We start from the raw sequence: 72,089 nt of genomic DNA, 5'->3' as shown, positions 1-72,089 counted from the left end.
AAAGGAATATATTCAAATATAAACTACACAGAAGCATTCTGTGAAACTTCTTTCTGATCTGAGCATTCAGCTAACAGAGTTAAACCATACTTTTGATTGAGCAGTTTTGATACACTCTGTCTGTAGAAAATGCAACTGGACATTCGTAGAGCTAAGTGGGTAATAGTGGAAAAAAGAATATGTTCAAATATAAACTACACAGAAGCATTGTATGAAACTTCTTTCTGTTCTGTGCATTCAACTAACAGAGTTGAACCTTACTTTTGATTGAGCCGTTCTGAAACACTCTTTCTGTAGAAACTGCAATTGGACATTCTGAGCGCTAACAGGCCTATATTGGGAAAAAGAATGTCTACAAATAAAAACTACACAGAAGAATTGTGTGAAACTCCTTTCTGTTCTGTTTGTTCAACTAAAAGAGTTGAACCTTAGTTTTGATTGAGCCGTTCTGAAACACTCTTTCTGTAGAAAATGCAAGTGGAGATTCGGAGCGATAAGAGGGTAATAGTGGAAAAAGGAATGTCTCCAAATATAAACTACACAGAATCATTCTGTGAAACTTCTTTCTGATCTGTGCATTCAGCTATCAGAGTTAAACCATACTTTTGGTTGAGCAGATCTGAACACTCTTTCTGTAGAAAATGCAACTGGACATTTGGAGCGCTAAGAGAGTAGTAGTGGAAAAAGGAATATATTCAAATATAAACTACACAGAAGCATTCTGTGAAACTTCTTTCTGATCTGAGCATTCAGCTAACAGAGTTAAACCATACTTTTGATTGAGCAGTTTTGAAACACTCTGTCTGTAGAAAATGCAACTGGACATTCGTAGCGCTAAGTGGGTAATAGTGGAAAAAAGAATATGTACAAATATAAACTACACAGAAGCATTGTATGAAACTTCTTTCTGTTCTGTGCATTCAACTAACAGAGTTGAACCTTACTTTTGATTGAGCCTTTCTGAAACACTCTTTCTGTAGAAACTGCAATTGGACATTCTGAGCGCTAAGAGGCCTATATTGGGAAAAAGAATGTCTACAAATAAAAACTACACAGAAGAATTGTGTGAAACTTCTTTCTGTTCTGTTTGTTCAACTAAAAGAGTTGAACCTTAGTTTTGATTGAGCCGTTCTGAAACAATCTTTCTGTAGAAAATGCAAGTGGAGATTCGGAGCGCTAAGAGGGTAATAGTGGAAAAAGGAATGTCTGCAATATAAACTACACAGAATCATTCTGTGAAACTTCTTTCTGATCTGTGCATTCAGCTAACAGAGTTAAACCATACTTTTGATTGAGCAGATCTGAACACTCTTTCTGTAGAAAATGCAACTGGACATTTGGAGCGCTAAGAGGTTAGTAGTGGAAAAAGGAATATATTCAAATATAAACTACACAGAAGCATTCTGTGAAACTTCTTTCTGATCTGAGCATTCAGCTAACAGAGTTAAACCATACTTTTGATTGAGCAGTTTTGAAACACTCTGTCTGTAGAAAAAGCAACTGGACATTCGTAGCGCTAAGTGGGTAATAGTGGAAAAAAGAATATGTTCAAATATAAACTACACAGAAGCATTGTATGAAACTTCTTTCTGTTCTGTGCATTCAACTAACAGAGTTGAACCTTACTTTTGATTGAGCCTTTCTGAAACACTCTTTCTGTAGAAACTGCAATTGGACATTCTGAGCGCTAAGAGGCCTCTATTGGGAAAAATATTATCTTCAAATAAAAACTACACAGAAGCATTGTGTGAAACTTATTTCTGATATGTTCATTAAGCTAACAGAGTTAAACCATACTTTTGATTGCGCAGTTCTGAACACTCTTTCTGTAGAAAATGCAAGTGGACATTCGGAGCGCTAAGAGGGTAATAGTGGAAAAAGGAATATATTCAAATATAAACTACACAGTAGCATTCTGTGAAAATTCTTTCTGTTCTGTGCATTCAACTAACAGAGTTGAACCTTACTTTTGATTGAGCCGTTCTGAAACACTCTTTCTGTAGAAACTGCAATTGGACATGCTAAGCGCTAAGAGGCCTACATTGGGAAAAAGAATATCTTCAAATAAAAACTACACAGATGCATTCTGTGAAACTTATTTCTGATCTGTAAATTCAGTTAACAGAGATAAAACATATTTTTGATTGAGCAGTTATGAAACACTCTTTTTGTAGAAAATGCAAGTGGAGATTCGGAGCGCTAAGAGGGTGATAGTGGAAAAAGGAATGTCTTCAAATATAAACTACACAGAATCATTCGGTGAAACTTCTTTCTGATCTGTGCATTCAGCTAACAGAGTTAAACCATACTTTTGATTGAGCAGATCTGAACACTCTTTCTGTAGAAAATGCAACTGGACATTTGGAGCGCTAAGAGCGTAGTAGTGGAAAAAGGAATATATTCAAATATAAACTACACAGAAGCATTCTGTGAAACTTCTTTCTGATCTGAGCATTCAGCTAACAGAGTTAAACCATACTTTTGATTGAGCAGTTTTGATACACTCTGTCTGTAGAAAATGCAACTGGACATTCGTAGAGCTAAGTGGGTAATAGTGGAAAAAAGAATATGTTCAAATATAAACTACACAGAAGCATTGTATGAAACTTCTTTCTGTTCTGTGCATTCAACTAACAGAGTTGAACCTTACTTTTGATTGAGCCGTTCTGAAACACTCTTTCTGTAGAAACTGCAATTGGACATTCTGAGCGCTAACAGGCCTATATTGGGAAAAAGAATGTCTACAAATAAAAACTACACAGAAGAATTGTGTGAAACTCCTTTCTGTTCTGTTTGTTCAACTAAAAGAGTTGAACCTTAGTTTTGATTGAGCCGTTCTGAAACACTCTTTCTGTAGAAAATGCAAGTGGAGATTCGGAGCGCTAAGAGGGTAATAGTGGAAAAAGGAATGTCTTCAAATATAAACTACACAGAATCATTCTGTGAAACTTCTTTCTGATCTGTGCATTCAGCTATCAGAGTTAAACCATACTTTTGGTTGAGCAGATCTGAACACTCTTTCTGTAGAAAATGCAACTGGACATTTGGAGCGCTAAGAGAGTAGTAGTGGAAAAAGGAATATATTCAAATATAAACTACACAGAAGCATTCTGTGAAACTTCTTTCTGATCTGAGCATTCAGCTAACAGAGTTAAACCATACTTTTGATTGAGCAGTTTTGAAACACTCTGTCTGTAGAAAATGCAACTGGACATTCGTAGCGCTAAGTGGGTAATAGTGGAAAAAAGAATATGTACAAATATAAACTACACAGAAGCATTGTATGAAACTTCTTTCTGTTCTGTGCATTCAACTAACAGAGTTGAACCTTACTTTTGATTGAGCCTTTCTGAAACACTCTTTCTGTAGAAACTGCAATTGGACATTCTGAGCGCTAAGAGGCCTATATTGGGAAAAAGAATGTCTACAAATAAAAACTACACAGAAGAATTGTGTGAAACTTCTTTCTGTTCTGTTTGTTCAACTAAAAGAGTTGAACCTTAGTTTTGATTGAGCCGTTCTGAAACACTCTTTCTGTAGAAAATGCAAGTGGAGATTCGGAGCGCTAAGAGGGTAATAGTGGAAATAGGAATGTCTGCAATATAAACTACACAGAATCATTCTGTGAAACTTCTTTCTGATCTGTGCATTCAGCTAACAGAGTTAAACCATACTTTTGATTGAGCAGATCTGAACACTCTTTCTGTAGAAAATGCAACTGGACATTTGGAGCGCTAAGAGGTTAGTAGTGGAAAAAGGAATATATTCAAATATAAACTACACAGAAGCATTCTGTGAAACTTCTTTCTGATCTGAGCATTCAGCTAACAGAGTTAAACCATACTTTTGATTGAGCAGTTTTGAAACACTCTGTCTGTAGAAAAAGCAACTGGACATTCGTAGCGCTAAGTGGGTAATAGTGGAAAAAAGAATATGTTCAAATATAAACTACACAGAAGCATTGTATGAAACTTCTTTCTGTTCTGTGCATTCAACTAACAGAGTTGAACCTTACTTTTGATTGAGCCTTTCTGAAACACTCTTTCTGTAGAAACTGCAATTGGACATTCTGAGCGCTAAGAGGCCTCTATTGGGAAAAATATTATCTTCAAATAAAAACTACACAGAAGCATTGTGTGAAACTTATTTCTGATATGTTCATTAAGCTAACAGAGTTAAACCATACTTTTGATTGCGCAGTTCTGAACACTCTTTCTGTAGAAAATGCAAGTGGACATTCGGAGCGCTAAGAGGGTAATAGTGGAAAAAGGAATATATTCAAATATAAACTACACAGTAGCATTCTGTGAAAATTCTTTCTGTTCTGTGCATTCAACTAACAGAGTTGAACCTTACTTTTGATTGAGCCGTTCTGAAACACTCTTTCTGTAGAAACTGCAATTGGACATGCTAAGCGCTAAGAGGCCTACATTGGGAAAAAGAATATCTTCAAATAAAAACTACACAGATGCATTCTGTGAAACTTATTTCTGATCTGTAAATTCAGTTAACAGAGATAAAACATATTTTTGATTGAGCAGTTATGAAACACTCTTTTTGTAGAAAATGCAAGTGGAGATTCGGAGCGCTAAGAGGGTAATAGTGGAAAAAGGAATGTCTTCAAATATAAACTACACAGAATCATTCGGTGAAACTTCTTTCTGATCTGTGCATTCAGCAAACAGAGTTAAACCATACTTTTGATTGAGCAGATCTGAACACTCTTTCGGTAGAAAATGCAACTGGACATTTGGAGCGCTCAGAGCGTAGTAGTGGAAAAAGGAATATATTCAAATATAAACTACACAGAAGCATTCTGTGAAACTTCTTTCTGATCTGAGCATTCAGCTAACAGAGTTAAACCATACTTTTGATTGAGCAGTTTTGATACACTCTGTCTGTAGAAAATGCAACTGGACATTCGTAGAGCTAAGTGGGTAATAGTGGAAAAAAGAATATGTTCAAATATAAACTACACAGGAGCATTGTATGAAACTTCTTTCTGTTCTGTGCATTCAACTAACAGAGTTGAACCTTACTTTTGATTGAGCCGTTCTGAAACACTCTTTCTGTAGAAACTGCAATTGGACATTCTGAGCGCTAACAGGCCTATATTGGGAAAAAGAATGTCTACAAATAAAAACTACACAGAAGAATTGTGTGAAACTCCTTTCTGTTCTGTTTGTTCAACTAAAAGAGTTGAACCCTAGTTTTGATTGAGCCGTTCTGAAACACTCTTTCTGTAGAAAATGCAAGTGGAGATTCGGAGCGCTAAGAGGGTAATAGTGGAAAAAGGAATGTCTCCAAATATAAACTACACAGAATCATTCTGTGAAACTTCTTTCTGATCTGTGCATTCAGCTATCAGAGTTAAACCATACTTTTGGTTGAGCAGATCTGAACACTCTTTCTGTAGAAAATGCAACTGGACATTTGGAGCGCTAAGAGAGTAGTAGTGGAAAAAGGAATACATTCAAATATAAACTACACAGAAGCATTCTGTGAAACTTCTTTCTGATCTGAGCATTCAGCTAACAGAGTTAAACCATACTTTTGATTGAGCAGTTTTGAAACACTCTGTCTGTAGAAAAAGCAACTGGACATTCGTAGCGCTAAGTGGGTAATAGTGGAAAAAAGAATATGTTCAAATATAAACTACACAGAAGCATTGTATGAAACTTCTTTCTGTTCTGTGCATTCAACTAACAGAGTTGAACCTTACTTTTGATTGAGCCTTTCTGAAACACTCTTTCTGTAGAAACTGCAATTGGACATTCTGAGCGCTAAGAGGCCTCTATTGGGAAAAATATTATCTTCAAATAAAAACTACACAGAAGCATTGTGTGAAACTTATTTCTGATATGTTCATTAAGCTAACAGAGTTAAACCATACTTTTGATTGCGCAGTTCTGAACACTCTTTCTGTAGAAAATGCAAGTGGACATTCGGAGCGCTAAGAGGGTAATAGTGGAAAAAGGAATATATTCAAATATAAACTACACAGTAGCATTCTGTGAAAATTCTTTCTGTTCTGTGCATTCAACTAACAGAGTTGAACCTTACTTTTGATTGAGCCGTTCTGAAACACTCTTTCTGTAGAAACTGCAATTGGACATGCTAAGCGCTAAGAGGCCTACATTGGGAAAAAGAATATCTTCAAATAAAAACTACACAGATGCATTCTGTGAAACTTATTTCTGATCTGTAAATTCAGTTAACAGAGATAAAACATATTTTTGATTGAGCAGTTATGAAACACTCTTTTTGTAGAAAATGCAAGTGGAGATTCGGAGCGCTAAGAGGGTGATAGTGGAAAAAGGAATGTCTTCAAATATAAACTACACAGAATCATTCGGTGAAACTTCTTTCTGATCTGTGCATTCAGCTAACAGAGTTAAACCATACTTTTGATTGAGCAGATCTGAACACTCTTTCTGTAGAAAATGCAACTGGACATTTGGAGCGCTAAGAGCGTAGTAGTGGAAAAAGGAATATATTCAAATATAAACTACACAGAAGCATTCTGTGAAACTTCTTTCTGATCTGAGCATTCAGCTAACAGAGTTAAACCATACTTTTGATTGAGCAGTTTTGATACACTCTGTCTGTAGAAAATGCAACTGGACATTCGTAGAGCTAAGTGGGTAATAGTGGAAAAAAGAATATGTTCAAATATAAACTACACAGAAGCATTGTATGAAACTTCTTTCTGTTCTGTGCATTCAACTAACAGAGTTGAACCTTACTTTTGATTGAGCCGTTCTGAAACACTCTTTCTGTAGAAACTGCAATTGGACATTCTGAGCGCTAACAGGCCTATATTGGGAAAAAGAATGTCTACAAATAAAAACTACACAGAAGAATTGTGTGAAACTCCTTTCTGTTCTGTTTGTTCAACTAAAAGAGTTGAACCTTAGTTTTGATTGAGCCGTTCTGAAACACTCTTTCTGTAGAAAATGCAAGTGGAGATTCGGAGCGCTAAGAGGGTAATAGTGGAAAAAGGAATGTCTTCAAATATAAACTACACAGAATCATTCTGTGAAACTTCTTTCTGATCTGTGCATTCAGCTATCAGAGTTAAACCATACTTTTGGTTGAGCAGATCTGAACACTCTTTCTGTAGAAAATGCAACTGGACATTTGGAGCGCTAAGAGAGTAGTAGTGGAAAAAGGAATATATTCAAATATAAACTACACAGAAGCATTCTGTGAAACTTCTTTCTGATCTGAGCATTCAGCTAACAGAGTTAAACCATACTTTTGATTGAGCAGTTTTGAAACACTCTGTCTGTAGAAAATGCAACTGGACATTCGTAGCGCTAAGTGGGTAATAGTGGAAAAAAGAATATGTACAAATATAAACTACACAGAAGCATTGTATGAAACTTCTTTCTGTTCTGTGCATTCAACTAACAGAGTTGAACCTTACTTTTGATTGAGCCTTTCTGAAACACTCTTTCTGTAGAAACTGCAATTGGACATTCTGAGCGCTAAGAGGCCTATATTGGGAAAAAGAATGTCTACAAATAAAAACTACACAGAAGAATTGTGTGAAACTTCTTTCTGTTCTGTTTGTTCAACTAAAAGAGTTGAACCTTAGTTTTGATTGAGCCGTTCTGAAACACTCTTTCTGTAGAAAATGCAAGTGGAGATTCGGAGCGCTAAGAGGGTAATAGTGGAAATAGGAATGTCTGCAATATAAACTACACAGAATCATTCTGTGAAACTTCTTTCTGATCTGTGCATTCAGCTAACAGAGTTAAACCATACTTTTGATTGAGCAGATCTGAACACTCTTTCTGTAGAAAATGCAACTGGACATTTGGAGCGCTAAGAGGTTAGTAGTGGAAAAAGGAATATATTCAAATATAAACTACACAGAAGCATTCTGTGAAACTTCTTTCTGATCTGAGCATTCAGCTAACAGAGTTAAACCATACTTTTGATTGAGCAGTTTTGAAACACTCTGTCTGTAGAAAAAGCAACTGGACATTCGTAGCGCTAAGTGGGTAATAGTGGAAAAAAGAATATGTTCAAATATAAACTACACAGAAGCATTGTATGAAACTTCTTTCTGTTCTGTGCATTCAACTAACAGAGTTGAACCTTACTTTTGATTGAGCCTTTCTGAAACACTCTTTCTGTAGAAACTGCAATTGGACATTCTGAGCGCTAAGAGGCCTCTATTGGGAAAAATATTATCTTCAAATAAAAACTACACAGAAGCATTGTGTGAAACATATTTCTGATATGTTCATTAAGCTAACAGAGTTAAACCATACTTTTGATTGCGCAGTTCTGAACACTCTTTCTGTAGAAAATGCAAGTGGACATTCGGAGCGCTAAGAGGGTAATAGTGGAAAAAGGAATATATTCAAATATAAACTACACAGTAGCATTCTGTGAAAATTCTTTCTGTTCTGTGCATTCAACTAACAGAGTTGAACCTTACTTTTGATTGAGCCGTTCTGAAACACTCTTTCTGTAGAAACTGCAATTGGACATGCTAAGCGCTAAGAGGCCTACATTGGGAAAAAGAATATCTTCAAATAAAAACTACACAGATGCATTCTGTGAAACTTATTTCTGATCTGTAAATTCAGTTAACAGAGATAAAACATATTTTTGATTGAGCAGTTATGAAACACTCTTTTTGTAGAAAATGCAAGTGGAGATTCGGAGCGCTAAGAGGGTAATAGTGGAAAAAGGAATGTCTTCAAATATAAACTACACAGAATCATTCGGTGAAACTTCTTTCTGATCTGTGCATTCAGCAAACAGAGTTAAACCATACTTTTGATTGAGCAGATCTGAACACACTTTCGGTAGAAAATGCAACTGGACATTTGGAGCGCTCAGAGCGTAGTAGTGGAAAAAGGAATATATTCAAATATAAACTACACAGAAGCATTCTGTGAAACTTCTTTCTGATCTGAGCATTCAGCTAACAGAGTTAAACCATACTTTTGATTGAGCAGTTTTGATACACTCTGTCTGTAGAAAATGCAACTGGACATTCGTAGAGCTAAGTGGGTAATAGTGGAAAAAAGAATATGTTCAAATATAAACTACACAGGAGCATTGTATGAAACTTCTTTCTGTTCTGTGCATTCAACTAACAGAGTTGAACCTTACTTTTGATTGAGCCGTTCTGAAACACTCTTTCTGTAGAAACTGCAATTGGACATTCTGAGCGCTAACAGGCCTATATTGGGAAAAAGAATGTCTACAAATAAAAACTACACAGAAGAATTGTGTGAAACTCCTTTCTGTTCTGTTTGTTCAACTAAAAGAGTTGAACCCTAGTTTTGATTGAGCCGTTCTGAAACACTCTTTCTGTAGAAAATGCAAGTGGAGATTCGGAGCGCTAAGAGGGTAATAGTGGAAAAAGGAATGTCTCCAAATATAAACTACACAGAATCATTCTGTGAAACTTCTTTCTGATCTGTGCATTCAGCTATCAGAGTTAAACCATACTTTTGGTTGAGCAGATCTGAACACTCTTTCTGTAGAAAATGCAACTGGACATTTGGAGCGCTAAGAGAGTAGTAGTGGAAAAAGGAATACATTCAAATATAAACTACACAGAAGCATTCTGTGAAACTTCTTTCTGATCTGAGCATTCAGCTAACAGAGTTAAACCATACTTTTGATTGAGCAGTTTTGAAACACTCTGTCTGTAGAAAAAGCAACTGGACATTCGTAGCGCTAAGTGGGTAATAGTGGAAAAAAGAATATGTTCAAATATAAACTACACAGAAGCATTGTATGAAACTTCTTTCTGTTCTGTGCATTCAACTAACAGAGTTGAACCTTACTTTTGATTGAGCCTTTCTGAAACACTCTTTCTGTAGAAACTGCAATTGGACATTCTGAGCGCTAAGAGGCCTCTATTGGGAAAAATATTATCTTCAAATAAAAACTACACAGAAGCATTGTGTGAAACTTATTTCTGATATGTTCATTAAGCTAACAGAGTTAAACCATACTTTTGATTGCGCAGTTCTGAACACTCTTTCTGTAGAAAATGCAAGTGGACATTCGGAGCGCTAAGAGGGTAATAGTGGAAAAAGGAATATATTCAAATATAAACTACACAGTAGCATTCTGTGAAAATTCTTTCTGTTCTGTGCATTCAACTAACAGAGTTGAACCTTACTTTTGATTGAGCCGTTCTGAAACACTCTTTCTGTAGAAACTGCAATTGGACATGCTAAGCGCTAAGAGGCCTACATTGGGAAAAAGAATATCTTCAAATAAAAACTACACAGATGCATTCTGTGAAACTTATTTCTGATCTGTAAATTCAGTTAACAGAGATAAAACATATTTTTGATTGAGCAGTTATGAAACACTCTTTTTGTAGAAAATGCAAGTGGAGATTCGGAGCGCTAAGAGGGTAATAGTGGAAAAAGGAATGTCTTCAAATATAAACTACACAGAATCATTCGATGAAACTTCTTTCTGATCTGTGCATTCAGCAAACAGAGTTAAACCATACTTTTGATTGAGCAGATCTGAACACTCTTTCGGTAGAAAATGCAACTGGACATTTGGAGCGCTCAGAGCGTAGTAGTGGAAAAAGGAATATATTAAAATATAAACTACACAGAAGCATTCTGTGAAACTTCTTTCTGATCTGAGCATTCAGCTAACAGAGTTAAACCATACTTTTGATTGAGCAGTTTTGATACACTCTGTCTGTAGAAAATGCAACTGGACATTCGTAGAGCTAAGTGGGTAATAGTGGAAAAAAGAATATGTTCAAATATAAACTACACAGAAGCATTGTATGAAACTTCTTTCTGTTCTGTGCATTCAACTAACAGAGTTGAACCTTACTTTTGATTGAGCCGTTCTGAAACACTCTTTCTGTAGAAACTGCAATTGGACATTCTGAGCGCTAACAGGCCTATATTGGGAAAAAGAATGTCTACAAATAAAAACTACACAGAAGAATTGTGTGAAACTCCTTTCTGTTCTGTTTGTTCAACTAAAAGAGTTGAACCTTAGTTTTGATTGAGCCGTTCTGAAACACTCTTTCTGTAGAAAATGCAAGTGGAGATTCGGAGCGCTAAGAGGGTAATAGTGGAAAAAGGAATGTCTCCAAATATAAACTACACAGAATCAATCTGTGAAACTTCTTTCTGATCTGTGCATTCAGCTATCAGAGTTAAACCATACTTTTGGTTGAGCAGATCTGAACACTCTTTCTGTAGAAAATGCAACTGGACATTTGGAGCGCTAAGAGAGTAGTAGTGGAAAAAGGAATATATTCAAATATAAACTACACAGAAGCATTCTGTGAAACTTCTTTCTGATCTGAGCATTCAGCTAACAGAGTTAAACCATACTTTTGATTGAGCAGTTTTGAAACACTCTGTCTGTAGAAAATGCAACTGGACATTCGTAGCGCTAAGTGGGTAATAGTGGAAAAAAGAATATGTACAAATATAAACTACACAGAAGCATTGTATGAAACTACTTTCTGTTCTGTGCATTCAACTAACAGAGTTGAACCTTACTTTTGATTGAGCCTTTCTGAAACACTCTTTCTGTAGAAACTGCAATTGGACATTCTGAGCGCTAAGAGGCCTATATTGGGAAAAAGAATGTCTACAAATAAAAACTACACAGAAGAATTGTGTGAAACTTCTTTCTGTTCTGTTTGTTCAACTAAAAGAGTTGAACCTTAGTTTTGATTGAGCCGTTCTGAAACACTCTTTCTGTAGAAAATGCAAGTGGAGATTCGGAGCGCTAAGAGGGTAATAGTGGAAAAAGGAATATATTCAAATATAAACTACACAGTAGCATTCTGTGAAAATTCTTTCTGTTCTGTGCATTCAACTAACAGAGTTGAACCTTACTTTTGATTGAGCCGTTCTGAAACACTCTTTCTGTAGAAACTGCAATTGGACATGCTAAGCGCTAAGAGGCCTACATTGGGAAAAAGAATATCTTCAAATAAAAACTACACAGATGCATTCTGTGAAACTTATTTCTGATCTGTAAATTCAGTTAACAGAGATAAAACATATTTTTGATTGAGCAGTTATGAAACACTCTTTTTGTAGAAAATGCAAGTGGAGATTCGGAGCGCTAAGAGGGTGATAGTGGAAAAAGGAATGTCTTCAAATATAAACTACACAGAATCATTCGGTGAAACATCTTTCTGATCTGTGCATTCAGCTAACAGAGTTAAACCATACTTTTGATTGAGCAGATCTGAACACTCTTTCTGTAGAAAATGCAACTGGACATTTGGAGCGCTAAGAGCGTAGTAGTGGAAAAAGGAATATATTCAAATATAAACTACACAGAAGCATTCTGTGAAACTTCTTTCTGATCTGAGCATTCAGCTAACAGAGTTAAACCATACTTTTGATTGAGCAGTTTTGAAACACTCTGTCTGTAGAAAATGCAACTGGACATTCGTAGAGCTAAGTGGGTTATAGTGGAAAAAAGAATATGTTCAAATATAAACTACACAGAAGCATTGTATGAAACTTCTTTCTGTTCTGTGCATTCAACTAACAGAGTTGAACCTTACTTTTGATTGAGCCGTTCTGAAACACTCTTTCTGTAGAAACTGCAATTGGACCTTCTGAGCGCTAAGAGGCATATATTGGGAAAAGGAATGTCTACAAATAAAAACTACACAGAAGAATTGTGTGAAACATCTTTCTGTTCTGTTTGTTCAACTAAAAGAGTTGAACCTTAGTTTTGATTGAGCCGTTCTGAAACACTTTTTCTGTAGAAAATGAAAGTGGAGATTCGGAGCGCTAAGAGGGTAATAGTGGAAAAAGGAATATATTCAAATATAAACTACACAGTAGCATTCTGTGAAAATTCTTTCTGTTCTGTGCATTCAACTAACAGAGTTGAACCTTACTTTTGATTGAGCCGTTCTGAAACACTCTTTCTGTAGAAACTGCTATTGGACATGCTAAGCGCTAAGAGGCCTACATTGGGAAAAAGGATATCTTCAAATAAAAACTACACAGATGCCTTCTGTGAAACTTATTTCTGATCTGTAAATTCAGTTAACAGAGATAAAACATATTTTTGATTGAGCAGTTATGAAACTCTCTTTTTGTGGAAAATGCAAGTGGATATTCGGAGCGCTAAGAGGGTAATAGTGGAAAAAGGAATGTCTTCAAATACAAACTACACAGAATCATTCGGTGAAACTTCTTTCTGATCTGTGCATTCAGCTAACAGAGTTAAACCATAATTTTGATTGAGCAGATCTGAACACTCTTTCTGTAGAAAATGCAACTGGACATTTGGAGCGCTAAGAGCGTAGTAGTGGAAAAAGGAATATATTCAAATATAAACTACACAGAAGCATTCTGTGAAACTTCTTTCTGATCTGAGCATTCAGCTAACAGAGTTAAACCATAGTTTTGATTGAACAGTTTTGAAACACTCTGTCTGTAGTAAATGCAACTGGACATTCGTAGCGCTAAGTGGGTAATAGTGGAAAAAAGAATATGTTCAAATATAAACTACACAGAAGCATTGTATGAAACTTCTTTCTGCTCTGTGCATTCAACTAACAGAGTTGAACCTTACTTTTGATTGAGCCGTTCTGAAACACTCTTTCTGTAGAAACTGCAATTGGACATTCTGAGCGCTAAGAGGATTATATTGGGAAAAAGAATGTCTACAAATAAAAACTACACAGAAGAATTGTGTGAAACTTCTTTCTGTTCTGTTTGTTCAACTAAAAGAGTTGAACCTTAGTTTTGATTGAGCCGTTCTGAAACACTCTTTCTGTAGAAAATGCAAGTGGAGATTCGGAGCGCTAAGAGGGTAATAGTGTAAAAAGGAATGTCTCCAAATATAAACTACACAGAATCATTCTGTGAAACTTCTTTCTGATCTGTGCATTCAGCTAACAGAGTTAAACCATACTTTTGGTTGAGCAGATCTGAACACTCTTTCTGTAGAAAATGCAACTGGACATTTGGAGCGCTAAGAGCGTAGTAGTGGAAAAAGGAATATATACAAGTATAAACTACACAGAAGCATTCTGTGAAACTTCTTTCTGATCTGAGCATTCAGCTAACAGAGTTAAACCATACTTTTAATTGAGCAGTTTTGAAACACTCTGTCTGTAGAAAATGCAACTGGACATTCGTAGCGCTAAGTGGGTAATAGTGGAAAAAAGAATATGTTCAAATATAAACTACACAGAAGCATTGTATGAAACTTCTTTCTGTTCTGTGCATTCAACTAACAGAGTTGAACCTTACTTTTGATTGAGCCGTTCTGAAACACTCTTTCTGTAGAAACTGCAATTGGACATGCTAAGCGCTAAGAGGCCTACATTGGGAAAAAGAATATCTTCAAATAAAAACTACACAGATGCATTCTGTGAAACTTATTTCTGATCTGTAAATTCAGTTAACAGAGATAAAACATATTTTTGATTGAGCAGTTATGAAACACTCTTTTTGTAGAAAATGCAAGTGGAGATTCGGAGCGCTAAGAGGGTGATAGTGGAAAAAGGAATGTCTTAAAATATAAACTACACAGAATCATTCGGTGAAACTTCTTTCTGATCTGTGCATTCAGCTAACAGAGTTAAACCATACTTTTGATTGAGCAGATCTGAACACTCTTTCTGTAGAAAATGCAACTGGACATTTGGAGCGCTAAGAGCGTAGTAGTGGAAAAAGGAATATATTCAAATATAAACTACACAGAAGCATTCTGTGAAACTTCTTTCTGATCTGAGCATTCAGCTAACAGAGTTAAACCATACTTTTGATTGAGCAGTTTTGATACACTCTGTCTGTAGAAAATGCAACTGGACATTCGTAGAGCTAAGTGGGTAATAGTGGAAAAAAGAATATGTTCAAATATAAACTACACAGAAGCATTGTATGAAACTTCTTTCTGTTCTGTGCATTCAACTAACAGAGTTGAACCTTACTTTTGATTGAGCCGTTCTGAAACACTCTTTCTGTAGAAACTGCAATTGGACATTCTGAGCGCTAACAGGCCTATATTGGGAAAAAGAATGTCTACAAATAAAAACTACACAGAAGAATTGTGTGAAACTTCTTTCTGTTCTGTTTGTTCAACTAAAAGAGTTGAACCTTAGTTTTGATTGAGCTGTTCTGAAACACTCTTTCTGTAGAAAATGCAAGTGGAGATTCGGAGCGATAAGAGGGTAATAGTGGAAAAAGGAATGTCTCCAAATATAAACTACACAGAATCATTCTGTGAAACTTCTTTCTGATCTGTGCATTCAGCTATCAGAGTTAAACCATACTTTTGGTTGAGCAGATCTGAACACTCTTTCTGTAGAAAATGCAACTGGACATTTGGAGCGCTAAGAGAGTAGTAGTGGAAAAAGGAATATATTCAAATATAAACTACACAGAAGCATTCTGTGAAACTTCTTTCTGATCTGAGCATTCAGCTAACAGAGTTAAACCATACTTTTGATTGAGCAGTTTTGAAACACTCTGTCTGTAGAAAATGCAACTGGACATTCGTAGCGCTAAGTGGGTAATAGTGGAAAAAAGAATATGTACAAATATAAACTACACAGAAGCATTGTATGAAACTTCTTTCTGTTCTGTGCATTCAACTAACAGAGTTGAACCTTACTTTTGATTGAGCCTTTCTGAAACACTCTTTCTGTAGAAATTGCAATTGGACATTCTGAGCGCTAAGAGGCCTATATTGGGAAAAAGAATGTCTACAAATAAAAACTACACAGAAGAATTGTGTGAAACTTCTTTCTGTTCTGTTTGTTCAACTAAAAGAGTTGAACCTTAGTTTTGATTGAGCCGTTCTGAAACACTCTTTCTGTAGAAAATGCAAGTGGAGATTCGGAGCGCTAAGAGGGTAATAGTGGAAAAAGGAATGTCTGCAATATAAACTACACAGAATCATTCTGTGAAACTTCTTTCTGATCTGTGCATTCAGCTAACAGAGTTAAACCATACTTTTGATTGAGCAGATCTGAACACTCTTTCTGTAGAAAATGCAACTGGACATTTGGAGCGCTAAGAGGTTAGTAGTGGAAAAAGGAATATATTCAAATATAAACTACACAGAAGCATTCTGTGAAACTTCTTTCTGATCTGAGCATTCAGCTAACAGAGTTAAACCATACTTTTGATTGAGCAGTTTTGAAACACTCTGTCTGTAGAAAAAGGAACTGGACATTCGTAGCGCTAAGTGGGTAATAGTGGAAAAAAGAATATGTTCAAATATAAACTACACAGAAGCATTGTATGAAACTTCTTTCTGTTCTGTGCATTCAACTAACAGAGTTGAACCTTACTTTTGATTGAGCCTTTCTGAAACACTCTTTCTGTAGAAACTGCAATTGGACATTCTGAGCGCTAAGAGGCCTCTATTGGGAAAAATATTATCTTCAAATAAAAACTACACAGAAGCATTGTGTGAAACTTATTTCTGATATGTTCATTAAGCTAACAGAGTTAAACCATACTTTTGATTGCGCAGTTCTGAACACTCTTTCTGTAGAAAATGCAAGTGGACATTCGGAGCGCTAAGAGGGTAATAGTGGAAAAAGGAATATATTCAAATATAAACTACACAGTAGCATTCTGTGAAAATTCTTTCTGTTCTGTGCATTCAACTAACAGAGTTGAACCTTACTTTTGATTGAGCCGTTCTGAAACACTCTTTCTGTAGAAACTGCAATTGGACATGCTAAGCGCTAAGAGGCCTACATTGGGAAAAAGAATATCTTCAAATAAAAACTACACAGATGCATTCTGTGAAACTTATTTCTGATCTGTAAATTCAGTTAACAGAGATAAAACATATTTTTGATTGAGCAGTTATGAAACACTCTTTTTGTAGAAAATGCAAGTGGAGATTCGGAGCGCTAAGAGGGTGATAGTGGAAAAAGGAATGTCTTCAAATATAAACTACACAGAATCATTCGGTGAAACTTCTTTCTGATCTGTGCATTCAGCTAACAGAGTTAAACCATACTTTTGATTGAGCAGATCTGAACACTCTTTCTGTAGAAAATGCAACTGGACATTTGGAGCGCTAAGAGCGTAGTAGTGGAAAAAGGAATATATTCAAATATAAACTACACAGAAGCATTCTGTGAAACTTCTTTCTGATCTGAGCATTCAGCTAACAGAGTTAAACCATACTTTTGATTGAGCAGTTTTGATACACTCTGTCTGTAGAAAATGCAACTGGACATTCGTAGAGCTAAGTGGGTAATAGTGGAAAAAAGAATATGTTCAAATATAAACTACACAGAAGCATTGTATGAAACTTCTTTCTGTTCTGTGCATTCAACTAACAGAGTTGAACCTTACTTTTGATTGAGCCGTTCTGAAACACTCTTTCTGTAGAAACTGCAATTGGACATTCTGAGCGCTAACAGGCCTATATTGGGAAAAAGAATGTCTACAAATAAAAACTACACAGAAGAATTGTGTGAAACTCCTTTCTGTTCTGTTTGTTCAACTAAAAGAGTTGAACCTTAGTTTTGATTGAGCCGTTCTGAAACACTCTTTCTGTAGAAAATGCAAGTGGAGATTCGGAGCGATAAGAGGGTAATAGTGGAAAAAGGAATGTCTCCAAATATAAACTACACAGAATCATTCTGTGAAACTTCTTTCTGATCTGTGCATTCAGCTATCAGAGTTAAACCATACTTTTGGTTGAGCAGATCTGAACACTCTTTCTGTAGAAAATGCAACTGGACATTTGGAGCGCTAAGAGAGTAGTAGTGGAAAAAGGAATATATTCAAATATAAACTACACAGAAGCATTCTGTGAAACTTCTTTCTGATCTGAGCATTCAGCTAACAGAGTTAAACCATACTTTTGATTGAGCAGTTTTGAAACACTCTGTCTGTAGAAAATGCAACTGGACATTCGTAGCGCTAAGTGGGTAATAGTGGAAAAAAGAATATGTACAAATATAAACTACACAGAAGCATTGTATGAAACTTCTTTCTGTTCTGTGCATTCAACTAACAGAGTTGAACCTTACTTTTGATTGAGCCTTTCTGAAACACTCTTTCTGTAGAAACTGCAATTGGACATTCTGAGCGCTAAGAGGCCTATATTGGGAAAAAGAATGTCTACAAATAAAAACTACACAGAAGAATTGTGTGAAACTTCTTTCTGTTCTGTTTGTTCAACTAAAAGAGTTGAACCTTAGTTTTGATTGAGCCGTTCTGAAACACTCTTTCTGTAGAAAATGCAAGTGGAGATTCGGAGCGCTAAGAGGGTAATAGTGGAAAAAGGAATGTCTGCAATATAAACTACACAGAATCATTCTGTGAAACTTCTTTCTGATCTGTGCATTCAGCTAACAGAGTTAAACCATACTTTTGATTGAGCAGATCTGAACACTCTTTCTGTAGAAAATGCAACTGGACATTTGGAGCGCTAAGAGGTTAGTAGTGGAAAAAGGAATATATTCAAATATAAACTACACAGAAGCATTCTGTGAAACTTCTTTCTGATCTGAGCATTCAGCTAACAGAGTTAAACCATACTTTTGATTGAGCAGTTTTGAAACACTCTGTCTGTAGAAAAAGCAACTGGACATTCGTAGCGCTAAGTGGGTAATAGTGGAAAAAAGAATATCTTCAAATATAAACTACACAGAAGCATTGTATGAAACTTCTTTCTGTTCTGTGCATTCAACTAACAGAGTTGAACCTTACTTTTGATTGAGCCTTTCTGAAACACTCTTTCTGTAGAAACTGCAATTGGACATTCTGAGCGCTAAGAGGCCTCTATTGGGAAAAATATTATCTTCAAATAAAAACTACACAGAAGCATTGTGTGAAACTTATTTCTGATATGTTCATTAAGCTAACAGAGTTAAACCATACTTTTGATTGCGCAGTTCTGAACACTCTTTCTGTAGAAAATGCAAGTGGACATTCGGAGCGCTAAGAGGGTAATAGTGGAAAAAGGAATATATTCAAATATAAACTACACAGTAGCATTCTGTGAAAATTCTTTCTGTTCTGTGCATTCAACTAACAGAGTTGAACCTTACTTTTGATTGAGCCGTTCTGAAACACTCTTTCTGTAGAAACTGCAATTGGACATGCTAAGCGCTAAGAGGCCTACATTGGGAAAAAGAATATCTTCAAATAAAAACTACACAGATGCATTCTGTGAAACTTATTTCTGATCTGTAAATTCAGTTAACAGAGATAAAACATATTTTTGATTGAGCAGTTATGAAACACTCTTTTTGTAGAAAATGCAAGTGGAGATTCGGAGCGCTAAGAGGGTAATAGTGGAAAAAGGAATGTCTTCAAATATAAACTACACAGAATCATTCGGTGAAACTTCTTTCTGATCTGTGCATTCAGCAAACAGAGTTAAACCATACTTTTGATTGAGCAGATCTGAACACTCTTTCGGTAGAAAATGCAACTGGACATTTGGAGCGCTCAGAGCGTAGTAGTGGAAAAAGGAATATATTCAAATATAAACTACACAGAAGCATTCTGTGAAACTTCTTTCTGATCTGAGCATTCAGCTAACAGAGTTAAACCATACTTTTGATTGAGCAGTTTTGATACACTCTGTCTGTAGAAAATGCAACTGGACATTCGTAGAGCTAAGTGGGTAATAGTGGAAAAAAGAATATGTTCAAATATAAACTACACAGGAGCATTGTATGAAACTTCTTTCTGTTCTGTGCATTCAACTAACAGAGTTGAACCTTACTTTTGATTGAGCCGTTCTGAAACACTCTTTCTGTAGAAACTGCAATTGGACATTCTGAGCGCTAACAGGCCTATATTGGGAAAAAGAATGTCTACAAATAAAAACTACACAGAAGAATTGTGTGAAACTCCTTTCTGTTCTGTTTGTTCAACTAAAAGAGTTGAACCCTAGTTTTGATTGAGCCGTTCTGAAACACTCTTTCTGTAGAAAATGCAAGTGGAGATTCGGAGCGCTAAGAGGGTAATAGTGGAAAAAGGAATGTCTCCAAATATAAACTACACAGAATCATTCTGTGAAACTTCTTTCTGATCTGTGCATTCAGCTATCAGAGTTAAACCATACTTTTGGTTGAGCAGATCTGAACACTCTTTCTGTAGAAAATGCAACTGGACATTTGGAGCGCTAAGAGAGTAGTAGTGGAAAAAGGAATACATTCAAATATAAACTACACAGAAGCATTCTGTGAAACTTCTTTCTGATCTGAGCATTCAGCTAACAGAGTTAAACCATACTTTTGATTGAGCAGTTTTGAAACACTCTGTCTGTAGAAAATGCAACTGGACATTCGTAGCGCTAAGTGGGTAATAGTGGAAAAAAGAATATGTACAAATATAAACTACACAGAAGCATTGTATGAAACTTCTTTCTGTTCTGTGCATTCAACTAACAGAGTTGAACCTTACTTTTGATTGAGCCTTTCTGAAACACTCTTTCTGTAGAAACTGCAATTGGACATTCTGAGCGCTAAGAGGCCTATATTGGGAAAAAGAATGTCTACAAATAAAAACTACACAGAAGAATTGTGTGAAACTTCTTTCTGTTCTGTTTGTTCAACTAAAAGAGTTGAACCTTAGTTTTGATTGAGCCGTTCTGAAACACTCTTTCTGTAGAAAATGCAAGTGGAGATTCGGAGCGCTAAGAGGGTAATAGTGGAAAAAGGAATATATTCAAATATAAACTACACAGTAGCATTCTGTGAAAATTCTTTCTGTTCTGTGCATTCAACTAACAGAGTTGAACCTTACTTTTGATTGAGCCGTTCTGAAACACTCTTTCTGTAGAAACTGCAATTGGACATGCTAAGCGCTAAGAGGCCTACATTGGGAAAAAGAATATCTTCAAATAAAAACTACACAGATGCATTCTGTGAAACTTATTTCTGATCTGTAAATTCAGTTAACAGAGATAAAACATATTTTTGATTGAGCAGTTATGAAACACTCTTTTTGTAGAAAATGCAAGTGGAGATTCGGAGCGCTAAGAGGGTGATAGTGGAAAAAGGAATGTCTTCAAATATAAACTACACAGAATCATTCGGTGAAACATCTTTCTGATCTGTGCATTCAGCTAACAGAGTTAAACCATACTTTTGATTGAGCAGATCTGAACACTCTTTCTGTAGAAAATGCAACTGGACATTTGGAGCGCTAAGAGCGTAGTAGTGGAAAAAGGAATATATTCAAATATAAACTACACAGAAGCATTCTGTGAAACTTCTTTCTGATCTGAGCATTCAGCTAACAGAGTTAAACCATACTTTTGATTGAGCAGTTTTGAAACACTCTGTCTGTAGAAAATGCAACTGGACATTCGTAGAGCTAAGTGGGTTATAGTGGAAAAAAGAATATGTTCAAATATAAACTACACAGAAGCATTGTATGAAACTTCTTTCTGTTCTGTGCATTCAACTAACAGAGTTGAACCTTACTTTTGATTGAGCCGTTCTGAAACACTCTTTCTGTAGAAACTGCAATTGGACATTCTGAGCGCTAAGAGGCATATATTGGGAAAAGGAATGTCTACAAATAAAAACTACACAGAAGAATTGTGTGAAACATCTTTCTGTTCTGTTTGTTCAACTAAAATAGTTGAACCTTAGTTTTGATTGAGCCGTTCTGAAACACTTTTTCTGTAGAAAATGAAAGTGGAGATTCGGAGCGCTAAGAGGGTAATAGTGGAAAAAGGAATATATTCAAATATAAACTACACAGTAGCATTCTGTGAAAATTCTTTCTGTTCTGTGCATTCAACTAACAGAGTTGAACCTTACTTTTGATTGAGCCGTTCTGAAACACTCTTTCTGTAGAAACTGCTATTGGACATGCTAAGCGCTAAGAGGCCTACATTGGGAAAAAGGATATCTTCAAATAAAAACTACACAGATGCCTTCTGTGAAACTTATTTCTGATCTGTAAATTCAGTTAACAGAGATAAAACATATTTTTGATTGAGCAGTTATGAAACTCTCTTTTTGTGGAAAATGCAAGTGGATATTCGGAGCGCTAAGAGGGTAATAGTGGAAAAAGGAATGTCTTCAAATACAAACTACACAGAATCATTCGGTGAAACTTCTTTCTGATCTGTGCATTCAGCTAACAGAGTTAAACCATAATTTTGATTGAGCAGATCTGAACACTCTTTCTGTAGAAAATGCAACTGGACATTTGGAGCGCTAAGAGCGTAGTAGTGGAAAAAGGAATATATTCAAATATAAACTACACAGAAGCATTCTGTGAAACTTCTTTCTGATCTGAGCATTCAGCTAACAGAGTTAAACCATACTTTTGATTGAACAGTTTTGAAACACTCTGTCTGTAGAAAATGCAACTGGACATTCGTAGCGCTAAGTGGGTAATAGTGGAAAAAAGAATATGTTCAAATATAAACTACACAGAAGCATTGTATGTAACTTCTTTCTGCTCTGTGCATTCAACTAACAGAGTTGAACCTTACTTTTGATTGAGCCGTTCTGAAACACTCTTTCTGTAGAAACTGCAATTGGACATTCTGAGCGCTAAGAGGATTATATTGGGAAAAAGAATGTCTACAAATAAAAACTACACAGAATTGTGTGAAACTTCTTTCTGTTCTGTTTGTTCAACTAAAAGAGTTGAACCTTAGTTTTGATTGAGCCGTTCTGAAACACTCTTTCTGTAGAAAATGCAAGTGGAGATTCGGAGCGCTAAGAGGGTAATAGTGTAAAAAGGAATGTCTCCAAATATAAACTACACAGAATCATTCTGTGAAACTTCTTTCTGATCTGTGCATTCAGCTAACAGAGTTAAACCATACTTTTGGTTGAGCAGATCTGAACACTCTTTCTGTAGAAAATGCAACTGGACATTTGGAGCGCTAAGAGCGTAGTAGTGGAAAAAGGAATATATACAAGTATAAACTACACAGAAGCATTCTGTGAAACTTCTTTCTGATCTGAGCATTCAGCTAACAGAGTTAAACCATACTTTTAATTGAGCAGTTTTGAAACACTCTGTCTGTAGAAAATGCAACTGGACATTCGTAGCGCTAAGTGGGTAATAGTGGAAAAAAGAATATGTTCAAATATAAACTACACAGAAGCATTGTATGAAACTTCTTTCTGTTCTGTGCATTCAACTAACAGAGTTGAACCTTACTTTTGATTGAGCCTTTCTGAAACACTCTTTCTGTAGAAACTGCAATTGGACATTCTGAGCGCTAAGAGGCCTATATTGGGAAAAAGAATGTCTACAAATAAAAACTACACAGAAGAATTGTGTGAAACAACTTTCTGTTCTGTTTGTTCAACTAAAAGAGTTGAACCTTAGTTTTGATTGAGCCGTTCTGAAACACTCTTTCTGTAGAAAATGCAAGCGGAGATTCGGAGCGCTAAGAGGGTAATAGTGGAAAAAGGAATATATTCAAATATAAACTACACAGTAGCATTCTGTGAAAATTCTTTCTGTTCTGTGCATTCAACTAACAGAGTTGAACCTTACTTTTGATTGAGCCGTTCTGAAACACTCTTTCTGTAGAAACTGCAATTGGACATTCTGAGCGCTAAGAGGCATATATTGGGAAAAGGAATGTCTACAAATAAAAACTACACAGAAGAATTGTGTGAAACATCTTTCTGTTCTGTTTGTTCAACTAAAAGAGTTGAACCTTAGTTTTGATTGAGCCGTTCTGAAACACTTTTTCTGTAGAAAATGAAAGTGGAGATTCGGAGCGCTAAGAGGGTAATAGTGGAAAAAGGAATATATTCAAATATAAACTACACAGTAGCATTCTGTGAAAATTCTTTCTGTTCTGTGCATTCAACTAACAGAGTTGAACCTTACTTTTGATTGAGCCGTTCTGAAACACTCTTTCTGTAGAAACTGCTATTGGACATGCTAAGCGCTAAGAGGCCTACATTGGGAAAAAGTATATCTTCAAATAAAAACTACACAGATGCCTTCTGTGAAACTTATTTCTGATCTGTAAATTCAGTTAACAGAGATAAAACATATTTTTGATTGAGCAGTTATGAAACTCTCTTTTTGTGGAAAATGCAAGTGGATATTCGGAGCGCTAAGAGGGTAATAGTGGAAAAAGGAATGTCTTCAAATACAAACTACACAGAATCATTCGGTGAAACTTCTTTCTGATCTGTGCATTCAGCTAACAGAGTTAAACCATAATTTTGATTGAGCAGATCTGAACACTCTTTCTGTAGAAAATGCAACTGGACATTTGGAGCGCTAAGAGCGTAGTAGTGGAAAAAGGAATATATTCAAATATAAACTACACAGAAGCATTCTGTGAAACTTCTTTCTGATCTGAGCATTCAGCTAACAGAGTTAAACCATACTTTTGATTGAACAGTTTTGAAACACTCTGTCTGTAGAAAATGCAACTGGACATTCGTAGCGCTAAGTGGGTAATAGTGGAAAAAAGAATATGTTCAAATATAAACTACACAGAAGCATTGTATGAAACTTCTTTCTGCTCTGTGCATTCAACTAACAGAGTTGAACCTTACTTTTGATTGAGCCGTTCTGAAACACTCTTTCTGTAGAAACTGCAATTGGACATTCTGAGCGCTAAGAGGATTATATTGGGAAAAAGAATGTCTACAAATAAAAACTACACAGAAGAATTGTGTGAAACTTCTTTCTGTTCTGTTTGTTCAACTAAAAGAGTTGAACCTTAGTTTTGATTGAGCCGTTCTGAAACACTCTTTCTGTAGAAAATGCAAGTGGAGATTCGGAGCGCTAAGAGGGTAATAGTGGAAAAAGGAATGTCTCCAAATATAAACTACACAGAATCATTCTGTGAAACTTCTTTCTGATCTGTGCATTCAGCTAACAGAGTTAAACCATACTTTTGGTTGAGCAGATCTGAACACTCTTTCTGTAGAAAATGCAACTGGACATTTGGAGCGCTAAGAGCGTAGTAGTGGAAAAAGGAATATATACAAGTATAAACTACACAGAAGCATTCTGTGAAACTTCTTTCTGATCTGAGCATTCAGCTAACAGAGTTAAACCATACTTTTAATTGAGCAGTTTTGAAACACTCTGTCTGTAGAAAATGCAACTGGACATTCGTAGCGCTAAGTGGGTAATAGTGGAAAAAAGAATATGTTCAAATATAAACTACACAGAAGCATTGTATGAAACTTCTTTCTGTTCTGTGCATTCAACTAACAGAGTTGAACCTTACTTTTGATTGAGCCTTTCTGAAACACTCTTTCTGTAGAAACTGCAATTGGACATTCTGAGCGCTAAGAGGCTTATATTGGGAAAAAGAATGTCTACAAATAAAAACTACACAGAAGAATTGTGTGAAACTTCTTTCTGTTCTGTTTGTTCAACTAAAAGATTTGAACCTTAGTTTTGATTGAGCCATTCTGAAACACTCTTTCTGTAGAAAATGCAAGTGGAGATTCGGAGCGCTAAGAGGGTAATAGTGGAAAAAGGAATGTCTCCAAATATAAACTACACAGAATCATTCTGTGAAACTTCTTTCTGATCTGTGCATTCAGCTAACAGAGTTAAACCATACTTTTGGTTGAGCAGATCTGAACACTCTTTCTGTAGAAAATGCAACTGGACATTTGGAGCGCTAAGAGTGTAGTAGTGGAAAAAGGAATATATTCAAATATAAACTACACAGAAGCATTCTGTGAAACTTCTTTCTGATCTGAGCATTCAGCTAACAGAGTTAAACCATACTTTTGATTGAGCAGTTTTGAAACACTCTGTCTGTAGAAAATGCAACTGGACATTCGTAGCGCTAAGTGGGTAATAGTGGAAAAAAGAATATGTTCAAATATAAACTACACAAAAGCATTGTATGAAACTTCTTTCTGTTCTGTGCATTCAACTAACAGAGTTGAACCTTACTTTTGATTGAGCCTTTCTGAAACACTCTTTCTGTAGAAACTGCAATTGGACATTCTGAGCGCTAAGAGGCCTATATTGGGAAAAAGAATGTCTACAAATAAAAACTACACAGAAGAATTGTGTGAAACATCTTTCTGTTCTGTTTGTTCAACTAAAAGAGTTGAACCTTAGTTTTGATTGAGCCGTTCTGAAACACTCTTTCTGTAGAAAATGCAAGCGGAGATTCAGAGCGCTAAGAGGGTAATAGTGGAAAAAGGAATATATTCAAATATAAACTACACAGTAGCATTCTGTGAAAATTCTTTCTGTTCTGTGCATTCAACTAACAGAGTTGAACCTTACTTTTGATTGAGCCGTTCTGAAACACTCTTTCTGTAGAAACTGCAATTGGACATGCTAAGCGCTAAGAGGCCTACATTGGGAAAAAGAATATCTTCAAATAAAAACTACACAGATGCATTCTGTGAAACTTATTTCTGATCTGTAAATTCAGTTAACAGAGATAAAACATATTTTTGATTGAGCAGTTATGAAACACTCTTTTTGTAGAAAATGCAAGTGGAGATTCGGAGCGCTAAGAGGGTGATAGTGGAAAAAGGAATGTCTTCAAATATAAACTACACAGAATCATTCGGTGAAACTTCTTTCTGATCTGTGCATTCAGCTAACAGAGTTAAACCATACTTTTGATTGAGCAGATCTGAACACTCTTTCTGTAGAAAATGCAACTGGACATTTGGAGCGCTAAGAGCGTAGTAGTGGAAAAAGGAATATATTCAAATATAAACTACACAGAAGCATTCTGTGAAACTTCTTTCTGATCTGAGAATTCAGCTAACAGAGTTAAACCATACTTTTGATTGAGCATATTTGAAACACTCTGTCTGTAGAAAATGCAACTGGACATTCGTAGAGCTAAGTGGGTAATAGTGGAAAAAAGAATATGTTCAAATATAAACTACACAGAAGCATTGTATGAAACTACTTTCTGTTCAGTGCATTCAACTAACAGAGTTGAACCTTACTTTTGATTGAGCCGTTCTGAAACACTCTTTCTGTAGAAACTGCAATTGGACATTCTGAGCGCTAAGAGGCCTATATTGGGAAAAGGAATGTCTACAAATAAAAACTACACAGAAGAATTGTGTGAAACTTCTTTCTGTTCTGTTTGTTCAACTAAAAGAGTTGAACCTTAGTTTTGATTGAGCCGTTCTGAAACACTCTTTCTGTAGAAAATGAAAGTGGAGATTCGGAGCGCTAAGAGGGTAATAGTGGAAAAAGGAATATATTCAAATATAAACTACACAGTAGCATTCTGTGAAAATTCTTTCTGTTCTGTGCATTCAACTAACAGAGTTGAACCTTACTTTTGAGTGAGCCGTTCTGAAACACTCTTTCTGTAGAAACTGCTATTGTACATGCTAAGCGCTATGAGGCCTACATTGGGAAAAAGAATATCTTCAAATAAAAACTACACAGATGCATTCCGTGAAACTTATTTCTGATCTGTAAATTCAGTTAACAGAGATAAAACATATTTTTGATTGAGCAGTTATGAAACTCTCTTTTTGTGGAAAATGCAAGTGGAGATTCGGAGCGCTAAGAGGGTAATAGTGGAAAAAGGAATGTCTTCAAATACAAACTACACAGAATCATTCGGTGAAACTTCTTTCTGATCTGTGCATTCAGCTAACAGAGTTAAACCATACTTTTGATTGAGCAGAGCTGAACACTCTTTCTGTAGAAAATGCAACTGGACATTTGGAGCGCTAAGAGCGTAGTAGTGGAAAAAGGAATATATTCAAATATAAACTACACAGAAGCATTCTGTGAAACTTCTTTCTGATCTGAGCATTCAGCTAACAGAGTTAAACCATACTTTTGATTGAGCAGTTTTGAAACACTCTGTCTGTAGAAAACGCAACTGGACATTCGTAGCGCTAAGTGGGTAATAGTGGAAAAAAGAATATGTTCAAATATAAACTACACAGAAGCATTGTATGAAACTTCTTTCTGTTCTGTGCATTCAACTAACAGAGTTGAACCTTACTTTTGATTGAGCCGTTCTGAAACACTCTTTCTGTAGAAACTGCAATTGGACATTCTGAGCGCTAAGAGGCCTATATTGGGAAAAAGAATGTCTACAAATAAAAACTACACAGAAGAATTGTGTGAAACTTTTTTCTGTTCTGTTTGTTCAACTAAAAGAGTTGAACCTTAGTTTTGATTGAGCCGTTCTGAAACACTCTTTCTGTAGAAAATGCAAGTGGAGATTCGGAGCGCTAAGAGGGTAATAGTGTAAAAAGGAATGTCTCCAAATATAAACTACACAGAATCATTCTGTGAAACTTCTTTCTGATCTGTGCATTCAGCTAACAGAGTTAAACCATACTTTTGGTTGAGCAGATCTGAACACTCTTTCTGTAGAAAATGCAACTGGACATTTGGAGCGCTAAGAGAGTAGTAGTGGAAAAAGGAATATATTCAAATATAAACTACACAGAAGCATTCTGTGAAACTTCTTTCTGATCTGAGCATTCTGCTAACAGAGTTAAACCATACTTTTGATTGAGCAGTTTTGAAACACTCTGTCTGTAGAAAATGCAACTGGACATTCGTAGCGCTAAGTGGGTAATAGTGGAAAAAAGAATATGTTCAAATATAAACTACACAGAAGCATTGTATGAAACTTCTTTCTGTTCTGTGCATTCAACTAACAGAGTTGAACCTTACTTTTGATTGAGCCTTTCTGAAACACTCTTTCTGTAGAAACTGCAATTGGACATTCTGAGCGCTAAGAGGCCTATATTGGGAAAAAGAATGTCTACAAATAAAAACTACACAGAAGAATTGTGTGAAACTTCTTTCTGTTCTGTTTGTTCAACTAAAAGAGTTGAACCTTAGTTTTGATTGAGCCGTTCTGAAACACTCTTTCTGTAGAAAATGCAAGTGGAGATTCGGAGCGCTAAGAGGGTAATAGTGGAAAAAGGAATGTCTCCAAATATAAACTACACAGAATCATTCTGGGAAACTTCTTTCTGATCTGTGCATTCAGCTAACAGTGTTAAACCATACTTTTGGTTGAGCAGATCTGAACACTCTTTCTGTAGAAAATGCAACTGGACATTTGGAGCGCTAAGAGAGTAGTAGTGGAAAAAGGAATATATTCAAATATAAACTACACAGAAGCATTCTGTGAAACTTCTTTCTGATCTGAGCATTCAGCTAACAGAGGTAAACCATACTTTTGATTGAGCAGTTTTGAAACACTCTGTCTGTAGAAAATGCAACTGGACATTCGTAGCGCTAAGTGGGTAATAGTGGAAAAAAGAATATGTTCAAATATAAACTACACAGAAGCATTGTATGAAACTTCTTTCTGTTCTGTGCATTCAACTAACAGAGTTGAACCTTACTTTTGATTGAGCCTTTCTGAAACACTCTTTCTGTAGAAACTGCAATTGGACATTCTGAGCGCTAAGAGGCCTCTATTGGGAAAAATAATATCTTCAAATAAAAACTACACAGAAGCATTGTGTGAAACTTATTTCTGATATGTTCATTAAGCTAATAGAGTTAAACCATACTTTTGATTGCGCAGTTCTGAACACTCTTTCTGTAGAAAATTCAAGTGGACATTCGGAGCGCTAAGATGGTAATAGTGGAAAAAGGAATATATTCAAATATAAACTACACAGTAGCATTCTGTGAAAATTCTTTCTGTTCTGTGCATTCAACTAACAGAGTTGAACCTTACTTTTGATTGAGCCGTTCTGAAACACTCTTTCTGTAGAAACTGCAATTGGACATGCTAAGCGCTAAGAGGCCTATATTGGGAAAAAGAATATCTTCAACTAAAAACTACACAGATGCATTCTGTGAAACTTATTTCTGATCTGTAAATTCAATTAACAGAGATAAAACATATTTTTGATTGAGCAGTTATGAAACACTCTTTTTGTAGAAAATGCAAGTGGAGATTCGGAGCGCTAAGAGGGTAATAGTGGAAAAAGGAATATCTTCAAATATAAACTACACAGAATCATTCGGTGAAACTTCTTTCTGATCTGTGCATTCAGCTAACAGAGTTAAACCATACTTTTGATTGAGCCGATCTGAACACTCTTTCTGTAGAAAATGCAACTGGACATTTGGAGCGCTAAGAGCGTAGTAGTGGAAAAAGGAATATATTCAAATATAAACTACACAGAAGCATTCTGTGAAACTACTTTCTGATCTGAGCATTCAGCTAACAGAATTAAACCATACTTTTGATTGAGCAGTTTTGAAACACTCTGTCTGTAGAAAATGCAACTGGACATTCGTAGCGCTAAGTGGGTAATAGTGGAAAAAAGAATATGTTCAAATATAAAATACACAGAAGCATTGTATGAAACTTCTTTCTGTTCTGTGCATTCAACTAACAGAGTTGAACCTTACTTTTGATTGAGCCGTTCTGAAACCCTTTTCTGTAGAAACTGCAATTGGACATTCTGAGCGCTAAGAGGCCTATATTGGGAAAAAGAATGTCTACAAATAAAAACTACACAGAAGAATTGTGTGAAACTTCTTTCTGTTCTGTTTGTTCAACTAAAAGAGTTGAACCTTAGTTTTGATTGAGCCGTTCTGAAACACTCTTTCTGTAGAAAATGCAAGTGGAGATTCGGAGCGCTAAGAGGGTAATAGTGGAAAAAGGAATGTCTCCAAATATAAACTACACAGAATCATTCTGTGAAACTTCTTTCTGATCTGTGCATTCAGCTAACAGAGTTAAACCATACTTTTGGTTGAGCAGATCTGAACACTCTTTCTGTAGAAAATGCAACTGGACATTTGGAGCGCTAAGAGAGTAGTAGTGGAAAAAGGAATATATTCAAATATAAACTACACAGAAGCATTCTGTGAAACTTCTTTCTGATCTGAGCATTCAGCTAACAGAGTTAAACCATACTTTTGATTGAGCAGTTTTGAAACACTCTGTCTGTAGAAAATGCAACTGGACATTCGTAGCGCTAAGTTGGTAATAGTGGAAAAAAGAATATGTTCAAATATAAACTACACAAAAGCATTGTATGAAACTTCTTTCTGTTCTGTGCATTCAACTAACAGAGTTGAACCTTACTTTTGATTGAGCCTTTCTGAAACACTCTTTCTGTAGAAACTGCAATTGGACATTCTGAGCGCTAAGAGGCCCATATTGGGAAAAACAATATCTTCAAATAAAAACTACACAGAAGCATTGTGTGAAACTTATTTCTGATATGTTCATTAAGCTAACAGATTTAAACCATACTTTTGATTGCGCAGTTCTGAACACTCTTTCTGCAGAAAATGCAAGTGGACATTCGGAGCGCTAAGATGGTAATAGTGGAAAAAGGAATATATTCTAATATAAACTACACAGTAGCATTCTGTGAAAATTCTTTCTGTTCTGTGCATTCAAGTAACAGATTTGAACCTTACTTTTGATTGAGCCGTTCTGAAACACTCTCTCTGTAGAAACTGCAATTGGACATGCTAAGCGCTAAGAGGCCTACTTTGGGAAAAAGAATATCTTCAAATAAAAACTACACAGATGCATTCTGTGAAACTTATTTCTGATCTGTAAATTCAGTTAACAGAGATAAAACATATTTTTGATTGAGCAGTATTGAAACACTCTTTTTGTAGAAAATGCAAGTGGAGATTCGGAGCGCTAAGAGGGTAATAGTGGAAAAAGGAATGTCTTCAAATATAAACTACGCAGAATCATTCGGTGAAACTTCTTTCTGATCTGTGCATTCAGCTAACAGAGTTAAACCATACTTTTGATTGAGCAGATCTGAACACTCTTTCTGTAGAAAATGCAACTGGACATTTGGAGCGCTAAGAGCGTAGTAGTGGAAAAAGGAATATATTCAAATATAAACTACACAGAAGCATTCTGTGAAACTTCTTTCTGATCTGAGCATTCAGCTAACAGAGTTAAAACATACTTTTGATTGAGCAGTTTTGAAACACTCTGTCTGTAGAAAATGCAACTGGACATTCGTAGCGCTAAGTGGGTAATAGTGGAAAAAAGAATATGTTCAAATATAAACTACACAGAAGCATTGTATGAAACTTCTTTCTGTTCTGTGCATTCAACTAACAGAGTTGAACCTTACTTTTGATTGAGCCTTTCTGAAACACTCTTTCTGTAGAAACTGCAATTGGACATTCTGAGCGCTAAGAGGCCTATATTGGGAAAAAGAATGTCTACAAATAAAAACTACACAGAAGAATTGTGTGAAACTTCTTTCTGTTCTGTTTGTTCAACTAAAAGAGTTGAACCTTAGTTTTGATTGAGCCGTTCTGAAACACTCTTTCTGTAGAAAATGCAAGTGAAGATTTGGAGCGCTAAGAGGGTAATAGTGGAAAAAGGAATGTCTCCAAATATAAACTACACAGAATCATTCTGTGAAACTTCTTTCTGATCTGTGCATTCAGCTAACAGAGTTAAAACATACTTTTGATTGAGCAGATCTGAACACTCTTTCTGTAGAAAATGCAACTGGACATTTGGAGCGCTAAGAGAGTAGTAGTGGAAAAAGGAATATATTCAAATATAAACTACACAGAAGCATTCTGTGAAACTTCTTTCTGATCTGAGCATTCAGCTAACAGAGTTAAACCATACTTTTGATTGAGCAGTTTTGAAACACTCTGTCTGTAGAAAATGCAACTGGACATTCGTAGCGCTAAGTGGGTAATAGTGGAAAAAAGAATATGTTCAAATATAAACTACACAAAAGCATTGTATGAAACTTCTTTCTGTTCTGTGCATTCAACTAACAGAGTTGAACCTTACTTTTGATTGAGCCTTTCTGAAACACTCTTTCTGTAGAAACTGCAATTGGACATTTTGAGCGCTAAGAGGCCTATATTGGGAAAAAAAATATCTTCAAATAAAAACTACACAGAAGCATTGTGTGAAACTTATTTCTGATATGTTCATTAACCTAACAGAGTTAAACGATACTTTTGATTGTGCAGTTCTGAACACTCTTTCTGCAGAAAATGCAAGTGGACATTCGGAGCGCTAAGATGGTAATAGTGGAAAAAGGAATATATTCAAATATAAACTACACAGTAGCATTCTGTGAAAATTCTTTCTGTTCTGTGCATTCAACTAACAGATTTGAACCTTACTTTTGAGTGAGCCGTTCTGAAACACTCTTTCTGTAGAACCTGCAATTGGACATGCTAAGCGCTAAGAGGCCTACATTGGGAAAAAGAATATCTTCAAATGAAAACTACACAGACGCATTCTGTGAAACTTATTTCTGATCTGTAAATTCAGTTAACAGAGATAAAACATATTTTTGATTGAGCAGTTATGAAACACTCTTTTTGTAGAAAATGCAAGTGGAGATTCGGAGCGCTAGAGGGAAATAGTGGAAAAAGGAATGTCTTCAATTATAAACTACACAGAATCATTCGGTGAAACTTCTTTCTGATCTGTGCATTCAGCTAACAGAGTTAAACCATACTTTTGATTGAGCAGATCTGAACACTCTTTCTGTAGAAAATGCAACTGGACATTTGGAGCGCTAAGAGCGTAGTAGTGGAAAAAGTAATATATTCTAATATAAACTACACAGAAGCATTCTGTGAAACTTCTTTCTGATCTGAGCATTCAGCTAACAGAGTTAAACCATACTTTTGATTGAGCAGTTTTGAAACACTCTGTCTGTAGAAAATGCAACTGGACATTCGTAGCGCTAAGTGGGTAATAGTGGAAAAAAGAATATGTTCAAATATAAACTACACAGAAGCATTGTATGAAACTTCTTTCTGTTCTGTGCATTCAACTAACAGAGTTGAACCTTACTTTTGATTGAGCCGTTCTGAAACACTCTTTCTGTAGAAACTGCAATTGGAAATTCTGAGCGCTAAGAGGCCTATATTGGGAAAACGAATGTCTACAAATAAAAACTACACAGAAGAATTGTGTGAAACTCCTTTCTGTTCTGTTTGTTCAACTAAAAGAGTTGAACCTTAGTTTTGATTGAGCCGTTCTGAAACACTCTTTCTGTAGAAAATGCAAGTGGAGATTCGGAGCGCTAAGAGGGTAATAGTGGAGAAAGGAATGTCTCCAAATATAAACTACACAGAATCATTTTGTGAAACTTCTTTCTGATCTGTGCATTCAGCTAACAGAGTTAAACCATACTTTTGATTGAGCAGATCTGAACACTCTTTCTGTAGAAAATGCAACTGGACTTTTGGAGCGCTAAGAGAGTACTAGTGGAAAAAGGAATATATTCAAATATAAACTACACAGAAGCATTCTGTGAAACTTCTTTCTGATCTGAGCATTCAGCTAACAGAGTTAAACCATACTTTTGGTTGAGCAGTTTTGAAACACTCTGTCTGTAGAATATGCAACTGGACATTCGTAGCGCTAAGTGGGTAATAGTGGAAAAAAGAATATGTTCAAATATAAACTACACAGAAGCATTGTATGAAACTTCTTTCTGTTCTGTGCATTCAACTAACAGAGTTGAACCTTACTTTTGATTGAGCCTTTCTGAAACACTCTTTCTGTAGAAACTGCAATTGGACATTCTGAGCGCTAAGAGGCCTATATTGGGAAAAATAATATCTTCAAATAAAAACTACGCAGAAGCATTGTGTGAAACTTATTTCTGATATGTTCATTAAGCTAACAGAGTTAAACCATACTTTTGATTGCGCAGTTCTGAACACTCTTTCTGCAGAAAATGCAAGTGGACATTCGGAGCGCTAAGAGGGTAATATTGGAAAAAGGAATATATTCAAATATAAACTACACAGTAGCATTCTGTGAAACTTCTTTCTGTTCTGTGCATTCAACTAACAGAGTTGAACCTTACTTTTGATTGAGCCGTTCTGAAACACTCTTTCTGTAGAAACTGCAATTGGACATGCTAAGCGCTAAGAGGCCTACATTGGGAAAAAGAATATCTTCAAATAAAAACTACACAGATGCATTCTGTGAAACTTATTTCTGATCTGTAAATTCAGTTAACAGAGATAAAACATATTTTTGATTGAGCAGTTATGAAACACTCTTTTTGTAGAAAATGCAAGTGGAGATTCGGAGCGCTAAGAGGGTAATAGTGGAAAAAGGAATGTCTCCAAATATAAACTACACAGAATCATTCTGTGAAACTTCTTTCTGATCTGTGCATTCAGCTAACAGAGTTAAACCATACTTTTGATTGAGCAGATCTGAACACTCTTTCTGTAGAAAATGCAACTGGACATTTGGAGCGCTAAGAGCGTAGTAGTGGAAAAAGGAATATATTCAAATATAAACTACACAGAAGAATTCTGTGAAACTTCTTTCTGATCTGAGCATTCAGCTAACAGAGTTAAACCATACGTTTGATTGAGCAGTTTTGAAACATTCTGTCTGTAGAAAATGCAACTGGACATTCGTAGCGCTAAGTGGGTAATAGTGGAAAAAAGAATATGTTCAAATATAAACTACACAGAAGCATTGTATGAAACTTCTTTCTGTTCTGTGCATTCAACTAACAGAGTTGAACCTTACTTTTGATTGAGCCGTTCTGAAACACTCTTTCTGTAGAAACTGCAATTGGACATTCTGAGCGCTAAGAGGCCTATATTGGGAAAAAGAATGTCTACAAATAAAAACTACACAGAAGAATTGTATGAAACTTCTTTCTGTTCTGTTTGTTCAACTAAAAGAGTTGAACCTTAGTTTTGATTGAGCCGTTCTGAAACACTCTTTCTGTAGAAAATGCAAGTGGAGATTCGGAGCGCTAAGAGGGTAATAGTGGAAAAAGGAATGTCTCCAAATGTAAACTACACAGAATCATTCTGTGAAACTTCTTTCTGATCTGTGCATTCAGCTAACAGAGTTAAACCATACTTTTGATTGAGCAGATCTGAACACTCTTTCTGTAGAAAATGCAACTGGACATTTGGAGCGCTAAGAGAGTAGTAGTGGAAAAAGGAATATATTCAAATATAAACTACACAGAAGCATTCTGTGAAACTTCTTTCTGATCTGAGCATTCAGCTAACAGAGTTAAACCATACTTTTGATTGAGCAGTTTTGAAACACTCTGTCTGTAGAAAATGCAACTGGACATTCGTAGCGCTAAGTGGGTAATAGTGGAAAAAAGAATATGCTCAAATATAAGCTACACAGAAGCATTGTATGAAACATCTTTCTGTTCTGTGCATTCAACTAACAAAGTTGAACCTTACTTTTGATTGAGCCTTTCTGAAACACTCTTTCTGTAGAAACTGCAATTGGACATTCTGAGCGCTAAGAGGCCTATATTGGGAAAAATAATATCTTCAAATAAAAACTACCCAGAAGCATTGTGTGAAACTTATTTATGATATGTTCATTAAGCTAACAGAGTTAAACCATACTTTTGATTGCGCAGTTCTGAACACTCTTTCTGCAGAAAATGCAAGTGGACATTCGGAGCGCTAAGAGGGTAATAGTGGAAAAAGGAATATATTCAAATATAAACTACACAGTAGCATTCTGTGAAAATACTTTCTGTTCTGTGCATTCAACTAACAGAGTTGAACCTTACTTTTGATTGAGTCGTTCTGAATACTCTTTCTGTAGAGACTGCAATTGGACATGCTAAGCGCTAAGAGGCCTACATTGGGAAAAAGAATATCTTCAAATAAAAACTACACAGATGCATTCTGTGAAACTTATTTCTGATCTGTAAATTCAGTTAACAGAGATAAAACATATTTTTGATTGAACAGTTATGAAACACTCTTTTTGTAGAAAATGCAAGTGGAGATTCGGAGCGCTAAGTGGGTAATAGTGGAAAAAGGAATGTCTTCAAATATAAACTACACAGAATCTTTCGGTGAAACTTCTTTCTGATCTGTGCATTCAGCTAACAGAGTTAAACCATACTTTTGATTGAGCAGATCTGAACACTCTTTCTGTAGAAAATGCAACTGGACATTTGGAGCGCTAAGAGCGTAGTAGTGGAAAAAGGAATATATTCAAATATAAACTACACAGAAGCATTCTGTGAAACTTCTTTCTGATCTGAGCATTCAGCTAACAGAGTTAAACCATACTATTGATTGAGCAGTTTTGAAACACTCTGTCTGTAGAAAATGCAACTGGATATTCGTAGCGCTAAGTGGGTAATAGTGGAAAAAAGAATATGTTCAAATATAAACTACACAGAAGCATTGTATGAAACTTCTTTCTGTTCTGTGCATTCAACTAACAGAGTTGAACCTTACTTTTGATTGAGCCGTTCTGAAACACTCTTTCTGTAGAAACTGCAATTGGACATTCTGAGCGCTAAGAGGCCTATATTGGGAAAAAGAATGTCTACAAATAAAAACTACACAGAAGGATTGTGTGAAACTGCTTTCTGTTCTGTTTGTTCAACTAAAAGAGTTGAACCTTAGTTTTGATTGAGCCGTTCTGAAACACTCTTTCTGTAGAAAATGCAAGTGGAGATTCGGAGCGCTAAGAGGGTAATAGTGGAGAAAGGAATGTCTCCAAATATAATCTACACAGAATCATTTTGTGAAACTTCTTTCTGATCTGTGCATTCAGCTAACAGAGTTAAACCATACTTTTGATTGAGCAGATCTGAACACTCTTTCTGTAGAAAATGCAACTGGACTTTTGGAGCGCTAAGAGAGTAGTAGTGGAAAAAGGAATATATTCAAATATAAACTACACAGAAGCATTCTGTGAAACTTCTTTCTGATCTGAGCATTCAGCTAACAGCGTTAAACCATACTTTTGATTTAGCAGTTTTGAAACACTCTGTCTGTAGAAAATGCAACTGGACATTCGTAGCGCTAAGTGGGTAATAGTGGAAAAAAGAATATGTTCAAATATAAACTACACAGAAGCATTGTATGAAACTTCTTTCTGTTCTGTGCATTCAACTAACAGAGTTGAACCTTACTTTTGATTGAGCCGTTCTGAAACACTCTTTCTGTAGAAACTGCAATTGGACATTCTGAGCACTAAGAGGCCTATATTGGGAAAAATAATATCTTCAAATAAAAACTACACAGAAGCATTGTGTGAAACTTATTTCTGATATGTTCATTAAGCTAACAGAGTTAAACCATACTTTTGATTGCGCAGTTCTGAACACTCTTTCTGTAGAAAATGCAAGTGGACATTCGGAGCGCTAAGAGGGTAATAGTGGAAAAAGGAATATATTCAAATATAAACTACACAGTAGCATTCTGTGAAAATTCTTTCTGTTCTGTGCATTCAACTAACAGAGTTGAACCTTACTTTTGATTGAGCCGTTCTGAAACACTCTTTCTGTAGAAACTGCAATTGGACATGCTAAGCGCTAAGAGGCCTACATTGGGAAAAAGAATATCTTCAAATAAAAACTACACAGATGCATTCTGTGAAACTTATTTCTGATCTGTAAATTCAGTTAACAGAGATAAAACCTATTTCTGATTGAGCAGTTATGAAACACTCTTTTTGTAGAAATTGCAAGTGGAGATTCGGAGCGCTAAGAGGGTAATAGTGGAAAAAGGAATGTCTTCAAATATAAACTACACAGAATCATTCGGTGAAACTTCTTTCTGATCTGTGCATTCAGCTAACAGAGTTAAACCATACTTTTGATTGAGCAGATCTGAACACTCTTTCTGTAGAAAATGCAACTGGACATTTGGAGCGCTAAGAGCGTAGTAGTGGAAAAAGGAATATATTCAAATATAAACTACACAGAAGCATTCTGTGAAACTTCTTTCTGATCTGAGCATTCAGCTAACAGAGTTAAACCATACTTTTGATTGAGCAGTTTTGAAACACTCTGTCTGTAGAAAATGCAACTGGACATTCGTAGCGCTAAGTGGGTAATAGTGGAAAAAAGAATATGTTCAAATATAAACTACACAGAAGCATTGTATGAAACTTCTTTCTGTTCTGTGCATTCAACTAACAGAGTTGAACCTTACTTTTGATAGAACCGTTCTGAAACACTGTTTCTGTAGAAACTGCAATTGGACATTCTGAGTGCTAAGAGGCCTATATTGGGAAAAAGAATGTCTACAAATAAAAACTACACAGAAGAATTGTGTGAAACTTCTTTCTGTTCTGTTTGTTCAACTAAAAGAGTTGAACCTTCGTTTTGATTGAGCCGTTCTGAAACACTCTTTCTGTAGAAAATGCAAGTGGAGATTCGGAGCGCTAAGAGGGTAATAGTGGAGAAAGGAATATCTCCAAATATAAACTACACAGAATCATTCTGTGAAATTTCTTTCTGATCTGTGCATTCAGCTAACAGAGTTAAACCATACTTTTGATTGAGCAGATCTGAACACTCTTTCTGTAGAAAATGCAACTGGACATTTGGAGCGCTAAGAGAGTAGTAGTGGAAAAAGGAATATATTCAAATATAAACTACACAGAAGCATTCTGTGAATCTTCTTTCTGATCTGAGCATTCAGCTAACAGAGTTAAACCATACTTTTGATTGAGCAGTTTTGAAACACTCTGTCTGTAGAAAATGCAACTGGACATTCGTAGCGCTAAGTGGGTAATAGTGGAAAAAAGAATATGTTCAAATATAAACTACACAGAAGCATTGTATGAAACTTCTTTCTGTTCTGTGCATTCAATTAACAGAGTTGAACCTTAATTTTGATTGAGCCTTTCTGAAACACTCTTTCTGTAGAAACTGCAATTGGACATTCTGAGCGCTAAGAGGCCTATATTGGGAAAAATAATATCTTCAAATAAAAACTACACAGAAGCATTGTGTGAAACTTATTTCTGATATGTTCATTAAGCTAACAGAGTTAAACCATACTTTTGATTGCGCAGTTCTGAACACTCTTTCTGTAGAAAATGCAAGTGGACATTCGGAGGGCTAAGAGTGTAATAGTGGAAAAAGGAATATATTCAAATATAAACTACACAGTAGCATTCTGTGAAAATTCTTTCTGTTCTGTGCATTCAACTAACAGAGTTGAACCTTACTTTTGATTGAGCCGTTCTGAAACACTCTTTCTGTAGAAACTGCAATTGGACATGCTAAGCGCTAAGAGGCCTACATTGGGAAAAAGAATATCTTCAAATAAAAACTACACAGATGCATTCTGTGAAACTTATTTCTGATCTGTAAATTCAGTTAACAGAGATAAAACATATTTTTGATTGAGCAGTTATGAAACACTCTTTTTGAAGAAAATGCAAGTGGAGATTCGGAGCGCTAAGAGGGTAATAGTGGAAAAAGTAATGTCTTCAAATATAAACTACACAGAATCATTCGGTGAAACTTCTTTCTGATCTGTGCATTCAGCTAACAGAGTTAAACCATACTTTTGATTGAGCAGATCTGAACACTCTTTCTGTAGAAAATGCAACTGGAAATTTGGAGCGCTAAGAGCGTAGTAGTGGAAAAAGGAATATATTCAAATATAAACTACACAGAAGCATTCTGTGAAACTTCTTTCTGATCTGAGCATTCAGCTAACAGAGTTAAACCATACTTTTGATTGAGCAGTTTTGAAACACTCTGTCTGTAGAAAATGCAACTGGACATTCGTAGCGCTAAGTGGGTAATAGTGGAAAAAAGAATATGTTCAAATATAAACTACACAGAAGCATTGTATGAAACTTCTTTCTGTTCTGTGCATTCAACTAACAGAGTTGAACCTTACTTTTGATTGAGCCGTTCTGAAACACTCTTTCTGTAGAAACTGCAATTGGACATTTTGAGCGCTAAGAGGCCTATATTGGGAAAAAGAATGTCTACAAATAAAAACTACACAGAAGCATTGTGTGAAACTAATTTCTGATATGTTCATTAAGCTAACAGAGTTAAACCATACTTTTGATTGCGCAGTTCTGAACACTCTTTCTGTAGAAAATGCAAGTGGACATTCGGAGCGCTAAGAGGGTAATAGTGGAAAAAGGAATATATTCAAATATAAACTACACAGTAGCATTCTGTGAAAATTCTTTCTGTTCTGTGCATTCAACTAACAGAGTTGAACCTTACTTTTGATTGAGCCGTTCTGAAACACTCTTTCTGTAGAAACTGCAATTGGACATGCTAAGCGCTAAGAGGCCTACATTGGAAAAAAATATCTTCAAATAAAAACTACACAGATGCATTCTGTGAAACTTATTTCTGATCTGTAAATTCAGTTAACAGAGATAAAACATATTTTTGATTGAGCAGTTATGAAACACTCTTTTTGTAGAAAATGCAAGTGGAGATTCGGAGCGCTAAGTGGGTAATAGTGGAAAAAGGAATGTCTTCAAATATAAACTACACAGAATCATTCGGTGAAACTTCTTTCTGATCTGTGCATTCAGCCAACAGAGTTAAACCATACTTCTGATTGAGCAGATCTGAACACTCTTTCGGTAGAAAATGCAACTGGACATTTGGAGCGCTAAGAGAGTAGTAGTGGAAAAAGGAATATATTCAAATATAAACTACACAGAAGCATTCTGTGAAACTTCTTTCTGATCTGAGAATTCAGCTAACAGAGTTAAACCATACTTTTGATTGAGCAGTTTTGAAACACTCTGTCTGTAGAAAATGCAACTGGACATTCGTAGCGCTAAGTGGGTAATATTGGAAAAAAGTATATGTTCAAATATAAACTACACAGAAGCATTGTATGAAACTTCTTTCTGTTCTGTGCATTCAACTAACAGAGTTGAACCTTACTTTTGATTGAGCCGTTCTGAAACACTCTTTCTGTAGAAACTGCAATTGGACATTCTGAGCACTAAGAGGCCTATATTGGGAAAAATAATATCTTCAAATAAAAACTACACAGAAGCATTGTGTGAAACTTATTTCTGATATGTTCATTAAGCTAACAGAGTTAAACCATACTTCTGATTGCGCAGTTCTGAACACTCTTTCTGTAGAAAATGCAAGTGGACATTCGGAGCGCTAAGAGGGTAATAGTGGAAAAAGGAATATATTCAAATATAAACTACACAGTAGCATTCTGTGAAAATTCTTTCTGTTCTGTGCATTCAACTAACAGAGTTGAACCTTACTTTTGATTGAGCCGTTCTGAAACACTCTTTCTGTAGAAACTGCAATTGGACATGCTAAGCGCTAAGAGGCCTACATTGGGAAAAAGAATATCTTCAAATAAAAACTACACAGATGCATTCTGTGAAACTTATTTCTGATCTGTAAATTCAGTTAACAGAGATAAAACCTATTTTTGATTGAGCAGTTATGAAACACTCTTTTTGTAGAAAATGCAAGTGGAGATTCGGAGCGCTAAGAGGGTAATAGTGGAAAAAGGAATGTCTTCAAATATAAACTACACAGAATCATTCGATGAAACTTCTTTCTGATCTGTGCATTCAGCTAACAGAGTTAAACCATACTTTTGATTGAGCAGATCTGAACACTCTTTCTGTAGAAAATGCAACTGGACATTTGGAGCGCTAAGAGGTTAGTAGTGGAAAAAGGAATATATTCAAATATAAACTACACAGAAGCATTCTGTGAAACTTCTTTCTGATCTGAGCATTCAGCTAACAGAGTTAAACCATACTTTTGATTGAGCAGTTTTGAAACACTCTGTCTGTAGAAAATGCAACTGGACATTCGTAGCGCTAAGTGGGTAATAGTGGAAAAAAGAATATGTTCAAATATAAACTACACAGAAGCATTGTATGAAACTTCTTTCTGTTCTGTGCATTCAAGTAACAGAGTTGAACCTTACTTTTGATTGAGCCGTTCTGAAACACTCTTTCTGTAGAAACTGCAATTGGACATTTTGAGCGCTAAGAGGCCTATATTGGGAAAAAGAATGTCTACAAATAAAAACTACACAGAAGCATTGTGTGAAACTAATTTCTGATATGTTCATTAAGCTAACAGAGTTAAACCATACTTTTGATTGCGCAGTTCTGAACACTCTTTCTGTAGAAAATGCAAGTGGACATTCGGAGCGCTAAGAGGGTAATAGTGGAAAAAGGAATATATTCAAATATAAACTACACAGTAGCATTCTGTGAAAATTCTTTCTGTTCTGTGCATTCAACTAACAGAGTTGAACCTTACTTTTGATTGAGCCGTTCTGAAACACTCTTTCTGTAGAAACTGCAATTGGACATGCTAAGCGCTAAGAGGCCTACATTGGAAAAAAATATCTTCAAATAAAAACTACACAGATGCATTCTGTGAAACTTATTTCTGATCTGTAAATTCAGTTAACAGAGATAAAACATATTTTTGATTGAGCAGTTATGAAACACTCTTTTTGTAGAAAATGCAAGTGGAGATTCGGAGCGCTAAGTGGGTAATAGTGGAAAAAGGAATGTCTTCAAATATAAACTACACAGAATCATTCGGTGAAACTTCTTTCTGATCTGTGCATTCAGCCAACAGAGTTAAACCATACTTCTGATTGAGCAGATCTGAACACTCTTTCGGTAGAAAATGCAACTGGACATTTGGAGCGCTAAGAGAGTAGTAGTGGAAAAAGGAATATATTCAAATATAAACTACACAGAAGCATTCTGTGAAACTTCTTTCTGATCTGAGCATTCAGCTAACAGAGTTAAACCATACTTTTGATTGAGCAGTTTTGAAACACTCTGTCTGTAGAAAATGCAACTGGACATTCGTAGCGCTAAGTGGGTAATAGTGGAAAAAAGAATATGTTCAAATATAAACTACACAGAAGCATTGTATGAAATTTCTTTCTGTTCTGTGCATTCAACTAACAGAGTTGAACCTTACTTTTGATTGAACCGTTCTGAAACACTATTTCTGTAGAAACTGCAATTGGACATTCTGAGCGCTAAGAGGCCTATATTGGGAAAAAGAATGTCTACAAATAAAAACTACACAGAAGAATTGTGTGAAACTTCTTTCTGTTCTGTTTGTTCAACTAAAAGAGTTGAACCTTAGTTTTGATTGAGCCGTTCTGAAACACTCTTTCTGTAGAAAATGCAAGTGGAGATTCGGAGCGCTAAGAGGGTAATAGTGGAGAAAGGAATATCTCCAAATATAAACTACACAGAATCATTCGGTGAAACTTATTTCTGATCTGTGCATTCAGCTAACAGAGGTAAACCATACTTTTGATTGAGCAGATCTGAACACTCTTTCTGTAGAGAATGCAACTGGGCTTTTGGAGCGCAAAGAGAGTAGTAGTGGAAAAAGGAATATATTCAAATATAAACTACACAGAAGCATTCTGTGAAACTTCTTTCTGATCTGAGCATTCAGCTAACAGAGTTAAACCATACTTTTGATTGAGCAGTTTTGAAACACTCTGTCTGTAGAAAATGCAAATGGACATTCGTAGCGCTAAGTGGGTAATAGTGGAAAAAAGAATATGTTCAAATATAAACTACACAGAAGCATTGTATGAAACTTCTTTCTGTTCTGTGCATTCAACTAACAGAGTTGAACCTTACTTTTGATTGAGCCGTTCTGAAACACTCTTTCTGTAGAAACTGCAATTGGACATTCTGAGCGCTAAGAGGCCTATATTGGGAAAAAGAATGTCTACAAATAAAAACTACACAGAAGAATTGTGTGAAACTTCTTTCTGTTCTGTTTGTTCAACTAAAAGAGTTGAACCTTAGTTTTGATTGAGCCGTTCTGAAACACTCTTTCTGTAGAAAATGCAAGTGGAGATTCGGAGCGCTAAGAGGGTAATAGTGGAAAAAGGAATGTCTGCAAATATAAACTACACAGAATCATTCTGTGAAACTTCTTTCTGATCTGTGCATTCAGCTAACAGAGTTAAACCATACTTTTGATTGAGCAGATCTGAACACTCTTTCTGTAGAAAATGCAACTGGACATTTGGAGCGCTAAGAGAGTAGTAGTGGAAAAAGGAATATATTCAAATATAAACTACAGAGAAGCATTCTGTGAAACTTCTTTCTGATCTGAGCATTCAGCTAACAGAGTTAAACCATACTTTTGATTGAGCAGTTTTGAAACACTCTGTCTGTAGAAAATGCAACTGGACATTCGTAGCGCTAAGTGGGTAATAGTGGAAAAAAGAATATGCTCAAATATAAACTACACAGAAGCATTGTATGAAACTTCTTTCTGTTCTGTGCATTCAACTAACTGAGTTGAACATTACTTTTGATTGAGCCTTTCTGAAACACTCTTTCTGTAGAAACTGCAATTGGACATTCTGAGCGCTAAGAGGCCTATATTGGGAAAAATAATATCTTCAAATAAAAACTACCCGGAAGCATTGTGTGAAACTTATTTCTGATATGTTCATTAAGCTAACAGATTTAAACCATACTTTTGATTGCGCAGTTCTGAACACTCTTTCTGCAGAAAATGCAAGTGGACATTCGGAGCGCTAAGATGGTAATAGTGGAAAAATGAATATATTCAAATATAAACTACACAGTAGCATTCTGTGAAAATACTTTCTGTTCTGTGCATTCAACTAACAGAGTTGAACCTTACTTTTGATTGAGCCGTTCTGAATACTCTTCTGTAGAAACTGCAATTGGACATGCTAAGCGCTAAGAGGCCTACATTGGGAAAAAGAATATCTTCAAATAAAAACTACACAGATGCATTCTGTGAAACTTATTTCTGATCTGTAAATTCAGTTAACAGAGATAAAACATATTTTTGATTGAACAGTTATGAAACACTCTTTTTGTAGAAAATGCAAGTGGAGATTCGGAGCGCTAAGAGGGTAATAGTGGAAAAAGGAATGTCTTCAAATATAAACTACACAGAATCATTCGGTGAAACTTCTTTCTGATCTGTGCATTCAGCTAACAGAGTTAAACCATACTTTTGATTGAGCAGATCTGAACACTCTTTCTGTAGAAAATGCAACTGGACATTTGGAGCGCTAAGAGCGTAGTAGTGGAAAAAGGAATATATTCAAATATAAACTACACAGAAGCATTCTGTGAAACTTCTTTCTGATCTGAGCATTCAGCTAACAGAGTTAAACCATACTATTGATTGAGCAGTTTTGAAACACTCTGTCTGTAGAAAATGCAACTGGATATTCGTAGCGCTAAGTGGGTAATAGTGGAAAAAAGAATATGTTCAAATATAAACTACACAGAAGCATTGTATGAAACTTCTTTCTGTTCTGTGCATTCAACTAACAGAGTTGAACCTTACTTTTGATTGAGCCGTTCTGAAACACTGTTTCTGTAGAAACTGCAATTGGACAATCTGAGTGCTAAGAGGCCTATATTGGGAAAAAGAATGTCTACAAATAAAAACTACACAGAAGAATTGTGTGAAACATCTTTCTGTTCTGTTTGTTCAACTAAAAGAGTTGAACCTTCGTTTTGATTGAGCCGTTCTGAAACACTCTTTCTGTAGAAAATGCAAGTGGAGATTCGGAGCGCTAAGAGGGTAATAGTGGAGAAAGGAATATCTCCAAATATAAACTACACAGAATCATTCTGTGAAATTTCTTTCTGATCTGTGCATTCAGCTAACAGAGTTAAACCATACTTTTGATTGAGCAGATCTGAACACTCTTTCTGTAGAAAATGCAACTGGACATTTGGAGCGCTAAGAGAGTAGTAGTGGAAAAAGGAATATATTCAAATATAAACTACACAGAAGCATTCTGTGAATCTTCTTTCTGATCTGAGCATTCAGCTAACGGAGTTAAACCATACTTTTGATTGAGCAGTTTTGAAACACTCTGTCTGTAGAAAATGCAACTGGACATTCGTAGCGCTAAGTGGGTAATAGTGGAAAAAAGAATATGTTCAAATATAAACTACACAGAAGCATTGTATGAAACTTCTTTCTGTTCTGTGCATTCAATTAACAGAGTTGAACCTTAATTTTGATTGAGCCTTTCTGAAACACTCTTTCTGTAGAAACTGCAATTGGACATTCTGAGCGCTAAGAGGCCTATATTGGGAAAAATAATATCTTCAAATAAAAACTACACAGAAGCATTGTGTGAAACTTATTTCTGATATGTTCATTAAGCTAACAGAGTTAAACCATACTTTTGATTGCGCAGTTCTGAACACTCTTTCTGTAGAAAATGCAAGTGGACATTCGGAGCGCTAAGAGTGTAATAGTGGAAAAAGGAATATATTCAAATATAAACTACACAGTAGCATTCTGTGAAAATTCTTTCTGTTCTGTGCATTCAACTAACAGAGTTGAACCTTACTTTTGATTGAGCCGTTCTGAAACACTCTTTCTGTAGAAACTGCAATTGGACATGCTAAGCGCTAAGAGGCCTACATTGGGAAAAAGAATATCTTCAAATAAAAACTACACAGATGCATTCTGTGAAACTTATTTCTGATCTGTAAATTCAGTTAACAGAGATAAAACATATTTTTGATTGAGCAGTTATGAAACACTCTTTTTGAAGAAAATGCAAGTGGAGATTCGGAGCGCTAAGAGGGTAATAGTGAAAAAGTAATGTCTTCAAATATAAACTACACAGAATCATTCGGTGAAACTTCTTTCTGATCTGTGCATTCAGCTAACAGAGTTAAACCATACTTTTGATTGAGCAGATCTGAACACTCTTTCTGTAGAAAATGCAACTGGACATTTGGAGCGCTAAGAGCGTAGTAGTGGAAAAAGGAATATATTCAAATATAAACTACACAGAAGCATTCTGTGAAACTTCTTTCTGATCTGAGCATTCAGCTAACAGAGTTAAACCATACTTTTGATTGAGCAGTTTTGAAACACTCTGTCTGTAGAAAATGCAACTGGACATTCGTAGCGCTAAGTGGGTAATAGTGGAAAAAAGAATATGTTCAAATATAAACTACACAGAAGCATTGTATGAAACTTCTTTCTGTTCTGTGCATTCAACTAACAGAGTTGAACCTTACTTTTGATTGAGCCGTTCTGAAACACTCTTTCTGTAGAAACTGCAATTGGACATTTTGAGCGCTAAGAGGCCTATATTGGGAAAAAGAATGTCTACAAATAAAAACTACACAGAAGAATTGTGTGAAACTTCTTTCTGTTCTGTTTGTTCAACTAAAAGAGTTGAACCTTAGTTTTGATTGAGCCGTTCTGAAACACTCTTTCTGTAGAAAATGCAAGTGAAGATTCGGAGCGCTAAAAGGGTAATAGTGGAAAAAGGAATGTCTCCAAATATAAACTACACAGAATCATTCGGTGAAACTTCTTTCCGATCTGTGCATTCAGCTAACAGAGTTAAACCATACTTTTGATTGAGCAGATCTGAACACTCTTTCTGTAGAAAATGCAACTGGACATTTGGAGCGCTAAGAGAGTAGTAGTGGAAAAAGGAATATATTGAAATATAAACTACACAGAAGCATTCTGTGAAACTTCTTTCTGATTTGAGCATTCAGCTAACAGAGTTAAACCATACTTTTGATTGAGCAGTTTTGAAACACTCTGTCTGTAGAAAATGCAACTGGACATTCGTAGCGCTAAGTGGGTAATAGTGGAAAAAAGAATATGTTCAAATATAAACTACACAGAAGCATTGTATGAAACTTCTTTCTGTTCTGTGCATTCAACTAACAGAGTTGAACCTTACTTTTGATTGAGCCTTTCTGAAACACTCTTTCTGTAGAAACTGCAATTGGAAATTCTGAGCGCTAAGAGGTCTCTATTGGGAAAAATAATATCTTCAAATAAAAACTACACAGAAGCATTGTGTGAATCTTATTTCTGATATGTTCATTAAGCTAACAGTGTTAAACCATACTTTTGATCGCGCAGTTCTGAACCCTCTTTCTGTAGAAAATGCAAGTGGACATTCGGAGCGCTAAGAGGGTAATAGTGGAAAAAGGACTATATTCAAATATAAACTACACAGTAGCATTCTGTGAAAATTCTTTCTGTTCTGTGCATTCAACTAACAGAGTTGAACCTTACTTTTGATTGAGCCGTTCTGAAACACTCTTTCTGTAGAAACTGCAATTGGACATGCTAAGCGCTAAGAGGCCTACTTTGGGAAAAAGAATATCTTCAAATAAAAACTACACAGATGCATTCTGTGAAACTTATTTCTGATCTGTAAATTCAGTTAACAGAGATAAAACATATTTTTGATTGAGCAGTTATGAAACAATCTTTTTGTAGAAAATACAAGTGGAGATTCGGAGCGCTAAGAGGGTAATAGTGGAAAAAGGAATGTCTTCAAATATAAACTACACAGAATCATTCGGTGAAACTTCTTTCTGATCTGTGCATTCAGCTAACAGAGTTAAACCATACTTTTGATTGAGCAGATCTGAACACTCTTTCTGTAGAAAATGCAACTGGACATTTGGAGCGCTAAGAGAGTAGTAGTGGAAAAAGGAATATATTCAAATATAAACTACACAGAAGCATTCTGTGAAACTTCTTTCTGATCTGAGCATTCAGCTAACAGAGTTAAACCATACTTTTGATTGAGCAGTTTTGAAACACTCTGTCTGTAGAAAATGCAACTGGACATTCGTAGCGCTAAGTGGGTAATAGTGGAAAAAAGAATATGTTCAAATATAAACTACACAGAAGCATTGTATGAAACTTCTTTCTGTTCTGTGCATTCAATTAACAGAGTTGAACCTTAATTTTGATTGAGCCTTTCTGAAACACTCTTTCTGTAGAAACTGCAATTGGACATTCTGAGCGCTAAGAGGCCTATATGGGGAAAAATAATATCTTCAAATAAAAACTACACAGAAGCATTGTGTGAAACTTATTTCTGATATGTTCATTAAGCTAACAGAGTTAAACCATACTTTTGATTGCGCAGTTCTGAACACTCTTTCTGTAGAAAATGCAAGTGGACATTCGGAGCGCTAAGAGGGTAATAGTGGAAAAAGGAATATATTCAAATATAAACTACACAGTAGCATTCTGTGAAAATTCTTTCTGTTCTGTGCATTCAACTAACAGAGTTGAACCTTACTTTTGATTGAGCCGTTCTGAAACACTCTTTCTGTAGAAACTGCAATTGGACATGCTAAGCGCTAAGAGGCCTACATTGGGAAAAAGAATATCTTCAAATAAAAACTACACAGATGCATTCTGTGAAACTTATTTCTGATCTGTAAATTCAGTTAACAGAGATAAAACATATTTTTGATTGAGCAGTTATGAAACACTCTTTTTGAAGAAAATGCAAGTGGAGATTCAGAGCGCTAAGAGGGTAATAGTGGAAAAACGAATGTCTTCAAATATAAACTACACAGAATCATTCGGTGAAACTTCTTTCTGATCTGTGCATTCAGCAAAGAGAGTTAAACCATACTTTTGATTGAGCAGATCTGAACACTCTTTCTGTAGAAAATGCAACTGGAAATTTGGAGCGCTAAGAGCGTAGTAGTGGAAAAAGGAATATATTCAAATATAAACTACACAGAAGCATTCTGTGAAACTTCTTTCTGATCTGAGCATTCAGCTAACAGAGTTAAACCATACTTTTGATTGAGCAGTTTTGAAACACTCTGTCTGTAGAAAATGCAACTGGACATTCGTAGCGCTAAGTGGGTAATAGTGGAAAATAGAATATGTTCAAATATAAACTACACAGAAGCATTGTATGAAACTTCTTTCTGTTCTGTGCATTCAACTAACAGAGTTGAACCTTACTTTTGATTGAGCCGTTCTGAAACACTCTTTCTGTAGAAACTGCAATTGGACATGCTAACCGCTAAGAAGCCTACATTGGGAAAAAGAATATCTTCAAATAAAAACTACACAGATGCATTCTGTGAAACTTATTTCTGATCTGTAAATTCAGTTAACAGAGATAAAACATATTTTTGATTGAGCAGTTATGAAACACTCTTTTTGAAGAAAATGCAAGTGGAGATTCGCAGCGCTAAGAGGGTAATAGTGGAAAAAGGAATGTCTTCAAATATAAACTACACAGAAACATTCGGTGAAACTTCTTTCTGATCTGTGCATTCAGCTAACAGAGTTAAACCATACTTTTGATTGAGCAGATCTGAACACTCTTTCTGTAGAAAATGCAACTGGAAATTTGGAGCGCTAAGAGCGTAGTAGTGGAAAAAGGAATATATTCAAATATAAACTACACAGAAGCATTCTGTGAAACTTCTTTCTGATCTGAGCATTCAGCTAATAGAGTTAAACCATACTTTTGATTGAGCAGTTTTGAAACACTCTGTCTGTAGAAAATGCAACTGGACATGCGTAGCGCTAAGTGGGTAATAGTGGAAAAAAGAATATGTTCAAATATAAACTACACAGAAGCATTGTATGAAACTTCTTTCTGTTCTGTGCATTCAACTAACAGAGTTGAACCTTACTTTTGATTGAGCCGTTCTGAAACACTCTTTCTGTAGAAACTGCAATTGGACATTTTGAGCGCTAAGAGGCCTCTATTGGGAAAAAGAATGTCTACAAATAAAAACTACACAGAAGAATTGTGTGAAACTTCTTTCTGTTCTGTTTGTTCAACTAAAAGAGTTGAACCTTAGTTTTGATTGAGCCGTTCTGAAACACTCTTTCTGTAGAAAATGCAAGTGAAGATTCGGAGCGCTAAGAGGGTAATAGTGGAAAAAGGAATGTCTCCAAATATAAACTACACAGAATCATTCGGTGAAACTTCTTTCCGATCTGTGCATTCAGCTAACAGAGTTAAACCATACTTTTGATTGAGCAGATCTGAACACTCTTTCTGTAGAAAATGCAACTGGACATTTGGAGCGCTAAGAGAGTAGTAGTGGAAAAAGGAATATATTGAAATATAAACTACACAGAAGCATTCTGTGAAACTTCTTTCTGATTTGAGCATTCAGCTAACAGATTTAAACCATACTTTTGATTGAGCAGTTTTGAAACACTCTGTCTGTAGAAAATGCAACTGGACATTCGTAGCGCTAAGTGGGTAATAGTGGAAAAAAGAATATGTTCAAATATAAACTACACAGAAGCATTGTATGAAACTTCTTTCTGTTCTGTGCATTCAACTAACAGAGTTGAACCTTACTTTTGATTGAGCCTTTCTGAAACACTCTTTCTGTAGAAACTGCAATTGGAAATTCTGAGCGCTAAGAGGTCTCTATTGGGAAAAATAATATCTTCAAATAAAAACTACACAGAAGCATTGTGTGAATCTTATTTCTGATATGTTCATTAAGCTAACAGAGTTAAACCATACTTTTGATTGCGCAGTTCTGAACACTCTTTCTGTAGAAAATGCAAGTGGACATTCGGAGCGCTAAGAGGGTAATAGTGGAAAAAGGAATATATTCAAATATAAACTACACAGTAGCATTCTGTGAAAATTCTTTCTGTTCTGTGCATTCAACTAACAGAGTTGAACCTTACTTTTGATTGAGCCGTTCTGAAACACTCTTTCTGTAGAAACTGCAATTGGATATGCTAAGCGCTAAGAGGCCTACATTGGGAAAAAGAATATCTTCAAATAAAAACTACACAGATGCATTCTGTGAAACTTATTTCTGATCTGTAAATTCAGTTAACAGAGATAAAACCTATTTCTGATTGAGCAGTTATGAAACACTCTTTTTGTAGAAATTGCAAGTGGAGATTCGGAGCGCTAAGAGGGTAATAGTGGAAAAAGGAATGTCTTCAAATATAAACTACACAGAATCATTCGGTGAAACTTCTTTCTGATCTGTGCATTCAGCTAACAGAGTTAAACCATACTTTTGATTGAGCAGATCTGAACACTCTTTCTGTAGAAAATGCAACTGGACATTTGGAGCGCTAAGAGCGTAGTAGTGGAAAAGGGATATATTCAAATATAAACTACACAGAAGCATTCTGTGAAACTTCTTTCTGATCTGAGCATTCAGCTAACAGAGTTAAACCATACTTTTGATTGAGCAGTTTTGAAACACTCTGTCTGTAGAAAATGCAACTGGACATTCGTAGCGCTAAGTGGGTAATAGTGGAAAAAAGAATATGTTCAAATATAAACTACACAGAAGCATTGTATGAAATTTCTTTCTGTTCTGTGCATTCAACTAACAGAGTTGAACCTTACTTTTGATAGAACCGTTCTGAAACACTGTTTCTGTAGAAACTGCAATTGGACATTCTGAGTTCTAAGAGGCCTATATTGGGAAAAAGAATGTCTACAAATAAAAACGACACAGAAGAATTGTGTGAAACTTCTTTCTGTTCTGTTTGTTCAACTAAAAGAGTTGAACCTTAGTTTTGATTGAGCCGTTCTGAAACACTCTTTCTGTAGAAAATGCAAGTGAAGATTCGGAGCGCTAAGAGGGTAATAGTGGAAAAAGGAATGTCTCCAAATATAAACTACACAGAATCATTCGGTGAAACTTCTTTCCGATCTGTGCATTCAGCTAACAGAGTTAAACCATACTTTTGATTGAGCAGATCTGAACACTCTTTCTGTAGAAAATGCAACTGGACATTTGGAGCGCTAAGAGAGTAGTAGTGGAAAAAGGAATATATTGAAATATAAACTACACAGAAGCATTCTGTGAAACTTCTTTCTGATTTGAGCATTCAGCTAACAGAGTTAAACCATACTTTTGATTGAGCAGTTTTGAAACACTCTGTCTGTAGAAAATGCAACTGGACATTCGTAGCGCTAAGTGGGTAATAGTGGAAAAAAGAATATGTTCAAATATAAACTACACAGAAGCATTGTATGGAACTTCTTTCTGTTCTGTGCATTCAACTAACAGAGTTGAACCTTACTTTTGATTGAGCCTTTCTGAAACACTGTTTCTGTAGAAACTGCAATTGGAAATTCTGAGCGCTAAGAGGTCTCTATTGGGAAAAATAATATCTTCAAATAAAAACTACACAGAAGCATTGTGTGAATCTTATTTCTGATATGTTCATTAAGCTAACAGTGTTAAACCATAGTTTTGATCGCGCAGTTCTGAACCCTCTTTCTGTAGAAAATGCAAGTGGACATTCGGAGCGCTAAGAGGGTAATAGTGGAAAAAGGACTATATTCAAATATAAACTACACAGTAGCATTCTGTGAAAATTCTTTCTGTTCTGTGCATTCAACTAACAGAGTTGAACCTTACTTTTGATTGAGCCGTTCTGAAACACTCTTTCTGTAGAAACTGCAATTGGACATGCTAAGCGCTAAGAGGCCTACTTTGGGAAAAAGAATATCTTCAAATAAAAACTACACAGATGCATTCTGTGAAACTTATTTCTGATCTGTAAATTCAGTTAACAGAGATAAAACATATTTTTGATTGAGCAGTTATGAAACAATCTTTTTGTAGAAAATACAAGTGGAGATTCGGAGCGCTAAGATGGTAATAGTGGAAAAAGGAATGTCTTCAAATATAAACTACACAGAATCATTCGGTGAAACTTCTTTCTGATCTGTGCATTCAGCTAACAGAGTTAAACCATACTTTTGATTGAGCAGATCTGAACACTCTTTCTGTAGAAAATGCAACTGGACATTTGGAGCGCTAAGAGAGTAGTAGTGGAAAAAGGAATATATTCAAATATAAACTACACAGAAGCATTCTGTGAAACTTCTTTCTGATCTGAGCATTCAGCTAACAGAGTTAAACCATATTTTTGATTGAGCAGTTTTGAAACACTCTGTCTGTAGAAAATGCAACTGGACATTCGTAGCGCTAAGTGGGTAATAGTGGAAAAAAGAATATGTTCAAATATAAACTACACAGAAGCATTGTATGAAACTTCTTTCTGTTCTGTGCATTCAATTAACAGAGTTGAACCTTAATTTTGATTGAGCCTTTCTGAAACACTCTATCTGTAGAAACTGCAATTGGACATTCTGAGCGCTAAGAGGCCTATATTGGGAAAAATAATATCTTCAAATAAAAACTACACAGAAGCATTGTGTGAAACTTATTTCTGATATGTTCATTAAGCTAACAGAGTTAAACCATACTTTTGATTGCGCAGTTCTGAACACTCTTTCTGTAGAAAATGCAAGTGGACATTCGGAGCGCTAAGACGGTAATAGTGGAAAAAGGAATATATTCAAATATAAACTACACAGTAGCATTCTGTGAAAATTCTTTCTGTTCTGTGCATTCAACTAACAGAGTTGAACCTTACTTTTGATTGAGCCGTTCTGAAACACTCTTTCTGTAGAAACTGCAATTGGACATGCTAAGCGCTAAGAGGCCTACATTGGGAAAAAGGATATCTTCAAATAAAAACTACACAGATGCATTCTGTGAAACTTATTTCTGATCTGTAAATTCAGTTAACAGAGATAAAACATATTTTTGATTGAGCAGTTATGAAACACTCTTTTTGAAGAAAATGCAAGTGGAGTTTCGGAGCGCTAAGAGGGTAATAGCGGAAAAAGGAATGTCTTCAAATATAAACTACACAGAATCATTCGGTGAAACTTCTTTCTGATCTGTGCATTCAGCAAACAGAGTTAAACCATACTTTTGATAGAGCAGATCTGAACACTCTTTCTGTAGAAAATGCAACTGGAAATTTGGAGCGCTAAGAGCGTAGTAGTGGAAAAAGGAATATATTCAAATATAAACTACACAGAAGCATTCTGTGAAACTTCTTTCTGATCTGAGCATTCAGCTAACAGAGTTAAACCATACTTTTGATTGAGCAGTTTTGAAACACTCTGTCTGTAGAAAATGCAACTGGACATTCGTAGCGCTAAGTGGGTAATAGTGGAAAATAGAATATGTTCAAATATAAACTACACAGAAGCATTGTATGAAACTTCTTTCTGTTCTGTGCATTCAACTAACAGAGTTGAACCTTACTTTTGATTGAGCCGTTCTGAAACACTCTTTCTGTAGAAACTGCAATTGGACATGCTAAGCGCTAAGAGGCCTACATTGGGAAAAAGAATATCTTCAAATAAAAACTACACAGATGCATTCTGTGAAACTTATTTCTGATCTGTAAATTCAGTTAACAGAGATAAAACATATTTTTGATTGAGCAGTTATGAAACACTCTTTTTGAAGAAAATGCAAGTGGAGATTCGGAGCGCTAAGAGGGTAATAGTGGAAAAAGGAATGTCTTCAAATATAAACTACACAGAATCATTCGGTGAAACTTCTTTCTGATCTGTGCATTCAGCTAACAGAGTTAAACCATACTTTTGATTGAGCAGATCTGAACACTCTTTCTGTAGAAAATGCAACTGGAAATTTGGAGCGCTAAGAGCGTAGTAGTGGAAAAAGGAATATATTCAAATATAAACTACACAGAAGCATTCTGTGAAACTTCTTTCTGATCTGAGAATTCAGCTAATAGAGTTAAACCATACTTTTGATTGAGCAGTTTTGAAACACTCTGTCTGTAGAAAATGCAACTGGACATTCGTAGCGCTAAGTGGGTAATAGTGGAAAAAAGAATATGTTCAAATATAAATTACACAGAAGCATTGTATGAAACTTCTTTCTGTTCTGTGCATTCAACTAACAGAGTTGAACCTTACTTTTGATTGAGCCGTTCTGAAACACTCTTTCTGTAGAAACTGCAATTGGACATTTTGAGCGCTAAGAGGCCTCTATTGGGAAAAAGAATGTCTACAAATAAAAACTACACAGAAGAATTGTGTGAAACTTCTTTCTGTTCTGTTTGTTCAACTAAAAGAGTTGAACCTTAGTTTTGATTGAGCCGTTCTGAAACACTCTTTCTGAAGAAAATGCAAGTGAAGATTCGGAGCGCTAAGAGGGTAATAGTGGGAAAAGGAATGTCTCCAAATATAAACTACACAGAATCATTCGGTGAAACTTCTTTCCGATCTGTGCATTCAGCTAACAGAGTTAAACCATACTTTTGATTGAGCAGATCTGAACACTCTTTCTGTAGAAAACGCAACTGGACATTTGGAGCGCTAAGAGAGTAGTAGTGGAAAAAGGAATATATTGAAATATAAACTACACAGAAGCATTCTGTGAAACTTCTTTCTGATTTGAGCATTCAGCTAACAGAGTTAAACCATACTTTTGATTGAGCAGTTTTGAAACACTCTGTCTGTAGAAAATGCAACTGGACATTCGTAGCGCTAAGTGGGTAATAGTGGAAAAAAGAATATGTTCAAATATAAACTACACAGAAGCATTGTATGAAACTTCTTTCTGTTCTGTGCATTCAACTAACAGAGTTGAACCTTACTTTTGATTGAGCCTTTCTGAAACACTCTTTCTGTAGAAACTGCAATTGGAAATTCTGAGCGCTAAGAGGTCTCTATTGGGAAAAATAATATCTTCAAATAAAAACTACACAGAAGCATTGTGTGAATCTTATTTCTGATATGTTCATTAAGCTAACAGAGGTAAACCATACTTTTGATTGCGCAGTTCTGAACACTCTTTCTGTAGAAAATGCAAGTGGACATTCGGAGCGCTAAGAGGGTAATAGTGGAAAAAGGAATATATTCAAATATAAACTACACAGTAGCATTCTGTGAAAATTCTTTCTGTTCTGTGCATTCAACTAACAGAGTTGAACCTTACTTTTGATTGAGCCGTTCTGAAACACTCTTTCTGTAGAAACTGCAATTGGACATGCTAAGCGCTAAGAGGCCTACATTGGGAAAAAGAATATCTTCAAATAAAAACTACACAGATGCATTCTGTGAAACTTATTTCTGATCTGTAAATTCAGTTAACAGAGATAAAACATATTATTGATTGAGCAGTTATGAAACACTCTTTTTGAAGAAAATGCAAGTGGAGATTCGGAGCGCTAAGAGGGTAATAGTGGAAAAAGGAATGTCTTCAAATATAAACTACACAGAATCATTCGGTGAAACTTCTTTCTGATCTGTGCATTCAGCTAACAGAGTTAAACCATACTTTTGATTGAGCAGATCTGAACACTCTTTCTGTAGAAAATGCAACTGGAAATTTGGAGCGCTAAGAGCGTAGTAGTGGAAAAAGGAATATATTCAAATATAAACTACACAGAAGCATTCTGTGAAACTTCTTTCTGATCTGAGCATTCAGCTAACAGAGTTAAACCATACTTTTGATTGAGCAGTTTTGAAACACTCTGTCTGTAGAAAATGCAACTGGACATTCGTAGCGCTAAGTGGGTAATAGTGGAAAAAAGAATATGTTCAAATATAAACTACACAGAAGCATTGTATGAAACTTCTTTCTGTTCTGTGCATTCAACTAACAGAGTTGAACCTTACTTTTGATTGAGCCGTTCTGAAACACTCTTTCTGTAGAAACTGCAATTGGACATTTTGAGCGCTAAGAGGCCTATATTGGGAAAAAGAATGTCTACAAATAAAAACTACACAGAAGAATTGTGTGAATCTTCTTTCTGTTCTGTTTGTTCAACTAAAAGAGTTGAACCTTAGTTTTGATTGAGCCGTTCTGAAACACTCCTTCTGTAGAAAATGCAAGTGAAGATTCGGAGCGCTAAGAGAGTAATAGTGGAAAAAGGAATGTCTCCAAATATAAACTACACAGAATCATTCGGTGAAACTTCTTTCCGATCTGTGCATTCAGCTAACAGAGTTAAACCATACTTTTGATTGAGCAGATCTGAACACTCTTTCTGTAGAAAATGCAACTGGACATTTGGAGCGCTAAGAGAGTAGTAGTGGAAAAAGGAATATATTGAAATATAAACTACACAGAAGCATTCTGTGAAACTTCTTTCTGATTTGAGCATTCAGCTAACAGAGTTAAACCATACTTTTGATTGAGCAGTTTTGAAACACTCTGTCTGTAGAAAATGCAACTGGACATTCGTAGCGCTAAGTGGGTAATAGTGGAAAAAAGAATATGTTCAAATATAAACTACACAGAAGCATTGTATGAAACTTCTTTCTGTTCTGTGCATTCAATTAACAGAGTTGAACCTTACTTTTGATTGAGCCTTTCTGAAACACTCTTTCTGTAGAAACTGCAATTGGAAATTCTGAGCGCTAAGAGGTCTCTATTGGGAAAAATAATATCTTCAAATAAAAACTACACAGAAGCATTGTGTGAATCTTATTTCTGATATGTTCATTAAGCTAACAGTGTTAAACCATACTTTTGATTGCGCAGTTCTGAACCCTCTTTCTGTAGAAAATGCAAGTGTACATTCGGAGCGCTAAGAGGGTAATAGTGGAAAAAGGACTATATTCAAATATAAACTACACAGTAGCATTCTGTGAAAATTCTTTCTGTTCTGTGCATTCAACTAACAGAGTTGAACCTTACTTTTGATTGAGCCGTTCTGAAACACTCTTTCTGTAGAAACTGCAATTGGACATGCTAAGCGCTAAGAGGCCTACTTTGGGAAAAAGAATATCTTCAAATAAAAATTACACATATGCATTCTGTGAAACTTATTTCTGATCTGTAAATTCAGTTAACAGAGATAAAACATATTTTTGATTGAGCAGTTATGAAACACTCTTTTTGTAGAAAATACAAGTGGAGATTCGGAGCGCTAAGTGGGTAATAGTGGAAAAAGGAATGTCTTCAAATATAAACTACACAGAATCATTCGGTGAAACTTCTTTCTGATCTGTGCATTCAGCTAACAGAGTTAAACCATACTTTTGATTGAGCAGATCTGAACACTCTTTCTGTAGAAAATGCAACTGGACATTTGGAGCGCTAAGATCGTAGTAGTGGAAAAAGGAATATATTCAAATATAAACTACACAGAAGCATTCTGTGAAACTTCTTTCTGATCTGAGCATTCAGCTAACAGAGTTAAACCATACTTTTGATTGAGCAGTTTTGAAACAATCTGTCTGTAGAAAATGCAACTGGACATTCGTAGCTCTAAGTGGGTAATAGTGGAAAAAAGAATATGTTCAAATATAAACTACACAGAAGCATTGTATGAAACTTCTTTCTGTTCAGTGCATTCAACTAACAGAGTTGAACCTTACTTTTGATTGAGCCGTTCTGAAACACTCTTTCTGTAGAAACTGCAATTGGACATTCTGAGCGCTAAGAGGCCTATATTGGGAAAAAGAATGTCTACAAATAAAAACTACACAGAAGAATTGTGTGAAACTTCTTTCTCTTCTGTTTGTTCAACTAAAAGAGTTGAACCTTAGTTTTGATTGAGCCGTTCTGAAACAGTCTTTCTGTAGAAAATGCAAGTGGAGATTCGGAGCGCTAAGAGGGTAATAGTGGAAAAAGTAATGTCTCCAAATATAAACTACACAGAAACATTCTGTGAAACTTCTTTCTGATCTGTGCATTCAGCTAACAGAGTTAAACCATACTTTTGAATGAGCAGATCTGAACACTCTTTCTGTAGAAAATGCAACTGGACATTTGGAGCGCTAAGCGCGTAGTAGTGGAAAAAGGAATATATTCAAATATAAACTACACAGAAGCATTCTGTGAAACTTCCTTCTTATCTGAGCATTCAGCTAACAGAGTTATACCATACTTTTGATTGAGCAGTTTTGAAACACTCTGTCTGTAGAAAATGCAACTGGACATTCGTAGCGCTAAGTGGGAAATAGTGGAAAAAAGAATATGTTCAAATATAAACTACACAGAAGCATTGTATAAAACTTCTTTCTGTTCTGTGCATTCAACTAACAGAATTGAACCTTACTTTTGATTGAGCCTTTCTGAAACACTCTTTCTGTGGAAACTGCAATTGGACATTCTGAGCGCTAAGAGGCCTATATTGGGAAAAAGAATGTCTACAAATAAAAACTACACAGAAGAATTGTGTGAAACTTCTTTCTGTTCTGTTTGTTCAACTAAAAGTGTTGAACCTTAGTTTTGATTGAGCCGTTCTGAAACACTCTTTCTGTAGAAAATGCAAGTGGAGATTCGGAGCGCTAAGAGGGTAATAGTGGAAAAAGGAATGTCCCCAAATATAAACTACACAGAATCATTCTGTGAAACTTCTTTCCGATCTGTGCATTCAGCTAACAGAGTTAAACCATACTTTTGATTGAGCAGATCTGAACACTCTTTCTGTAGAAAATGCAACTGGATATTTGGAGCGCTAAGAGTGTAGTAGTGGAAAAAGGAATATATTCAAATATAAACTACACAGAAGCATTCTGTCAAACTTCTTTCTGATTTGAGCATTCAGCTAACAGATTTAAACCATACTTTTGATTGAGCAGTTTTGAAACACTCTGTCTGTAGAAAATGCAACTGGACATTCGTAGCGCTAAGTGGGTAATAGTGGAAAAAAGAATATGTTCAAATATAAACTACACAGAAGCATTGTATGAAACTTCTTTCTGTTCTGTGCATTCAACTAACAGAGTTGAACCTTACATTTGATTGAGCCTTTCTGAAACACTCTTTCTGTAGAAACTGCAATTGGACATTCTGAGCGCTAAGAGGCCTATATGGGGAAAAATAATATCTTCAAATAAAAACTACACAGAAGCATTGTGTGAATCTTATTTCTGATATGTTCATTAAGCTAACAGAGTTAAACCATACTTTTGATTGCGCAGTTCTGAACACTCTTTCTGTAGAAAATGGAAGTGGACATTCGGAGCGCTAAGAGGGTAATAGAGGAAAAAGGAATATATTCAAATATAAACTACACAGTAGCATTCTGTGAAAATTCTTTCTTTTCTGTGCATTCAACTAACAGAGTTGAACCTTACTTTTGATTTAGCCGTTCTGAAACACTCTTTCTGTAGAAACTGCAATTGGACATGCAAAGCGCTAAGAGGCCTACATTGGGAAAAAGAATCTCTTCAAATAAAAACTACACAGATGCATTCTGTGAAACTTATTTCTGATCTGTAAATTCAGTTAACAGAGATAAAACATATTTTTGATTGAGCAGTTATAAAACACTCTTTTTATAGAAAATGCAAGTGGAGATTCCGAGCGCTAAGAGAGTAATAGTGGAAAAAGGAATGTCTCCAAATATAAACTACACAGAATCATTCGGTGAAACTTCTTTCCGATCTGTGCATTCAGCTAACAGAGTTAAACCATACATTTGATTGAGCAGATCTGAACACTCTTTCTGTAGAAAATGCAACTGGACCTTTAGAGCGCTAAGAGAGTAGTAGTGGAAAAAGTAATATATTCAAATATAAACTACACAGAAGCACTCTGTGAAACTTCTTTCTGATTTGAGCATTCAGCTAACAGAGTTAAACCATACTTTTGATTGAGCAGTTTTGAAACACTCTGTCTGTAGAAAATGCAACTGGACATTCGTAGCGCTAAGTGGGTAATAGTGGAAAAAAGAATATGTTCAAATATAAACTACACAGAAGCATTGTATGAAACTTCTTTCTGTTCTGTGCATTCAACTAACAGAGTTGAACCTTACTTTTGATTGAGCCGTTCTGAAACACTCTTTCTGTAGAAACTGCAATTGGACAACCTGAGCGCTAAGAGGCCTATATTGGGAAAAAGAATGTCTACAAATAAAAACTACACAGAAGAATTGTGTGAAACTTCTTTCTGTTCTGTTTGTTCAACTAAAAGAGTTGAACCTTAGTTTTGATTGAGCCGTTCTGAAACACTGTTTCTGTAGAAAATGCAAGTGGAGATTCGGAGCACTAAGAGGGTAATAGTGGAAAAAGGAATGTCTCCAAATATAAACTACACAGAATCATTCTGTGAAACTTCTTTCTGATCTGTGCATTCAGCTAACAGAGTTAAACCATACTTTTGATTGAGCAGATCTGAACACTCTTTCTGTAGAAAATGCAACTGGACATTTGGAGCGCTAAGAGAGTAGTAGTGGAAAAAGGAATATATTCAAATATAAACTACACAGAAGCATTCTGTGAAACTTCTTTCTGATCTGAGCATTGAGCTAACAGAGTTAAACCATACTTTTGATTGAGCAGTTTTGAAACACTCTGTCTGTAGAAAATGCAACTGGACATTCGTAGGGCTAAGTGGGTAATAGTGGAAAAAAGAATATATTCAAATATAAACTGCACAGAAGCATTGTATGAAACTTCTTTCTGTTCTGTGCATTCAACTAACAGAGTTGAACCTTACATTTGATTGAGCCTTTCTGAAACACTCTTTCTGTTGAAACTGCAATTGGACATTCTGAGCGCTAAGAGGCCTCTATAGGGAAAAATAATATCTTCAAATAAAAACTACACAGAAGCATTGTGTGAAACTTATTTCTGATATGTTCATTAAGCTAACAGAGTTAAACCATACTTTTGATTGCGCAGTGCAGAACCCTCTTTCTGTAGAAAATGCAAGTGGACATTCGGAGCGCTAAGAGGGTAATAGTGGAAAAAGGAATATATTCATATATAAACTACACAGTAGCATTCTGTGAAAATACTTTCTGTTCTGTGCATTCAACTAACAGAGTTGAACCTTACTTTTGATTGAGCCGTTCTGAAACACTCTTTCTGTAGAAACTGCAATTGGACATGCTAAGCGCTAAGAGGCCTACATTGGGAAAAAGAATCTCTTCAAATAAAAACTACACAGATGCATTCTGTGAAACTTATCTCTGATCTGTAAATTCAGTTAACAGAGATAAAACATATTTTTGATTGAGCAGTTATGAAACACTCTTTTTGTAGAAAAGGCAAGTCGAGATTCCGCACGCTAAGAGGTTAATAGTGGAAAAAGGAATGTCTTCAAATATAAACTACACAGAATCATTCGGTGAAACTTCTTTCTGATCTGTGCATTCAGCTAACAGAGTTAAACCATACTTTTGATTGAGCAGATCTGAACACTCTTTCTGTAGAAAATGCAACCGGACATTTGGAGCGCTAAGAGCGTAGTAGTGGAAAAAGGAATATATTCAAATATAAACTACACAGAAGCATTCTGTGAAACTTCTTTCTGATCTGAGCATTCAGCTAACAGAGTTAAACCATACTTTTGATTGAGCAGTTTTGAAACACTCTGTCTGTAGAAAATGCAACTGGACATTCGTAGCGCTAAGTGGGTAATAGTGGAAAAAAGAATATGTTCAAATATAAACTACACAGAAGCATTGTATGAAACTTCTTTCTGTTCTGTGCATTCAACTAACAGAGTTGAACCTTACTTTTGATTGAGCCTTTCTGAAACACTCTTTCTGTAGAAACTGCAATTGGACATTCTGAGCGCTATGAGGCCTATATGGGGAAAAATAATATCTTCAAATAAAAACTACACAGAAGAATTGTGTGAATCTTATTTCTGATATGTTCATTAAGCTAACAGAGTTAAACCATACTTTTGATTGCGCAGTTCTGAACACTCTTTCTGTAGAAAATGCAAGTGGACATTCGGAGCGCTAAGATGGTAATAGTGGAAAAAGGAATATATTCAAATATAAACTACACAGTAGCATTCTGTGAAAATTCTTTCTTTTCTGTGCATTCAACTAACAGAGTTGAACCTTACTTTTGATTGAGCCATTCTGAAACACTCTTTCTGTAGAAACTGCAATTGGACATGCTAAGCGCTAAGAGGCCTACATTGGGAAAAAGAATCTCTTCAAATAAAAACTACACAGATGCATTCTGTGAAACTTATTTCTGATCTGTAAATTCAGTTAACAGAGATAAAATATATTTTTGATTGAGCAGTTATAAAACACTCTTTTTGTAGAAAATGCAAGTGGAGATTCCGAGCGCTAAGAGGGTAATAGTGGAAAAAGTAATGTCTTCAAATATATACTACACAGAATCATTCGGTGAAACTTCTTTCTGATCTGTGCATTCAGCTAACAGAGTTAAACCATACTTTTGATTGAGCAGATCTGAACACTCTTTCTGTAGAAAATGCAACTGGACATTTGGAGCGCTAAGAGAGTAGTAGTGGAAAAAGGAATATATTCAAATATAAACTACACAGAAGCATTCTGTGAAACTTCTTTCTGATCTGAGCATTCAGCTAACAGAGTTAAACCATACTTTTGATTGAGCAGTTTTGAAACACTCTGTCTGTAGAAAATGCAACTGGACATTCGTAGCGCTAAGTGGGTAATAGTGGAAAAAAGAATATGTTCAAATATAAACTACACAGAAGCATTGTATGAAACTTCTTTCTGTTCTGTGCATTCAACTAACAGAGTTGAACCTTACTTTTGATTGAGCCGTTCTGAAACACTCTTTCTGTAGAAACTGCAATTGGACAACCTGAGCGCTAAGAGGCCTATATTGGGAAAAAGAATGTCTACAAATAAAAACTACACAGAAGAATTGTGTGAAACTTCTTTCTGTTCTGTTTGTTCAACTAAAAGAGTTGAACCTTAGTTTTGATTGAGCCGTTCTGAAACACTGTTTCTGTAGAAAATGCAAGTGGAGATACGGAGCGCTAAGAGGGTAATAGTGGAAAAAGGAATGTCTCCAAATATAAACTACACAGAATCATTCTGTGAAACTTCTTTCTGATCTGTGCATTCAGCTAACAGAGTTAAACCATAATTTTGATTGAGCAGATCTGAACACTCTTTCTGTAGAAAATGCAACTGTACATTTGGAGCGCTAAGAGAGTAGTAGTGGAAAAAGGAATATATTCAAATATAAACTACACAGAAGCATTCTGTGAAACTTCTTTCTGATCTGAGCATTGAGCTAACAGAGTTAAACCATACTTTTGATTGAGCAGTTTTGAAACACTCCGTCTGTAGAAAATGCAACTGGACATTCGTAGGGCTAAGTGGGTAATAGTGGAAAAAAGAATATATTCAAATATAAACTGCACAGAAGCATTGTATGAAACTTCTTTCTGTTCTGTGCATTCAACTAACAGAGTTGAACCTTACATTTGATTGAGCCTTTCTGAAACACTCTTTCTGTAGAAACTGCAATTGGACATTCTGAGTGCTAAGAGGCCTCTATAGGGAAAAATAATATCTTCAAATAAAAACTACACAGAAGCATTTTGTGAAACTTATTTCTGATATGTTCATTAAGCTAACAGAGTTAAACCATACTTTTGATTGCGCAGTGCAGAACCCTCTTTCTGTAGAAAATGCAAGTGGACATTCGGAGCGCTAAGATGGTAATAGTGGAAAAAGGAATATATTCAAATATAAACTACACAGTAGCATTCTGTGAAAATTCTTTCTTTTCTGTGCATTCAACTAACAGAGTTGAACCTTACTTTTGATTGAGCCATTCTGAAACACTCTTTCTGTAGAAACTGCAATTGGACATGCTAAGCGCTAAGAGGCCTACATTGGGAAAAAGAATCTCTTCAAATAAAAACTACACAGATGCATTCTGTGAAACTTATCTCTGATCTGTAAATTCAGTTAACAGAGATAAAACATATTTTTGATTGAGCAGTTATGAAACACTCTTTTTGTAGAAAAGGCAAGTCGAGATTCCGCACGCTAAGAGGGTAATAGTGGAAAAAGGAATGTCTTCAAATATAAACTACACAGAATCATTCGGTGAAACTTCTTTCTGATCTGTGCATTCAGCTAACAGAGTTAAACCATACTTTTGATTGAGCAGATCTGAACACTCTTTCTGTAGAAAATGCAACCGGACATTTGGAGCGCTAAGAGCGTAGTAGTGGAAAAAGGAATATATTCAAATATAAACTACACAGAAGCATTCTGTGAAACTTCTTTCTGATCTGAGCATTCAGCTAACAGAGTTAAACCATACTTTTGATTGAGCAGTTTTGAAACACTCTGTCTGTAGAAAATGCAACTGGACATTCGTAGCGCTAAGTGGGTAATAGTGGAAAAAAGAATATGTTCAAATATAAACTACACAGAAGCATTGTATGAAACTTCTTTCTGTTCTGTGCATTCAACTAACAGAGTTGAACCTTACTTTTGATTGAGCCTTTCTGAAACACTCTTTCTGTAGAAACTGCAATTGGACATTCTGAGCGCTATGAGGCCTATATGGGGAAAAATAATATCTTCAAATAAAAACTACACAGAAGAATTGTGTGAATCTTATTTCTGATATGTTCATTAAGCTAACAGAGTTAAACCATACTTTTGATTGCGCAGTTCTGAACACTCTTTCTGTAGAAAATGCAAGTGGACATTCGGAGCGCTAAGATGGTAATAGTGGAAAAAGGAATATATTCAAATATAAACTACACAGTAGCATTCTGTGAAAATTCTTTCTTTTCTGTGCATTCAACTAACAGAGTTGAACCTTACTTTTGATTGAGCCATTCTGAAACACTCTTTCTGTAGAAACTGCAATTGGACATGCTAAGCGCTAAGAGGCCTACATTGGGAAAAAGAATCTCTTCAAATAAAAACTACACAGATGCATTCTGTGAAACTTATTTCTGATCTGTAAATTCAGTTAACAGAGATAAAATATATTTTTGATTGAGCAGTTATAAAACACTCTTTTTGTAGAAAATGCAAGTGGAGATTCCGAGCGCTAAGAGGGTAATAGTGGAAAAAGTAATGTCTTCAAATATATACTACACAGAATCATTCGGTGAAACTTCTTTCTGATCTGTGCATTCAGCTAACAGAGTTAAACCATACTTTTGATTGAGCAGATCTGAACACTCTTTCTGTAGAAAATGCAACTGGACATTTGGAGCGCTAAGAGAGTAGTAGTGGAAAAAGGAATATATTCAAATATAAACTACACAGAAGCATTCTGTGAAACTTCTTTCTGATCTGAGCATTCAGCTAACAGAGTTAAACCATACTTTTGATTGAGCAGTTTTGAAACACTCTGTCTGTAGAAAATGCAACTGGACATTCGTAGCGCTAAGTGGGTAATAGTGGAAAAAAGAATATGTTCAAATATAAACTACACAGAAGCATTGTATGAAACTTCTTTCTGTTCTGTGCATTCAACTAACAGAGTTGAACCTTACTTTTGATTGAGCCGTTCTGAAACACTCTTTCTGTAGAAACTGCAATTGGACAACCTGAGCGCTAAGAGGCCTATATTGGGAAAAAGAATGTCTACAAATAAAAACTACACAGAAGAATTGTGTGAAACTTCTTTCTGTTCTGTTTGTTCAACTAAAAGAGTTGAACCTTAGTTTTGATTGAGCCGTTCTGAAACACTGTTTCTGTAGAAAATGCAAGTGGAGATACGGAGCGCTAAGAGGGTAATAGTGGAAAAAGGAATGTCTCCAAATATAAACTACACAGAATCATTCTGTGAAACTTCTTTCTGATCTGTGCATTCAGCTAACAGAGTTAAACCATAATTTTGATTGAGCAGATCTGAACACTCTTTCTGTAGAAAATGCAACTGTACATTTGGAGCGCTAAGAGAGTAGTAGTGGAAAAAGGAATATATTCAAATATAAACTACACAGAAGCATTCTGTGAAACTTCTTTCTGATCTGAGCATTGAGCTAACAGAGTTAAACCATACTTTTGATTGAGCAGTTTTGAAACACTCCGTCTGTAGAAAATGCAACTGGACATTCGTAGGGCTAAGTGGGTAATAGTGGAAAAAAGAATATATTCAAATATAAACTGCACAGAAGCATTGTATGAAACTTCTTTCTGTTCTGTGCATTCAACTAACAGAGTTGAACCTTACATTTGATTGAGCCTTTCTGAAACACTCTTTCTGTAGAAACTGCAATTGGACATTCTGAGTGCTAAGAGGCCTCTATAGGGAAAAATAATATCTTCAAATAAAAACTACACAGAAGCATTTTGTGAAACTTATTTCTGATATGTTCATTAAGCTAACAGAGTTAAACCATACTTTTGATTGCGCAGTGCAGAACCCTCTTTCTGTAGAAAATGCAAGTGGACATTCGGAGCGCTAAGAGGGTAATAGTGGAAAAAGGAATATATTCAAATATAAACTACACAGTAGCATTCTGTGAAAATTCTTTCTGTTCTGTGCATTCAACTAACAGTGTTGAACCTTACTTTTGATTGAGCCGTTCTGAAACACTCTTTCTGTAGAAACTGCAATTGGACATGCTAAGCGCTAAGAGGCCTACATTGGGAAAAAGAATCTCTTCAAATATAAACTACACAGATGCATTCTGTGAAACTTATCTCTGATCTGTAAATTCAGTTAACAGAGATAAAACATATTTTTGATTGAGCAGTTATGAAACACTCTTTTTGTAGAAAAGGCAAGTCGAGATTCCGCACGCTAAGAGGGTAATAGTGGAAAAAGGAATGTCTTCAAATATAAACTACACAGAATCATTTGGTGAAACTTCTTTCTGATCTGTGCATTCAGCTAACAGAGTTAAACCATACTTTTGATTGAGCAGATCTGAACACTCTTTCTGTAGAAAATGCAACCGGACATTTGGAGCGCTAAGAGCGTAGTAGTGGAAAAAGGAATATATTCAAATATAAACTACACAGAAGCATTCTGTGAAACTTCTTTCTGATCTGAGCATTCAGCTAACAGAGTTAAACCATACTTTTGATTGAGCAGTTTTGAAACACTCTGTCTGTAGAAAATGCAACTGGACATTCGTAGCGCTAAGTGGGTAATAGTGGAAAAAAGAATATGTTCAAATATAAACTACACAGAAGCATTGTATGAAACTTCTTTCTGTTCTGTGCATTCAACTAACAGAGTTGAATCTTACTTTTGATTGAGCCTTTCTGAAACACTCTTTCTGTAGAAAATGCAATTGGACATTCTGAGTGCTAAGAGGCCTCTATTGGGAAAAATAATATCTTCAAATAAAAAGTACACAGAAGCATTGTGTGAAACTTATTTCTGATATGTTCATTAAGCTAACATAGTTAAACCGTACTTTTGATTGCGCAGTTCTGAACACTCTTTCTGTAGAAAATGCAAGTGGACATTCGGAGCGCTAAGAGGGTAATAGTGGAAAAAGGAATATATTCAAATATAAACTACACAGTAGCATTCTGTGAAAATTCTTTCTGTTCTGTGCATTCAACTAACAGAGTTGAACCTTACTTTTGATTGAGCCGTTCTGAAACACTCTTTCTGTAGAAACTGCAATTGGACATGCTAAGCGCTAAGAGGCCTACATTCGGAAAAAGAATCTCTTCAAATAAAAACTACACAGATGCATTCTGTGAAACTTATCTCTGATCTGTAAATTCAGTTAACAGAGATAAAACATATTTTTGATTGAGCAGTTATGAAACAGTCTTTTTGTAGAAAAGGCAAGTGGAGATTCCGAGCGTTAAGAGGGTAATAGTGGAAAAAGGAATGTCTTCAAATATAAACTACACAGAATCATTCGGTGAAACTTCTTTCTGATCTGTGCATTCAGCTAACAGAGTTAAACCATACTTTTGATTGAGCAGATCTGAACACTCTTTCTGTAGAAAATGCAACTGGACATTTGGAGCGCTAAGAGCGTAGTAGTGGAAAAAGTAATATATTCAAATATAAACTACACAGAAGCATTCTGTGAAACTTCTTTCTGATCTGAGCATTCAGCTAACAGAGTTAAACCATACTTTTGATTGAGCAGTTTTGAAACACTCTGTCTGTAGAAAATGCAACTGGACATTCGTAGCGCTAAGTGGGTAATAGTGGAAAAAAGAATATGTTCAAATATAAACTACACAGAAGCATTGTATGAAACTTCTTTCTGCTCTGTGCATTCAACTAACAGAGTTGAACCTTACTTTTGATTGAGCCTTTCTGAAACACTCTTTCTGTAGAAACTGCAATTGGACATTCTGAGCACTAAGAGGCCTCTATTGGGAAAAATAATATCTTCAAATAAAAACTACACAGAAGCATTGTGTGAAACTTATTTCAGATATGTTCATTAAGCTAACAGAGTTAAACCGTACTTTTAATTGCGCAGTTCTGAACACTCTTTCTGTAGAAAATGCAAGTGGACATTCGGAGCGCTAAGAGGGTAATAGTGGAAAAAGGAATATATTCAAATATAAACTACACAGTAGCATTCTGTGAAAATTCTTTCTGTTCTGTGCATTCAACTAACAGAGTTGAACCTTACTTTTGATTGAGCCGTTCTGAAACACTCTTTCTGTAGAAACTGCAATTGGACATGCTAAGCGCTAAGAGGCCTACATTGGGAAAAAGAATATCTTCAAATAAAAACTACACAGATGCATTCTGTGAAACTTATTTCTGATCTGTAAATTCAGTTAACAGAGATAAAACATATTTTTGATTGAGCAGTTATGAAACACTCTTGTTGTAGAAAATGCAAGTGGAGATTCGGAGCGCTAAGAGGGTAATAGTGGAAAAAAGAATGTCTTCAAATATAAACTACACAGAATCATTCGGTGAAACTTCTTTCTGATCTGTGCATTCAGCTAACAGAGTTAAACCATACTTTTGATTGAGCAGATCTGAACACTCTTTCTGTAGAAAATGCAACTGGACATTTGGAGTGCTAAGAGCGTAGTAGTGGAAAAAGGAATATATTCAAATATAAACTACACAGAAGCATTCTGTGAAACTTCTTTCTGATCTGAGCATTGAGCTAACAGAGTTAAACCATACTTTTGATTGAGCAGTTTTGAAACACTCTGTCTGTAGAAAATGCAACTGGACATTCGTAGTGCTAAGTGGGTAATAGTGGAAAAAAGAATATGTTCAAATATAAACTACACAGAAGCATTGTATGAAACTTCTTTCTGTTCTGTGCATTCAACTAACAGAGTTGAACCTTACTTTTGATTGAGCCTTTCTGAAACACTCTTTCTGTAGAAACTGCAATTGGACATTCTGAGCGCTAAGAGGCCTCTATAAGGAAAAATAATATCTTCAAATAAAAACTACACAGAAGCATTGTGTGAAACTTATTTCTGATATGTTCATTAAGCTAACAGAGTTAAACCATACTTTTGATTGCGCAGTGCTGAACCCTCTTTCTGTAGAAAATGCAAGTGGACATTCGTAGCGCTAAGAGGGTAATAGTGGAAAAAGGACTATATTCAAATATAAACTACACAGTAGCATTCTGTGAAAATTCTTTCTGTTCTGTGCATTCAACTAACAGAGTTGAACCTTACTTTTGATTGAGCCTTTCTGAAACACTCTTTCTGTAGAAACTGCAATTGGATATTCTGAGCGCTAAGAGGCCTCTATTGGGAAAAATAATATCTTCAAATAAAAACTACACAGAAGCATTGTGTGAAACTTATTTCTGATATGTTCATTAAGCTAACAGAGTTAAACCATACTTTTGATTGCGCAGTGCTGAACCCTCTTTCTGTAGAAAATGCAAGTGGACATTCGGAGCGCTAAGAGGGTAATAGTGGAAAAAGGAATATATTCAAATATAAACTACACAGTAGCATTCTGTGAAAATTCTTTCTGTTCTGTGCATTCAACTAACAGAGTTGAACCTTACTTTTGATTGAGCCGTTCTGAAACACTCTTTCTGTAGAAACTGCAATTGGACATGCTAAGCGCTAAGAGGCCTACTTTGGGAAAAAGAATATCTTCAAATAAAAACTACACAGATGCATTCTGTGAAACTTATCTCTGATCTGTAAA

This window comes from Symphalangus syndactylus, chromosome 3, assembly GCF_028878055.3.
Source record: "Symphalangus syndactylus isolate Jambi chromosome 3, NHGRI_mSymSyn1-v2.1_pri, whole genome shotgun sequence".
In the NCBI taxonomy this organism is placed as follows: Eukaryota; Metazoa; Chordata; class Mammalia; order Primates; family Hylobatidae; genus Symphalangus; species Symphalangus syndactylus.
The sequence above is the reverse complement of the archived record's forward strand: the minus strand, read 5'-3'. Positions refer to the sequence as shown.